The sequence below is a fragment of the Phascolarctos cinereus genome, unplaced genomic scaffold (assembly GCF_003287225.1).
Source record: "Phascolarctos cinereus isolate Bilbo 61053 unplaced genomic scaffold, phaCin_HiC Scaffold_5;HRSCAF=322, whole genome shotgun sequence".
Taxonomy (NCBI): Eukaryota; Metazoa; Chordata; class Mammalia; order Diprotodontia; family Phascolarctidae; genus Phascolarctos; species Phascolarctos cinereus.
The window spans coordinates 112,541,720-112,613,808 of record NW_027555958.1 but is presented as its reverse complement, the minus strand read 5'-3'; the positions used below and the strand labels follow the sequence as shown (position 1 = coordinate 112,613,808).

The 72,089-nt window shown below is 36.0% G+C and overlaps 1 pseudogene; it reads left to right on the top strand.

Annotated features, from left to right (window-relative positions):
* Positions 1 to 25,576: 25,576 nt before the first annotated feature.
* On the top strand, positions 25,577 to 56,010 carry LOC110198260 (ATP synthase peripheral stalk subunit d, mitochondrial pseudogene; annotated as a pseudogene).
* The last annotated feature ends 16,079 nt before the right edge of the window (positions 56,011 to 72,089 follow it).

Sequence of the window (72,089 nt, the reverse complement as noted above, 5' to 3'; positions counted from 1 at the left end):
CTGGACTGTCTGCTGCTAAATCATGGACTAATGTATTTGTTTACTGATATGCTAAGTATCATTGAACCAGTTGTGAAAGAAAAAACAAACATTGCAGAGAAAAGCCAGTGAACATATGAAATGTGTGCGTGTGTGTGTGTGTGTGTGTGTGTGTGTGTGTGTGTGTGTGTTTGAAAAAAGAACTGCTTTCATCTTTCTGATGAGTCATAATTCCAGGCATTTCAGAGAAGAGATTGTTTTTTTTTTCTTCTTACATGCAACTGTTATAGTCTTATTTAGATCTGAGGACAGTTTCATTAACATTTTCTAATAAGGATGAAACCAGTCCCTCCAAATCTCCACAATAAGGTCATTGAATGCTTTGAAAATTGTCTCAAAGGAACTTCCACACACATTGCCTCAAATATGATTGAAAATATTTCTTGATTAGCTTCAATTCAATTTCTCTGTGGGGCTGTTTAAGGTTTTGAGTACCAGGCATAGTGTGACTGGTCAGCCAGTTAGCTCTGCCCTAGTTCGAAGGAAAGAATAACAACTCAGTTGTGTTCTAATTACCCAACTGGAAAATTGGATAGTGAGGAAAGCAAAGCCAATATGATTAGGGTCAGGGGTCTGGGATGTGGTCCAAGTTCTACCAGCTAGCTGTGTGACCTGAGGAAGTCACTCACTTCGGTTCTCTGGGCCTTGGCTTCCTCTTCTCTACAATGAAAAAGTCAGTCTAATCTCTAGGCTCCCTTTCGGCTCTAAATGCTCTGACCTATAAAAAATGAGACTGACAATACCTGATCTACTTGCTTTAACTAGGTAGTTGTAAGAATAAAATGAGCTCATGTGACAGTAATTTAAAGGAATAAAATTATACACACATACAAACTTTATAAACATAAGAAATATAAATGAAAAATCTCTGAAGAGCATTTTTTCCATCACACTGCTCTTGAGAGTACAGGTATAGACCATGAGCAAATACGCTGCATGAAAACAAATATTTACTAAACATATGTGGGAAAAGCACTGAGCTAGGCACAGGAGATACAAGGACAAGCCTCAAAGAAGTGCTTGAACTCAAAGAAATTAAATTCTATTAAGGAAGCAATCTGTTATTTATTCAGATTCAATCTGTTATTATTCAGATATGTTAATAAAAATAATTTAAAAAAGGAACACAGCACTAATGCCTAGGTGCATCAGAAATGGCTTCACATAGGAGATTCCACCTAAGCTGAGTTTGAAACAAGCTAAGAAGTTTTTGAGGTAGAGATGAGGAGGGAGTACCCTCTTGACATAGGGAATAGAAAGCCTATGCAAAGGCAAGAAAGTAAGCAAGTAGGCCAATTCTGTCTGAAACATGACGTAGAGAACTGTAACATTTTTCAGTCATTGAACTAAGGGTATAAAAACTTGCCTCTCAGGGCAGCTAGGTGGCTCAGTTGACAGAGCACCGGCACTGGATTCAGGAGGACCTGAGTTCAAATCCGGCCTCAGACACATAACACTTACTAGCTGTGTGACCCTAGGCAAGTCACTTAACCCCATTGCTTAAAAATAAATAAATAAATAAAAAATAAAAATAAAATCTTGCCTCTCAAGTAGGGCTGGAAAATTGCTTAATAATCTACAAAAAATATTTGCAGAAGTATGAATAATTTAAACCCATGAGCCTATGAAAGCCACAGACAGCCAGGGATCATGGAAACATAGAACCACTGAATTGTAAAGGGGCCTTAAAAATTGCCTAGTCCAAACTGCTTCCCAAATCATAAATCCCATTTGGACAGGATGTTCCCAAAATTTAACGTCACAGGAGACTCTACTTAGAGTCAATAAAACGCCAAAGAGCCTTACAGTATTCTGTGAATTTTCACATTAAAGAATATTTAATGTAATTCTATAATTCCTGCACCCTTATTATGTACCAGGAGCTGTGCAGAGATATAAAATCAATCATTCAATAAGCATTTATTAAGTGACTGCTATGTGCCAGGCATTGTACTTTGCCCTGGCAATACAAGTACAAAAAATGAAACAATTTCTATTTGCAAGGTGCATATGATGTGTTCCTGATGAAACAAACTGATAATAATCTTGTTGCAGAGTATGTGTGCATTGTCCAGTATGCAAAGTTTACCTTTCTGCTCCTACAGGCATAAGACACATGTGTTTATCAATAGTGGGAATGTTTTACACTAACTCATCTATCCATATTCTTTCACCCAATCCACCAAGTGTGCAGAGATTTTACACAAGTGAGAGGAAGAATCTATGCTTATAGAATTATCCCAACTAACTGGAACGCCCAGTGACAAAATACAGTACTCTTAGACTGACCACTTAAAACAACTTAGTAACCAAATATAAATACTACATTTTAGAGAATCTGTCAAAACTGTCATTCACAAAGGACACACAGGCTTAGCACTTTCCATAGAAGTTGGGTCTAATCATTGAAAACCTGGCAAAATATTACCTTTGAGTACAACTACTTTATAAAACACTAAAACTAAGAAAACTCCAAGGTTCCAGGATTTCTTGATGCCCTCCCTCAACAACCAGAGTTTTTATCAATTCTGACATGTGTGGTGAAAAGAGAAACTAGTACATTTTTTCCAGGCCTTCTTGTCTTACTCTTAGTCTTTTCCTTCTGCCAGACCTCAGTAATTATTCAGAAATAGAGCTACTTAACCTAATAGATAAAAATTGTTCATTTTAAACTTTTCCAAGACAATACTCAGTCATTTTTCTTGTCCTAGAGACACAAGAGAAAAGAAACTGCTAGACTCAGGAGATACATGATTGTATGTCAACATTAGTAGCTTGCACACTCACCTTCCCCTCCCCCTTTAAAAAAATAAAGATACTTTGAAAATTACTTATCAAGCCTTAATTCTCTTGCCCTGTGATCTCTTCTCCAAGTACTTCCATGAGAAAGTCCAGAAGTCAGCCTAGCTATATAACACATTCTGCAGAATCAAGTTAGATACTGGAAATCCTAATTCGAACAGCCAGGATGTTTAAGTTTATAGGTGTGGCAACACAAGAGGCTCCCAAGGAACTTTACTTCAGCCCCAAGAGAAACCATTTAAATTTACAATCCCTTCCCCACTATAAGAGGAGTCTAAAAATACTTAAATTAAATTTAATTTGAATTAAGTTTTTAAAATGCTGTACATTAGGAGTTGCATAAAGCTTTCCATTTAATGTTTTAAATCAGAAAATCATACCTTGCCACAAACTCAGATTTTAAAATATAAATCAAGATGATAATTTAATACATATTATTTTTCCCTTTGTGGATTTTCTTTTAAAAGTAAGTACTAACATATCTGTGCTAATTCTAAATGTGAAATTAAAAAGCACTTGATCTAGAGTCAGGACTTAGGTTCAAGTACTTATTTGCTATATGACCTTGTCTTCACTTAACTACCTACCAGCTATCTACAGAAGGAGAAGGTTGCACCAGATAACCTCTAAATTTCCTTCTCTAAAACCCCTAAACATTGCCTGCTTCCACAGTCCACTTCCTCAATAGGAGAAGTAAGAGCCAAGAGTCTAATAGGATAAATTTACACAGGCCATATCCCTAGAATAAGGCGACAGGTGCTGCTATGCACAATAGGGACAGAGCAAAGGGATTAAGGCAGTCATTTGTCATCAGAAATTCCTGAAGCACTTTGAGATATATGACAAAAAGAAATAGTTCTGTAGCATAAGTGCTGCTATTGAAAATTCAAAAGATGTCATTACCTTTCCCTGTCACCTTCAGACCATTTTAGCCCCTGCTTGCACTCCTTTTCCCTTTTTGCTCTGCCCAATGCACAGTTGTATTTTTTAAAATAATTTTTTATTGATTCAGAAGAATAGCAATGGCCACTAGCTTAGTTCATTATACAATAAGCAAAAGTAGGAAGGTTTTCTAACCATGGAATAAGAGGAAGTGAATGAAACAACTCCTAGAAGCCAATTGTGTTATTTTTATTTGACTTTATACAACATATGTTGGAGAGAGGTATATGGAGTGAAGTTTCACCTACAGATAAATCCCAATCAGATAAAGTAGCAGCTATATGGCACAGTGGATACAGTGCCAGGCCTGGAGTCATGAAGATCTGATTTCAAATTCAGCCTCAGACAATTACTAGTTGCATGAACCTGGGAAAATCATTTTACCTTTGTCTGACTCAGTTTCTTCAACTGTAAAATACAGGTAATAATTGTACCTACTCCCAGAGTTGTTGTGAGGATCAAATGAGCAGCAGTATGCACTATAGTAGGTATTATGTAAATGTTAGGTGTTATTACTAGATCGACATGTTTTTTGCTTTTTAGGGGGATGTGGGCAAGAGCCGAGACCTGTGATTTCATCAGTGTAGGAAACTCAAGGAAAGGTAGCTATATACATGTTTTCCCCAGTATAATGTAACTTTCTGGAGGGCATAGACCATTCTTAGTTTTGTCTTTCATTCTCCATGTCTGGCACATGACAAATACTTGTTGAATTGAAAAATTAAGTTGAATGTTTTTTTTTTATCAGATCTTTTGTGAGCTGACATTGTAACTAGGGAGACAACCTCTTTCAATCAATAGCTTTACTGAGAGATGCTATGAGTCTCAGTTATCTCCATTTTCTGAGATTCCAAAAGACAAAAATCAATGGATAAGTTGACTTTAACTCAAATACCCACAGCATAATATAAAGTCTGTGGCATCTTTCCAAGTACCATTGGATGCATGCCCTAGAAATGCCACAAGCTGACTATTTTTGTTCAGCCTTGTGTCCCAGGAATGGTCAGTAGTGTGCAGTTAAAATACTCAGGCTATGGGTCTCCCTGAGGCTCAAAAAAATGTGGTTCTTGATTTCTTGATTCCTGCCAATACCACTGCTTCCTAAAGTATTTGGCTTTCAAAGTGTCTACCTCAGGCAGAAAAGATTCTGGCAGAGCAGCCTCTTATGAAGAAATATTGTTCACATAATACTTTGTGAGACAAAGAAACTTTCAATTTTCTGGTCGGATATGCTTATCAAACTTGGTGAAATGATCTTTCACCAAGAGGATGTTGCCTTATGTACTTCCTAGCTTCTTGCAGTGATGAAAAAAAGAATGATATGCCTACATTCCAGAGACTTACAGTTTCTTATACTATCCACATACGAAGCACAAGTTGGCATCACTTTCCTTGGAAAATATTAGAAATATGCCTCACTCTTCTTATAAATATCAGCAGCCTTTCTTGGCTAATAAAATCTGTTTCTTACTAACTTAAATGCTTTCTCGCTTGACCCAAATGTCTAAAGCCGTTGTGTAATGTTGTCATGGCGATAGAATGAAATTCCTTGAGAATCAACTTCTTCCTTGTACCATATGTGAAATCATTTATACTCTGAAGTCATACTTTTATTATATAGCTCCTAATTCTGCCATTAACTCAAGAATAAGATTCCCTCCAGTGAACAAAACAAGTCCCTCAGCATTATTCCTTCATTTCTTGGTTTGTATCCTTCTTTTGATGAGGACTCTGGTGACTATTTTTCCAGCTATTTCCCTCAACACGCATCTTACCATACATTCTAGAATGTCCACTGTTTCAGGTAACTTACATAAGTATTTCATAGCCCCATGCAGAGATTCCTAAGAACAGTTCTATCTACAAGACTAGGAAGTACACTTAGAATAAACATTCTTCAAGATGACTCTATTCAAATACTTCACATCAACACTCGAAAGTTTTACCATCTATAATTCTCATTTTAGCTTAAACTATTCTCACAATGCAACAACAACACAACAGGCATCTATATTTAAGCATGCAAACCATGCAAATTAGTAAGTAACATATGCAGCTTTAGCATTAAATTAGAGCATTAATGTAAATTATATTAAAATGAAACAATATTTCAATGTGAAAAGGACTAGAAGTAGAGAATTAGTTGAGATTTACAGCTGAGCAGCACTCAAAAATTTATTTAGCACAGGCCCAAAGATGATAAATAACATGCTCAAGGTTACACAGGTAGTAAGTGAAAATATTTGCATTTGAACACAGGTCAAGGGGATTCCCAGTAAAAATAAAATAGAGAAAAATATTCTCAAAAATGTCTTCAAAATTCAAAAGTTCAAAGAAATTATAATGCTCCAGGAGAATCTGTGTCTCTTTTCAGTAGATTTAAAGTAGAGAAACAAAAAATCCACATACACAAATAATCCTGGGCATGACATTCACATGTAAAACCAGAGGCATTGCTGACTATTTATATTATCTTGTTCAATAATAAGGACTAAGTATTGACAATCCCTTGCTTATTGAATTCTGGTGCGCTCCACCCACACAGAGGATGCTTCTGGGAAATTATTACCTCTCTATAGTGTGAGAACACTTTACTGCCTTGATCACTTTACTCTGCCCCTATTGCGCATAGCAGTGCCTATGGTCTTATTCTAGGCATGTGGTCTCTGTGAATTTATTCTATTAGACTCTTGGCTTTTATTCCTCCTATTGAGGAAACTTTTTCGCCACAAAATCAAGACTCCTTTCAGGCCCTCCCATCCCTCCTCTGGCTAATCCATGACTTCCCTGTTCCTGAAAGTCGCATCCTCCATCACTTCTAGTCAGATTTTTTTTTCCTTCTTACTTTCTAGGATCCATCTATGTACACCATCCCAACTGTATACCCAAGTTTATCCCCTCGATTGATGTGGCCAAAGAGCAAGGAAGACAAATGAGAAAACATACCTATAGTCATTTCCCAAGGTTTGCTACTTAAGAAGCAGAAGTGCCAGGATTAGAGCCTAGTTCTCCAGGCCCTCAGTTTAGTACACATGCAGCCTCTCCATTCTCAGGTTGCCTGCTTATAAATTATTTCATAGTATCCAATGAAATGAACCTGCTTTCAATTTGAAATGTTCGAGGTAGCACGAAAACTATGGAGCCAACAGCACTTCTTAAGTATTTACTATGTGCCTGTCACTGTGCCAAGTACTAGGGATACAAAGAAAAGTAAAAATAGTCTCTGCCCTCAAGGAGCTCACAATATAATGGAGCAAAGTGCAACCAAGCAAATCTCTACATGGGCACTATTATTTTAAAGTTGGTGACTGGTATTTCAGTTACAATGCCACTTTATTGTTTGTTTATTGTTGTTGCTTTAAATATGGTTCACCTTCTGCTAGATAAGTTCTGAAATTATTTACAGCTTAACAGTTTTTATTTATTTGTGGCTAGTAAAGGAGCATGAGACAATGAAAAGAATGATGTACTAGGAATTGTAGGACCTGGGTTCGAATCCTGGTCACCTTTGTGACCTTGGGTAAGTCACAGCCTCTCTGGGCCTCAATTTCTCAACACTAAAGTGACGATCTTAGCTTCTAGCTCTAAAGTCATGATCTTAGGATTCATGGAAATGGCATCCTGTTCCTCCTAAATATTATTAAAGTTGTTGTTGTTGTTGTTTATTTTTTTGTTTTCAAAGAGACCTAATGACTTCAGGGGTAATGTTTTGACTTGTAGGTGAATTTAGTTTGAGTAAGGCAGAGTTGCAAAAGTCATCAGCCTTGCTCTCTCTTCCAGAGTCATTGAAGTCCAGTGGCAGGACAAAAGTCAAGACAACTGGTGTTAGCCTGGGATGCAGTGGATGACCTTGGCTTCTTTGATGTCTGACCAAGCTCTAAGTGCTGCACACTTAAATCTAATTCACTTTCATGTCTTGGCATCACCTTCCTGATGTTGTGGTCCTCTTCAAGAACAATGGATAAACAACAACCTACGTGAGCAGAAAAGGAGCTGCCCATTGGAGAAGAAACTGGAACTGGCCATTTTTCACAATCTAATGGAGCAAATAAGTCTTTACATAGGCATTATCATTTTAAAAGTGGTGACCTGTATTTCAATTATAATGCCACTCAATTGTTGTTATTGTTGTTTTAAATATGTTTCACCTTCTACTAGATTTCTGGAATTGTTTACTACTATTACCTTTATTTGTAACAAGTAAATGAGCATGAGACAATGAAAAGTGAGGTACTAGGAATTGTAGTACATAGGTTCTAATCCTGGTTCTGGCACTGCTACCTTTGTAACCTCTCTCTCTCTCTCTCTCTCTCTCTCTCTCTCTCTCTCTCTCTCTCTCTCTCTCTCTCTCTCTCTCTCTCTCTCTCTCTCTCTCTCCCTCCTCTTCTCTTGTCTTCCTTCTCTTCTTTCCCTTCCCTCTGTCGACATAGGGTATGATGTATACCTGGAATTGCTTATATCTGGAATGTAAATTCTAATCTCTGAAACTTTTTTTTTAACTCTAGATCACTTTTGCTCTCATTGATTAGCCAGCAATAGATCTCAAACCAAGCCCTGTTTGGTCATTGTTTGGGCACTGATTGTCTCAGAATGAATGTAAATAGCAATTATTTCTAATTGGGCCAGAAATACCTAGGGTCTTCCCCTCCCAGAATGATTCTTTTGTGAAGGCAAATTTGGCCATCTTTTTTTGGGGGGGAGGGGGTAGAAGAGGTAAAGAGACCATTCTCTGTCTCATTTCTTAAGTCTTAATCACTGAATGGACTTTATCTCAGTCAAACTGAGACCTGTTGAAGACCTTTGCTTGAAAAGGCCAAGGTTCCCCAGTGCATCCTGGGCCATCTCCAGTCATCCTGATCTATATCTGGCCACTGGACCCAGATGGCCCTAGAGGAGAAAGTGAGGCTGGAGACTTTGCACAACTTTCCCTCACTTAAATACAATTCACTTGCATGCCTTGGCATCACCTTCCTGATGTCATGGTCACACATATCAAAGGACAAACAGCAGCAGTAGCAACTCCACAGCTGTGAAGATATTCTGCAAAATCAATCTTTGAACAAGAACAAAAACATTTCTTTCTTTCTCTTATTTTGTTCAGATAAGCAATTTTTACCAATTAACTTCTGAAAGTGTTATTCTTTTTTACATCAGTTTCCTTGATATGTTCTGCACAGAAACAGAAAAAAAATAACAATTCATATTTATATAATAGATCATAGGACTTAGGAAGGAAATAAATAAGCATTTATTAAGTACCTACTATTTGCCATCACCATTTTAAGTGCTTATCGATTATTGTCTCATTTGATCCACACAACAACCCTTTGTAATGGGCACTGTTATTATATCTATTGACAGTTGAGAAACCTCAAAGTAAAGAGAAGTGACTTGTCCAGGGTCACATAGCTAGTGAATATCTGAGCTGGATTTGAATTTAGGCCCTCCTAACTCTAGGCCTAGTGCTCTATCTACTGAGCCACGTAGTTGCCTAAGAGGAACTTGCTTAGAGCAGAAAGAGATTTTGTATTTCACCCAGTTCAATCTTCTTATTTTTAATTATTTTTCAATTAAAAGTAATTTTTTTCTCCCTCCTACTCACCTCATTGGAACAAAAATATATGTTACTTGATTCTCACAATACCTCACACCCCAAAATAGACAGGGTTTCACTCATTTTTCTGAAAAGGAAATTGAGTTTATAGATGGATTGATTTTCCCAAAGGCTCACAGTGATGGAGGTGGGAACTGGTTCAAAACCCCATTCCATTTTCACTCACCTTGCTACCTTCAACCCTGACTCTATAACTGTAACTAGTGATTAAGCCTTTTTAGGTGACAAGTCATTCTGTAGAACTTTGTACATAATAGTGGATAAAGAGGTCTAGGACTTTTGGGGTGCTGCTGGAACCCCAAAGTTGTGGTACCGGACCCTGCCTGAAAGAATTCAACTCAAATCTTCTTCAGCCAGAGGAAAAGTTTATTAGTGATAAAACACAGAGGCCAGGTGATGCCAGTGAGGATGGCCAGGCATGAGAAAGTCTCAGCCTTTGAAGAGTGAGATTCTCAGCCCTGAATGAGGGGCCCGGGTAGATCTTATATATTTTTAGGTGACCAGGGAAGGGTCTGGGAAAAGGGTCTGGGTGAGAATTCCCAGAGATTGGAATGTCTAATAGATTGAATAGACAATGGGAATAGATAATGAAGGAACTGAAAGGTATCTGAATGAGATTAAAAGGTAGGCTAAGGCTTTCAAAGGGAGATGAGGTGCTGGGGCCTGCAGACAAAGGGGAGCCAGATTACCTTTGGTACAAGGGGTGAAGACCTCAGCTTGGGCCACACCCCATCAGTGGGTATAATAGAATTCATTGCTTTAATATCACCGGGCTATGGAAGGACTGACTGTGAGAGGAACAGCTTTGTTTAAATGAAATATTTTCCTGAGAGCCACCAAAGATTGGCATCCACAGAACTATTGAAAAATGACAGCCAGTTCTTTTGAGTCTCTCATATTCTTCCTTTTACTAAGCTTTGCCAGGAATGCTAAAGGGCACATATGATGTTATCTCATTCATAACCTTTGACATTTCCCAAATATTTCATTAGGAAAACCATTTTATTCAGAATATGGTGTTCAGGAAATTATTCCAACTGGGAATTAAAAGAATTGATAAAGGAAAGAGATATCTCTCATTAGGTATATTATATTGTTTTGGTAGCTATCAATTCAGTCCCTTTGTTGAGGTCTAGGGGTGCTGGGAACCCTGAAATTCAAAGGCAGAAGACATGGGTCCTGCCTCCAGAGAATTCAAAGCAAACCTTTTTTCAGCCAACGACAAGGTTTATTAGAACACAATTTGGGGTGGGCAAGATTTTAAAAACATGTACTTTTGTGAAGCTTGTATTCAGGCAGACTCGTAAGGAATCTGAGAACTTTAATGGAGGTAAGATGGATCTTTTATACAGAAAGACTCTGGGAAGATCTGGATGTGATCTAGAAGTGAGCAATAGCTTGGATGCTTGTGATTTTAGGAATCTGAACTATTGGTCATATTTTAAGAGGTAACAGAGAAAGACAGAGAAGGGCTGGGTGCCCCAGGCAAATGCCAGGGGCCACATAGAAGAGGTGGAATTAAGGGTGGGAAGTGGGGTGATCTGGAGGTAACAGACAAAGAAGGGCTGGGTTAGGTTAGAGGTAATTGGAGATTGGGGCAGGGTCAAAGCCGTAATGCAAGGGCTGTTGAAAAGATTATAGCTTCAGATGAATGCCAGGGCCATGTGGGAAAGTTCATGGAAAGTTGGGGGAGGGGGTTTCCAGGGCCCATACCCCATCACCTTGATCTAGACAAAACCAGATAAAAGGTTGATAGTCTAGTTCATGATTTTTTTTGCCGCAGAGGACTCATTAATATAAAAGAGCAATTATCAATATACACTGAAAGAAAATCTATAGCATGCATATTTCTGACTGTATAAAGTAAAGTTTTCAGTCATCCACAATTTATCTCAAGATTCAATTCTGATACACAGTTAGTAACATTTAGTTTGTACCTACTTTGGACAGAGCAGAGTGCTGTGGAGAGACTGACAAAAAAGGAATAAAAGAATTCTGAAAGATTTTAAACTTTAATGAACCAAAACACAGACATAAAACAACTAAAAGTAAAGAGAGAACAAATATGTCAACAAACACAAATGAAGACAAAAAGTGTTAAGAATCACAGCTAATGTCTTTTGCCTCTGATAAAATTACCTTGTAAATATTTACATTCAATGGGTAGCAGGACCATAGACATAAAATTGTAAGAGATTTCATATATTATTTAGTCAAACCCCCTTATTTTATAGACATTTGAGATAGGATGTGAATACATCTCCTCTGGCTCCAAAGCTAGTGCTTTTTCCATTGTGCCAGAAAGTAGACTCCATAAGAGAAGAGACTGTTTCATTTATGCCTTTGTATTTCTAGTGTGTAGAGCAAAGCAGATGCTTAATAAATGCTTATTGATTGATAGGAAGAGAATTTTCAACCAGGAGCCAGTTGTGACACTGGACAGTATTAAATTTTCATTCACTTTTAACTAGGTGGACCAACTTAGTAGCAGCCAATCTCTCTCTCATTTTAATACAGTATGAAACAGGCAATTTTTATTGTATAAAAATTTAAAGTTTTACACAAACAAAACCAATGCAGCTAAAATTAGAGTTGATGTTAAAAGTGACTTGCCCAGAGTCACACAGTTAGGAAATGTCTGAGGCTGGACTTGAACTTGACTCCAGAGCCACTGCTCTTTCTATTGCACCACCCAGATGCCTTCAACTGTCTTTGTTCCCATAGACATACTATTAAATGAAGGGGGAAATAATAAATCACACAACTTTTACTAAGTCCACTATAAAATTTTATTATACAACCTGAACTGGTTACTCACTGCTACTATTTAATATTTCTATAACTCCCCTATCAGCTCACTATCCCACTCTCCACAGTGGCTCTCTCAAACCTTTTCATTCTTCCTCAAATGTCTCATGGCTCCCCTCTCAGCTGAAAACCTTAACTTCATATTTTACAGAAAAAAATTGAGGCCACTTGCTAAAAGCTCCCTCTTCTCCCCTCTTACTTATCTCCTATCACTCAGATGCCTTCTTCCAATCTCTCCTCCTTCTCCTCTGTCTCATGGTGAGTAGGTGACCTTACTCTTTGCCAAAGCAAACCTCCTACCTTCACAAGTAATCTCTCTCGTTCCATCCCATCTCCTCCATCAAACTGTCATCCCTACTTTGTCTTGAAGTCTTGTTTGTCCTGTCCAATAACCATATGCATATATCTTAATTTGTATGTATTTAAACATACGTAAGTATGTATACACACAAGGAAATGAAAGCAGAATGGTATATTTTTATGGGTTTATTTTTTGTAGTTAAGAAAATAGATAAATATTTTGGAATATTTGGGGAGTGAAAGCATCACAAAAAAAGCATATTGCCACTATTTTATAGCCTTAAAAGAATAGTTTATTTTGTTAAAATGTATGCTGTAAACTAGATGGATAAATGAAGTAATAAAAAAAAAATTTCCTTGTAAGATTTTCCTTAATTTTTAATTTAATTATTTCAACTGCCAGCAGACACCAATTAGAGGATAGGGTACAGGACTTGAACTCAGGAATACCTAAGTTCAAATCCAGCCTCAGACACTTAGGAGCTACGTGTCCTTGGGCAAATACTTAAGCTCTGTCTTTTTCAGTTTCCTAATGTGAAAAATGGGGATAATAATGGTGCATACCCACTATGGTTATTATGAAGATAAAATGTGATAATATCTGTAAAATTCTTTGCAAACCTCAAAGCAATATAAAAATGCTGGTTATCAACATCATCATCATTGGTGGTAAAAGTAGTAGTAGTAGTAGTAGTAGTAGCAGGAGAAGCAGCAGTAGCAACAACAATAATAACTGTAGTAGTAATAAAGCTTATGAGATTCCTTTTTTCTTTTGCAACTGATGAAATGAAAGATTGAATCAAGTTCAAAAGAAAGGATATATTACACCAACTTTACTAGCTTTTGTTTAAGGTTTAAACATGAATTATGTGAGCATAAGGAAGCTTTTTGTGACAGAAAAAAAAGAAGCACTATAAAACATTTTTACTAGATTCATGCAATGCAAATAAATCTGTGATTCTGAAAGTCCTTGAGGTTAACAATAGGAAAGGGACATACCTGGAAAGCTTCATCCAAAACTGTTAGAAAAGGGAAATAATCCATTTGTAAAACTCATAAATTTCTGTGTCTGTAAAAAAATGAAAGCAATATTTAAAATAATTTCATATGAAACCATTTTTTTTTAAACTTTCCTTTTCACTTGGGAATGTCAGGTATATTTAAAGTTCAGATTATATGGAATATGAGTAAAAGGAAAGGATCATATGTCCTCATTTTGACAGATGTTGGATAAATAAAAACATTGAATGCAAATATGAAATGAAAATGTCATATATTGATTCAGTAAATTATTATAATGCTTTAATTTATATTCTCTATACTCTAACCTTTTGTTCCAACTCATTCTCAAATATGCTTTTGAAAGATAAGCCAAATATTAATCATCTGAAAATAAATATTTGGTGAATGTAACTGAATTGAAAACAGTTCTACTCAACCACGAATTTTTATTATAATTTTGGAGAAGATAGTTTGGTGCACTAAAAAAGAGTCAAGGGGAAACAAACATGGGGTTACAAGGTCTAAATTCAAGTCTTGGTAGGGTCACTTAGTAGTTTTATGATCATGGAAATTCAATTAACCTCTCTAAGCCTCTGCTTCATCATTTTGCATATTGGGTTATCAAAGGGGATTTCAAGAGTCAGAGATGACGTAAAAGACAATGAGATTCAAATAGAAAGTATTTGAAGTTTAATTGATGGAAGGAAGGAAGGAAGGAGGGAAGGAAGGAAGGAAGGAAGGAAGGAAGGAAGGAAGGAAGGAAGGAAGGAAGGAAGGAAGGAAGGAAGGAAGGAAGGAAGGAAGGATGGGAGAGGAAGGAGTGAGGAAGGGAGGGAGGAAAGGGAAACAGAAAGAGAAAGAGAGAGAAAAGAAAGGAATATCATAAATGAATTGAAACTGTAATCTGCATAAGATCTCTCAGAAACAACCAAGGGACCTTCCATTTTTATAATAAAGGTTTGGAAAGAATCTGCTAATTGTTCATTAAATAAGGCTGAACAAAAAAAGAAACTCTTGTCATATTGTGAGAAAAGGTTGGAAGAGCCCCAGAAAAGGGCAAGAAAGCTTCCTACAGATAAAGCCTCCCTCAGGAATGCATAGTGACAGATATCTTGGCCAGTGATCAGATAAAGCAAACAATCATGACAGATGGCAACGAGTTAGCCACAAGACTCAGCTTCAAAGTGGGCACAGAATTGAATATCTCAGTTGCAGCAAGAATAAAAGACAAGGAGCATTTTGAATGATCTGCAGAATGTTCGCCAAGGGTTAGAGACCATCTGCACCCACCAAACCCCATGTCTATTTGGCATAGCATGATATAATGTCTTTTGAAGGCATGTATCTGTCATGTGACTGAGACTCACCAAAGCCTTGTCAAATCTGATAACCACTACCCATGTCTATTTCTTTTTTCATATTGAGCCATATGAGGAGATATTACTAAGAGATACCTATAAATTATTTTAGAAATTAGAAAAATCTAGGCAAAAAATAGGGGCACAAGTTTTATTTTTGTCACTGCTTTTTTTTGAAGGAAAGAACTTCAGGAGAGAAAGGTGAATTTTGGAAAGATACAGTTATCATAATCAGATCTAAGGACAATTTGTTTTTTCATTTTATTTTATTTTGTTTTGGTTTTGGATAATAAAAATAGAGAGCTCTTCTCTAATGAGAACTGGTAAATATTTATTTTCCTGGTGACATGAATCTGATAAAAAAAAAAAAGGAAGAGAAACTGACTGTTTCTGTGTGCATTTACCTTTTAAAACAATACTCAAAATAAGGACCTCCTAGTGATTAATTCTATCACTGCAAGTCAGCCCCTGATCTGTAATTTATAGTTTTAAAAAGCGGCCAGGAACCCTAACAGTTTACCTGAAATTCCTAGTATGTGTGTTATGGGTAGGATATGAATCCAATTCTTCCTAATTCTGAGGGCAGCTCTCCATCCATTATACTATGCTGTTACCTCTGTGTGTGTGTGTGTGTGTGTGTGTGTGTGTGTGTGTGTGTGTGTGTGTATCCATTATATAATCTTCCTATATTAATCCTGTTACTCTCTTTATCAGGCTCGACAATCAAGGAGCACTTACTTACCCACTATTTGCCAGGCAGGCAATGGGGAATACAAAGCCAAAATGAAATACTCCTTGCCCTCAAGGAGCTATTTTTTTTTTAAATCAGGAGAGATTGATACCTATACAAATAAATAAATATATACAAAAATACATAAAGTTTTAGTCAGGAAAGTCATTAAAAGCTGAAGGAAGCAGCAAAGGCCTCATGTAGAATGTGTTAAATGAGCCATGTTTTTCAGGAAATGAGATTCTAAAAAGGAAACACAAGATAGGAGTACATTCCAGGCATGGGGTATCAGATTATTAAGTGAATATCACTAAGTACAGTCTGAGTGTCTTCAGTTACTGAGAGGCTGTGGTTTTTAATAATATACTCATCTACTTGGAATGGTTTAAGGCTAATTAATTAGTTAGTTATGCCTAGTAACAGAGGAATTACACTCTCTATGACCTTTCCAGATTTCTTACACCCTCCTGACTCTGAGAATACCGTGGCTTCCTAGAGAAAGCTCAGTAGAATCACTACCTCAGATCTCTCAGACTATTTATCTTAGGGTTAAAGTTCACATGAGAAAGGAGTTCACTTATCTGTCATGGTAATCCCCAACTAAACCTCTGAACTTTTATAGATTAAAGCTGAACACCTTGCCAACCTGGGGCTCCAAGTCTATGTTCTGATGAACTGCTAAGAGTAAAGGAATTTTCTCTTCAAAATCGTAACTCACTTCTTAGAAGAGTGAGATTTGGTAATTAGCAAAAGGTTATGCAATGTTACTTTAATGAAAAGTTGCATCTCAGTCTTTGATAATAAAAGAAAATTTCTCTATTCCTGCTAAAAGTGGCAAGTACATGAAGCATGTCACCTAAATAACAATTGCTTATTTACTTATGTTTTAGGAAAGCATTACAAAATAATAAAAATGCTTCTAAGCAATCCAACCAAATGTTCCTATGAATTACTTTAATTTATTCTGCCATATTGATCTTTTCCTCTTTCTAGATGCCAGTGGATTGAAGGTTTCCCCACTGGCATTGTAAATATGCTGAAACGATTGGTACAAATGTCCTTGTCTCTTGCAGAATGTGAGAGCAACATCTTGTAGGCTATTGAAGCTGTTCCTCACTTCTTCCTATTTTGCCCAACTGCCAAAATAATAAAACTAACAAGTGGATACAGTAATCCTACAGAGCCCCCACATAGCTGACAAAGGAACCAAACACTGATGTAACATGTTGCTCTCTACAAGAATATCAACCTGACAACATGGAGAAGCTGCCATAATGTCATAGATAGACATGGTACTCAGGTGAAGACAGATTCCATCCCATTGAGAATCCTAAGTAATTTACATACACTACATCTTTAAAGTCAGAGACCGTAAGGGTAACAGGATTGTCATAGGAAGAATATTAGTGGAACCCCCCCCAAAAAATCAACAACAAACATTATCTGTAAGGAGGTACAATGATAGCACACGGTTTCTAATATCTATGCACAAATGAAACTGACAACAGATTTCAACTTAAAAAGATAAATTTAACATTGTACCCCATGACTCTAAAATGGCAATGAAAGAATATAACTTATTTCAAAGGAATAAGTTAAGTAAAAGAGGTAGTGGAATTGCATTGGATATGAAAGAAATATGTTCCTCTTGGTAAATCCGTAAACTCATAGAAGAAAATATAGAGGGGAAGACTTCTATGAAAATCAGTGAAATAATCAGCTTCCATTTAAGAAGTAGTTCAGATATAATCTTATGCATGAAGCCTTTCTGATCTGCCCCAAACTACTAGGGCCCTCTTTCCCCACTTACCTTGTATTTTTATAGAGCAATAATTGAGTACTATGTCCTAGCCAGGTGTGGAGAACCTATGGCCTTGAGGCTGCAGGTTTCCCACCTCTGTCCTTGGCACTATGATCTATACCCATTAAATTTCCTTTTAGGGTGCATCTATTATTGTAATCTCCCCCAGTGAAATATAAGCCCAATGAAAACAGAGATCATTTGATTCATTATATTTTATTCCCAGTGCCAATCACATAGCAAAATTTAAATAAATATTTGGTCAATTAATTGATTTGCCCAAGATCACCAAGGTAGTGTCTGATGTAGAATTTTAACCTTGGTTTTTCTAACTCCAAGAACACTATCTTATCCATTACATGATAACACCTTGTCTGTCCCCACAAAGCTTTGGCTGAGAGAGAGAAGACAACTTATATCTCTGGAAATGGCACCAAGTTGCTGGGAGAGGGAAAGGGAAAGCATGACTGGCAGATTTTTCCTTGCCAGGGCAGATCATTGGTTCTATTTATCCTATTCCAGGAAGATGAGCTAGACAAGTCAAAAAAAAAGGGCTCTTTGCCTGCCATGGACAACCATGGAGAGTTTGGGCAACAGTCAGCTGTGGGTCTTGGTAAGGAGGTTCTTGATGGTGGCTTGCAGTGCCACCCAGTGGTTTAAAAAATCATAGATGAAACAGTCATCATCTTTTCAGGAACCAGAAAGGTGGAGGAGCTTGGATTTTTGAATAATAGTATAGCACTCCAAAAATCTTAATCAGTCTAGAATGATGAGACAAATATGAAGCCTTATACATGTTCAGTTGGTTATTTTTTTTAAGCCAAAGAGAGGATAGGGAAGACAGAGTTATATGACAATTCATATGAAAAATATTAGGTTCTTTTAGTGAATGCTGAAAACTCATTATGAGTCAAGAGTGTGACAGAACAGCTAAGAAAGCTTGCATAATCTAAACTTGCATTAAAAAAAGCACAGTAATTTGAAGAAAGGAAATGTTCATCTCTCTAAATTAGAGTTAGTCTCATTAAATTTTGCCCTAGTTTCAGGCATTTTATTCAGTTCCATGGGCCATAACAAGCAATTAACATTAAGTAACTTTAGCATGTCAAATAATCAGCAAGCACTTCTTAGGAGCTTACTATGTTCCAGATACTGTAGTATTCCCTGAGGTTATAAGAACCAAAAGAAAATAGTGCCTGCCCACAAGATGTTTACATTCTACTCAAAGAGACAACTCGTATACAAAGAAATAAAAAAGAAGATAATTTGGGAGTAAAAGACACTAGTGTCTGGGGAGATTGTGAAAGGCTTGATAAAGAAGATGGTACCAGAACTGAGCTTTGAAATTTACTAAGGATTCTAAGAGGTAGAGAAGATGAGAAGGGAGAGAATTCCATGCATGGGGACAGGCTATGTAAAAGCAGGGAGTGGAATTGGGATGGGAGATGCAGCGTCCTACGTAAAGACCAGCAAAGGGGCCAACTTGGCTAGACCACAGAGTTTGTGAAGTGTGTGAAGGGGAGATATTTGATAAACCTAGGGCAGTAGATTAGAGACAAGTAATGAAGAACTTTAATAACAGAACAGAGGCATTTTTGTTTGATCCTGTAGGTTATAAGGAATCAGTGGAGTTTATTCAGCAGAGCAATGACATAGTTATATATCTGTGCTTTAGGAAAACTACTTCAGCAGCTGTGTGGATAGGAAGGCAATTAGGATAACAGGACTAGAGAATGTCCATATGAAAATCATTTGAAGAAATTGGCGATAATTATCTAGAGAAAAAATGGATGGGAAGATACGATAATTATTTTCAAGTATTTGAAGTATTTGAAGGACTACCATGCAATAAAGATACTAGACTTGCTCTACTTGGCGTTAATCAACAGAACTAGGAGCAACAGATATAAATCACATAAAAATAGATTTAAACTTGACTAAAGGACAAAACTCTTCAAGGACTATCTAGAAACCCAATGAGCTTCCTTAGGACACAGTGTTTTGTCCATCGCTGGGGGTCTTAAGGCAGAGATGATTATTTTCTGAAGATGCAATTCATACGAGTTGTCCCTTCAAACTCAGACTCTGATTTATAAAAATTATGGGGTTGGACTATATTATATCAAAGTTTCTTTCCAACTCTGGCATTTTGTTCCCTTTGAATCTCTGAAGTACTGAACAATGAAAGTTTTTATTGTTAGTTTATTTTAATATGTAATATAAATTATCTATTAATAAATAATATTTATTACATTATTATAATAAATATATAATAAATATAGTATAAATTAGAAATGTTAGAATAGGAAAACAAAATCAAATATGGAGTTGCCTAAGCTTTTATGATATTATAATATTTGAATTTCTATTATATCTATGTATATGTCATGTTTCCCTTTAGAGACTATATGGATTAATAGAAAAAGCATTATCCTCAGAATTGAGAAAAACCTGAGTTTGAATCTTCTAACACTTAATGGAAATGTATCCTTAGGCAGGTCATTTGACCGACTTATGCCTCAGTTTTCTCATCTTGAAATTGGAGGTAATGGTATCTGTCTCAAAGAATTGTTGTGAGGCTAAAAAGAAACATCTTAAAATGTCTTAATATGAGGGGCAGCTAGGTGGCACAGTGGATACAGCACTGGCCCTGAAGTCAGGAGGATCTGAGTTCAAATGTGACCTCAGACCAAACACTTGACACTAGCTGTGTGACCCTGGGCAAGTCACTTAACCCCAATTGCCTAAAAAAAATATCTCTTAGTGTGGTTTGTGAAGATATTTCATAAAACCACAAAACCACAAACCATAAAAAGCTACTTAAATGTCAGTTGCTATTACTAACATATGTGTCTTGTTTTTCCTCATATTTCTCTTTGAATGTGTATCATAAACATAATAAGTCTTCTGGAAATATTTCTTGACTAGATGGATTATTGAATGGAGGAAATGGGAATGAATTTTGCCAGTTCTTACTCAACAATGGAAAATCATTTGTCATCAATTGGTCCAAAATAAAAGTTAGTATTGAGTACAAGTAGACATTAACATTTTTACCTTTATTTTTGTTTTCTTTTTTAAGGATGAAATTGTATTGTCCCTCCATTCTCCCTTATTTTTCTTTTAATAAGGTTCTTAGTTTCATTTTTTTATTTTATACATTGTTATCTGTCCAATATATTATCTTTTTCATACAATGGAGTATACACCACAAAGAAAATGCAAGGAATGATTTTTGTTTTCATATACTTGATAGATGGTAATAATGATTTACCCAAATAGATCAGATTTGTGAGAAACTTTGGTGTTCCATCTTAAATATGAAATACTCTACATAAGTACCTCTAGACAGCCCAAAGCATATCTATTCTGATTACTCTTTCATTAGCATGACACCTTACTAAATGACAGCTGTCTCTAAGTAGAGAGCTATCATTTTCTTTTCTCTTTTAATGTCAAAAACATGTTAATAACTTTAAATAGGAGGAAGATTTTAATATTTGTAATATTTAAATTATTTTAACCAGAGTTGTCATTTAACAAATCACTGTTCCCTTTGTCAGAGATGGCCCTTAATCTATAACATACTTTCAAAATTTAATTTGTAAATTTTTAGAACTTTAAAAAGATCTTCCCAAGAGTACAATATAATGCACAGTAGACTCTAAGACCAAACCAAAACTCAAAATACTTGTATGCCAATGGATCCCCATTCTTATCAATGTAAGTTCTTCAGTAGCCTATATAGTAATTCATCTGTCTTCAAAACATAGATCCTCATTTACAGTAAGTAGTGCCCTCGTTACATCTACAACAACTCTTTTAGGAAAACATTTCCATCTATGGAAGATGAATGAAATGCCTTCTCTGGCTTGCCACAAGATATGCACTTCAAAAGAATAATTAAATAAATAATAATAACCTGGATGTTCAAAAGTGAATTGAAATGTAAAATGTCTGTTATCCTCTAATCGCGTTATGTCTCAATGTTTTAACTATCAGCTTCCTGAGAGAGCATAACAATACTTATATTACTGGCTACTTAATTAATTCTTTTTTCTGGGATGGCATGATTGTGGATCTTGTGAATGCTATTGCATGTGTGTTAAAAATGTCTTCTGTGTAGAGGAGATGAATTGCTACTCTATGCCTAAAAAAAATACATTATTTTTAAAATAGCCATTTGCCACTGGGCTGCATGACTTTGAATTTTTCTGTCACGCTCCTGAAGCCTCATCATCTCAATTGATTACTTTAGATTTGGTGTTATAACTTCATCAATACTTTCTACCCCTTTTATTGGAGCGCTAGAGGGCAGAGCGATGAACTCATCCCAGAACATCCAGTTGAGAAGGGAACGTAAGCCACCCCTCTCTTCATTTCCCACCCAGCTAAGTGGGACTTTTCCACATGCCCTCCCTAACCAACTATCTTCTCCACCTGCCCCATCCCTTTCAGCTTCCTTTTATGTGTTGTCTCCTCCATTAGATGGTAAGATCCTTGAGAGAAGGAATAGTTTTTTGCATATTTGTATCCACAGTACTTATCAGTGACTGATACCTAGCAAGCTCTTAATAAATGTTTATTGACTGACTGACTCAGTCACTGACAATTACTGAGATGTCATTACATTAACAAATACCCAGGTGAAAGGTACTTCTCACATATCATCAAGGAGATATCACCAATCATCTTAATATTCTACTAATGAATCTAGCTATACATTTCATAGGAATGTGGTTTTAATGCAAATAAAGGGCCTCATCCTTTAAACTTTACTAAATTGACCAAATTATTCTTGGCCATACAATATTCTTGATTCCTACCATAAGCTACTTGTTCAGACCCCATCAGAAAGATCCAATAAGTCATCTAAATAGAAATATTCTTACCTCCTTAGGAAGGTATCTTTAAGGCCAGAACATAGGCCCCATCTGGCCTGGTGACACTACTCCTTATAATATTTATGCTAATGCTAGAATCTGTCCCCTCACACTATGCATCTGTCCTTTGCATCTGGGTGATGTGCAACATAAACATTAAATTTTTGGTCCCATTGATAATAAATACCTAACAAGGCATAATTGGGGAGATGAATTGTTGCCAAAGGGTTTTGCTATAGTGCTAAAAGACAACCAGCATGGAGGCCAAATTAAAGATGGATTTCCTATAGATACTCCTTTTTGTGAGTGGCGTTGCACTGATTATATCGAGCCCATGAGCACTGTAAAGCCTCCCAAATTATATCAACAATAACAAAATAGTTCAAATAATTATTCACACTATGGCTTGCAGCTGAATGGACAGTTCATACAACTGTCCCTCAGCACATATACCTGTAATAAGATAATGAACTAGCTCCAGAATTAAATAGGAAGAAGAGAACATCTAAAACTAATGTGATATTTCTAAAGAAATATCAGGATGAAATAGCTTTTTTTTTCTTTCAAATGCCTTCAAATGTAGATGGCACAATCCTTTGACATTTTGTTGTTGTTTGTTTTAAATATTTTTATGGACTGGAAATTACATTTTAATCAAATAATAAAATACATCTAAAAGGAAAGAAACTTCCTTTTTTTTTCATTTAACACTTCTGCTATTTAGAGATTTAACATTTATAGCTTACAAAGCTATGTGACAGGAGCCTTAGACGTGTAACAACCTGCCAGATGCTTATTCTGCTGATTAATTTTGGTTTGGCACTACTTATCATTTTAGATCAAGAATTTTCTGATGAAATAATCTTTCATATGTGTCTGCTATGAGAAATTAGCATTCAGGTTTTCATTTGTCAAAATGTCAAAGTAAGTCTTTAATCCTTCCTTAAATGTCCTTTGTAATATGTGACAATGAACTAGATCTTCCAACATTGAGAAAGCAATTTATTTCCTCAAAGCAAATAGTCAGAACTTCTTACTCTGTATTGAGATGCCTTTAAAATTCTTTAGAAGCAAGAAAAGCTAGAAACTGATGAGATTATTTACTTACACAGAGAGACAATGAATGTGAAAAATGTATATATGTTTGCATGAGAGAGACAGAGAGAAAGACAGAGAAAAAGAGACAGAGAGGCACAGAAAGAGAAGAGTGGATTCATCTACTGACTAAAAAGCAATCTTATTTACACCTTCATAATATTAATACATCTACTACAAGATCTTAATCTTTATTGATTTTCTTCTTCAGGATATGCTACTGATTCATTGCTACAGGTCTTTCACTGCCACATCAATGACATATTTTCATCCCAGAAACTCACTCAAATCCCAGACTACTTCTCATATTTCAAGTATTCTATGCTCCTGCAGCTGCTCCCTCTGATTACCTGGATCTTTCCAGAACCTTATTTCAAGAAGAAGACCCAGGGCAATCATGTCTTCATTCCTCTCTGGCTGCACTACTGACTTCCCCAATTATAGGGCCATGTCCCAGCACCAGGTACCTTCATTCCCTTCCTGCTCCATCTACCCACCCCTCTTCCACTTGAAGGTCCTTTTTATTTGTTCTTTTCCCATGAGAATCTAAGCTACTTGATGACAGAGGCTGTTTTTCTTTCTTTTTATAGCTATATTCCTTGTATTTAACACAATATCTGATACTTAGTAAGTGCTTAATAAACGATTATTGACTTGACTTGATTTAAGTACTATTTCTGTTATTTGAAACCTTTGGCCATAATGGATTCAATAAAGATATTCACCTTATATGCATAAACACATAAAACACACAAATTTCCATATTCAAGTCAAAGCTGAAACATACACTATCCTTTCTAAAATGATAATGATGATTCTGAATTGGTTTCCCAGCAGTGACTTTGGAAATGTGCTGATCAATATACTCTCTGATCTAGTTCCCCTTGAAGTCAGGACATGACTATTGGACATTTCCTTTCTGTCCACCCAGAATAATTCCAACAGGATTCCCAAATTATGCACATTGGCATACATGTGATATAGATAGATAGCTAGATATACATATATATATGTATATATATATGTATGTATATATATACACATTTTTTAAAAACAGGTTAAAAACTTGTAAAAAAAAAAGGTAGGAGCTTCTGATAGGTAAAGCCTGACATGTCAGAAATAAGGACAGGTCTTAGTAAAAGAAACCTCTGTGATTGGAGGGGGAGAATTTATTCAGCTGTTGGATATCATTTACCTATGTTTTAACTGCTGCTAGAAAATTTAAGGAAAATTAGATATGTCATATTAAAAATGAAGTCCATTACTAAACATTTTTAGAGACACAGCATGTTATACTATGGAGTGTGCTGGAAAGGTAAGCCAGCAAAATCTCCGTTACAGCTCTTCCATTTGCTAGCTATGTAACCTTGGGTAAGCAACTTAGCCTCTCTGACCAAGCTTCAGTGTCTTCATCTGTCAAATGAGAACAACGATCTTTGTTCCAACTATTCCACAGGGCTATGCAAGTGTGTGTGTGTGTGTGTGTGTGTGTGTGTGTGTGTGTGTGTGTGTGTGCGCGTATGTGTGTCCAAGTGCTTTGAAGTACATTAAATGGTATACAAAAGAATCTTTATTATTCAGATTAGCAAGGGTTTGCTAAGTGTCTACTATGAGCAAGATAATTTGAAGGTACAAAGACAAACCAGAAACTCCTTTCCCTCAAAAAGTTCATATTTCCTTGAAAGGACATAATATGTATTATAGATAAGTGAATACAAGGATATGCCAAGTAAATACCAAGTGCATGTGATAGGAGGAGGGGAGGGAACCGAGAGGATCAGAAAAGGCTTTCTGTAGGAAGGAGGATCTGATTTAAGTCCTGAGGGAAGCCAGGGATTTTAAAAGATAGAGGTGAGGAGGATGGGCATTCTAGGCATGGGGTACCATCTGTGCAAAGGCACTGAGACAGATTAATGTTGTGACAATAGCAAGTAAGCCAGTTTAGGGGAATATGAAGTGTGTAAAGAGAAGGACTATAAATAAGTCTGTAGACATAGACTGGAGCCAGATTGTGAAGGGCTGTACAGTAATTGCCAAAGAACTTATGTTTTACCCAAGAAGCCATAGGGAGCCACTGAATAATCTGTTATCAATTATCACCTCCCTCACTGTGATTTCTCATCATGGCAGTGATTCTAGGCTCTTGTAATCCAATAGAACACAAGTTTTGGCAAGTTCTATTAAACTAAGAAGACTATGAGCATGGTCCTAATAAAACTTGTATTTGTAGTCTCAGATCTAACCTATCTGATTTCAGAGGCTCATCAGCAGAAGATTGACTACGAGGTGATTATTTCTTTGACCATGATGATCCGTAACACAGATAAAAGCATAAAATGTCCCAAATCCTTTGTTCTACCTGTCACTGTGGTAGGAAAGGAGATGGAAAGTGCTAAGAATTTCTCCATTTTTAGATTATCTGCAAGCACTAATTGAACTCTTTGTGCTCTAAATATGACATCTTTATCCAATAATCTATGAGCTGATAACATTACCACAGGAATTAAACTATATCTATGCTGACAGTCTATATGAACTGAGCCATAAGTCACAGAAAAATTGTAAGTAAATAGAACTATACTATTGCATATTGTCCCAGGAAAGATAAGTAAGGAAGTTAATGGCTTTTGGTTATACTGTTATACTGTTTCTTTGAAAACAAATAACATCATTTCATTGGTCACTTGGTCATGCCACATGAGCAAAAAATAAGATCACTATCAAGACAACTGCAGTTTGTGTATTAATATCTGTTGCAAAAGATGAAATAAAGCAAATCTCCAAAGAACTTGACAAGATATTCTCTTCCAAAAGTCCACAAATACTTTGATACTTGGTGCTTTCAATGCAGAGGAAGGAGCAGGGGAAGAGAGCAAATCGTAGAAAGTCTGAGAAGAAAAAATGGAAGAAGCCAAGGCTTTGAGACTGCTCAGTGACTCACAAATGAAAAACATGAATATTTTCTTAAAAAAAAAGTTAAAAGGCATCACACAGAGAGAGAGCCCTGAATCTCTCTCTCTCTCTCTCTCTCTCTCTCTCTCTCTCTCTTTTCTCTCTCTCTCTCTCTCTCTCTCTCACACACACACACACACACACACACACACACACACACACACACACAGCTGTATATCAATGTAATTTGTTTCCTTTATAATCATATAGGTCTTTTTTTAAATTTTATGCATTTAAACATCATTCTGAGATGAGGTCCATATGTTTCAAAATACTACCAAAGCAGTCCATGACACAAAAAAATAAAAACCCTAGTTTTAAAGCATATTATAAAAGGATAGGTTAAACATTTGATAAATTTCCCCATGCTATAATTATGGAAAAGATGGAAAGATGTGGCCAAGATGATATTACAGTTCAGTGGATTTGAATGTGGTTGAATAACGAGACCTGGAAAGTAGTTATTAATAATTTTATGTCAATTAGGAAAGATTATTCCTATGGAGTGCACCAGGAATGTCAGTTTGGCCTGGGACTGTTTAACAATCTTAGCAATGATTTGGACAAAAGCATAGATGGCATGCTTATCAAATTTGAAAGTAACACAAAACTAGAAGGGATAATAAGCATATTTGCTCATTGTTGGGATAGAACTTAAGAAGAAATCTAATAAAGCGGTGTGAGACAGAAGCGCTTATCTTTTTACATGTCCTCTTTCTGTGCCCCTAACCCCCGTCCCTTCTCAGTAAAATGTAAGTTCCTATTGGGCAGGGACTTTTTTCATTTTCTTTGTCTTTGTATCTCAACAACTTGTCCAGAGGCTTGCACATACCAAACAATAAAATGTTAGCTATATTGGTCTGAGGTCATTTTTAAATTGGTTGCCTGTTTGTGGTCAAATCATTGATTACCTAGCTGAAAAGTCAAAATTAGCACCAAATTGGAAATAAGTATAAAAATGAAAAGATACTGTACTCAGTTGCAACTTCAACCTGATCTATTTAAACATGATCGTTGATTCAAAAATGTATAAAGGATGGAAGGAAAAAGTTCACTCTCATTTTTGCCATTTCTTAGCAAAATTTAACTGGTGTAAAGAACAAGGTGGATAAAGAGGCCAGAAACCACCTAAACTAGCAAACATGTGATATTTTTACTATGGTTTTGTTATGGTTTACCATGATTGGTTACAATGTTGGTTAAGAAAAGAAATTTATTTGAAAAATATTATAGAGGTTAATGGAATATAAAATTGTGCAATAGGAAAAAAAGGCTGGATTTTGAGCCAGAAGGGTTCAAATCCTGGCTTTCCCACTTATTACCTCTGTGACCTGATGCAAATCAAAACCTCTCTGGGACTAAATTTCCTCATTTGCAGAATGAGATTATCTCAGAAATCCTCTAAAGTCCCTTTCATTCTAACTGGTTTCCTTCAAGTACCAGTTAGCACTTTCCTTCTTTTGATTATCTCAAATTTATCCCATATATACCTTGTCTGTACATAGTTTTGATTTTTTTAATGTATTCTCTGCCATTACATTGTGGGCTCCTTGAGGACAGGGACTTTTTTTTTTTTGCTTTACTTAGTATCCATAGAGCTTAGTATAATGCTTAGCACATGGCAGATACTTAATAAATGTTTACTGACTAACTGATTCTATATAAAGATGACAGATGTTAGGTAATATTGACTCACAAAAAAAAAATCCATTAATTTGTAGGGGGAAAATGAGCTAGCAGAAAGCTTGGCATAAAAGCCAACTAAGCAAGGCTATGCCAAGAGCATTTATAGATGAAACTGGAATGAGGACAACAAACAGACATGAAAGGGAACAGATTTATCATTATTTCTATAACAACCTGATCTCATCTTTCAAAATGGAATTATCACTTTTGAACTCTACCACCTCAATTCCCAATGTGCTGTATGAAAAATACTGAAATATCTGAATCATTTTTAGGAGGTCTCAAACAGAATGAAATTCTAAAAGAATAGAAAATGTTTTGGATTATTATCACACAAAGTATCTAATCAGGATAATTTCAAAAATTACCAACAGTTATCCCTATTTTTCCTTGATGAAAACCTAAAAATTAAAGAGGCAGATTTTCAAAAATAATTTTTATAGTAGACTATATTTTACCAGGTGCAGAAGTGATTTGGAAATAAAAGAGAATAGAATATCCCACAGCAATTATTTCTTGATTTAAAAAAAATACATCCTCAGAGAAAAACATGGCATTTAAGTCATCCCCAACAAGATATCTTTCATACATATGTTAAAATTATGGCAGATTTCTTGATAAATTCAACTGCAGAGATGGTTTTTATTTTTCTCTCTTTCTCTAATGGTTTATATTAAGTGATATGTAAAACAGGGATGCATATTCAGACCAAAGTTTGTGTTGTTTTGTTTTCCTTAAATAAAAACAACTAGCTTAATAGAATCATAGATTTAGAAGAGGCCTAAGAGGCCATTCAGTCCCCTCATTTTACACATGAGAATCCTAATTATTAGAGAGATTAAATAACTTGTCCAAAATCCTTGGTAGAATCTGAACTCAGATTTTCTTCTTGACTCCAGGCTCAGTGCTGTATTCACTGTGCCACCAGTGTCATAGAGTCCATCATCAACTGGATTCCCATGGAAGAGGAGCTCCTTGTAAATGGTGTAGTTCTCTAGATTCTTCTATTACTAAAAGGCGTCATGTTGATTGTAATAAATTGCACAATATTACAAACCTGGTTTTGGCATTAAACCAAACTTGCCTTTAAACTTCAGTTTTAGTAGAGGAATTCAAATTTCCCCTTTCAGAAATAGATAAATATAACCAAAAAATAAATAAGAAAGAAGTTAAGGAGATGAATGGAATTTTAGAAAAGTTAAACATGATAGAACTCTGGAAAACACTGTATGGAAATAGAAAGGGGTATATATTTTTCTCAGGTGTACATGACACCTTCAAAAACTTGACCATGTTTTAGAGCATAAAAACCTCACAACTAAATGCAGAAAAACAGAAATATCAAATGCATCCTTTTCAGACCATAATGCAATTAAAATATATATTCAATAAAGGGCTGTGGAAACATGGATTAAAAATTAATTGGAAACTAAATAATCTAGTCCTAAAGGATGAGTGATTCAAAGAACAAATCAAGAGAATGACAACAATAAGATAACACTCCAAAATGTATGGGAAGCAGCCAAAGAAGTACTGAGGGGGAAATTTATGTTTTTAAATGCATATATCAATGAAATAGGGAAAGAGCAGATCAATGAATTGACCATGAAAACAAAACAAAAAAATAGAAAATGAACAAATTTAAAATTCCCATTTAAACACCAAAACGGGAATCTTCAAAATCAAAGGAGAAAATAATAAAATTGAAATTAAGAAAACCATTGAATTAAAGAAATTAATTAGAATAGACCTGAGTTCAGATTCTACCAAGGACATCCAACCAGTCATGTGATTTTGGACAAGTTTTTTAATCGCTCTAGTAATTAGGATCTCATGTATAAAATGAGGGGTTTCGACTCAATGGCCTCTAAGCCCTCTTCTAAATCTATTAATTAATTAAAGAAAATGAGGAGTTTGTTTTATGGAAAAAAAACATTCGTTAGTTTAATTTAAAAAAAAAGAAGAAAAAAATTTTCAGTAGCAAAAATTAAAAGGGTAAATTCACAACCAATGAAGGTGAAATTGAAGAAAATATTAGGAGTTATTTTGCCCAATTACATGATAATATATCTGACAACATAAATGAAACAGATGAATAATTTAAAATATAAAATGTCTAGATAAACAGAAGAAAAATAGAATACTTAAACAAACCAATCTTAGAAAAATAAATTAAACAAGCCATAAATGAGCTCCCTAAGAAAAAAATCTCAGGATGAAATGAGTTCACAAGTGTATTCTACCAAACATTTAAAGAACAATTAATTCTAATATTATATAAACTATTTGGGAAAATAGGCAAAGAAAGACTCCCACCAAATTCCTTTTACAGCACAAATACTTTACTGATACCTAAACAAGGAAGAGAAAAAATAGATAAAGAAAATTATATATCAATTTCCTTATTGAATTTTGATGCAAAAAAATTAAATAAAATACTGGTAAGGATATTACAGCTATATAATCACAAAGATCATACTCTATGACCAAGTGATATTTATACAAGAAATACAGAGATGGTTCAATATTAGGAAAATTATCAGCATCATTGACCATAACAATAACAAAAACAACAAAAATTATGTGAATATCTTGATGGATATGGAGGGGATAAAGTTTTCAACAAAATACAACAGCCAGAGAGCTAGGAATAAATGGAGCTTTCCTTAAAATGATAAGCAGTATCTATCTAAAACCATCAGCAAGCATTATCAATAAAGGGATAAGCTAGAAGCCTGAGCAATAAGATCAGGGGTGAAGCAAGGAGGACCATCATCAGCACTATTATTCAATTTTGTCCCAGAAATGCTAGCTATAGCAATAAGACAATTAAAAGAATTTGAAGGAATTAGAATAAACAATGAGGAAACAAAACTATCACTCTTTGTAGATGATATGATGGTATACTTAGAGAATTTCAGAGAATCAACTGAAAAACTAGTTAAAATACTTAACAACTTGGGGTGGTAGCACAGTAGACAGAGCACAGGCCCTGGAGTCAGGAGGACCTGAGTTCAAATCTGGTCTCAGACACTTGACATTTCCTAGCTGTGTGACCCTGGGCAAGTCACCTAACCCTGACTGCCTCACAAAAAAAAAACAAAAATTAAAAAATAAAATAATTAACAACTTCAATAAAGTTGTACAGTATAAAATTATACACATAAATCATCTGCATTTGTATATATTACGAAGTGAAGCAACAAGTACTAGAAAGAGAAATTCCATTTAAAATAACTGCAGACCATACAAAATAATTGAGCGTATACCCGACAAGAAAAACTCAGAAAGTATATGAACATAATTACAAAACACTTTCCACAAAAATGAAGTTGGATCTAAACTGGAAAAATGCTCATTCTTGATAGGTAGGCCAAGCCAATATAATAAAGATGAGAATTCTACTTATGTTGATATACTTATTCAGTGCCACACCAATCAAATTACCAAAGAATTATTTTAGAGAGCTAGAAAAACATATTTAAAAATCATTTGGCAGGGGGTGTGAGGCATGAAGGCAACATGGCAGAGTAAAAGCAGGGATTCACTTGAGCTCTCCCCCAAATACCTGTAAAAAGGACTTTAAACAAATTCTAGAGCAACAGAACCCACAAAAAGACAGAGTGAAACAAATTTCCAGCCCAAGACACCTGATTGGTCGACAGGAAAGGTCCGTTGTGCTGGGCTTAAAGAGGAGCACAGTTCAGCAAGGGCCACAACAGCACAGGCCAAACTCAGCAAACCCAGAGCAGGCCTCAGGGGACTGAATCATTGGAAGCTATGGTGGTTTCCAGACTTTTCAACACACAAAACCCAAAGACAACTTAGAAGATCAGTGAGAAAGGTCTGTTGGACCTGGGTGACAGAGCAGTGCAGTGCAGCCCCAGGGTGGCGATGGTAGCAGTGGTGGTAGCAGCAGCAGTGGTGGCCTCAGTGGCTGTTTCCAGAGCTCTCAGACTACAGATGGTAAGGGGATCAGAAGGAGCTACAGGGATCTCTTTGTTGTCACTGAGGCAGGATTCTGTAGCTTCATCCATACTTAGATCTGGGTCACGGTCCTGGGTGGCAGTCTTCGGCTGAGAAGGAGCACTGGCATAGCAGAGCTTGTGACAACAGTGGAGAAGGAACTCTCCTCTAAGTGTCCAGAGCAGAAAAGAGTGCTTGTGGTCACTCACTGACCAGAGCACAGGCTAGGAAAGGAGTAAACACCTCTCCTTTAATCATACTATCTTGGAAAACTGAAAACTTAGAGGTACCTAGAAGTGTCTCTGAAAACAGCTGCACAAAAGCCCTGAAGCTTGGGACAGTGCATCCTCCACCCAGGAAGCAGAGCCTTACTTTAACAAAGAGTTAAAAAGTCAAGTAATTGCCTGGGAAAATGAGCAAAGAGAGGAAAATAAACTCAGACTATAGAATCTTACTTTGGTGACAAGGAAGATCAAAATATACAACCAGAAAAAGATAACAAAGTGAAAGCTCCTACATTCAAAGACCCCAAGAAAAATATGAATTGGTCTCAGGCTATGGAAGAGCTCAAAATGGATCTTGAAAAGCAAGTAACAGAAGTAGAGAAAAAACTGGGAAAAGAAATGAGAGTGATACAAGAAAATCATGAAAAACTACTCAATAGCTTGCTAAAGAAGACACAAAAAATATTGAAGAAAATAATACCTTAAAAAATAACCTAACCCAAATGGCAAAAGAGGTCAAAAAAGCCAAAGACAAGAAGAATATCTTTAAAAGTAGAATCAGCCACATGGAAAAGGAGATCCAAAAGCTCACTGAAGAAAATAATTCTTTAAAAATTAGAATGGAGCAAATGGAAGCTAATGGCTCTATGAGAAATCAAGAAATTATAAAACAAAACCAAAAGAATAAAAAAAATAGAATACTATGTGAAATATCTCATTGAAAAACAACTGACCTGGAAAAGAGATCCAGGAGAGGTAACTTAAAAATTATTGGACTACCTGAAAGCCATGATCAAAAAAAGAGTCTAGATGTTGTCTTTCAAGAAATTGTCAAGGAAAACTGTCCTGATATTCTCAAACCAGAGGGTAAAATAGAAATTGAAAGAATCCACAGATCATATCCTGAAATAAATCCTAAAATGAAAACTTCCAGGAATATTATAGCCAAATTCCAGAGTTCCCATGCCAAGGAGAAAATATTGCAAACAGCCACAAAGAAACAGTTCAAGTATTGTAGAAACATAATCAGGATAACACAATTTAGCAGCTTCTACTTTAAGGGATTTGAGGGCTTGGAATATGATATTCCAGAAGTCAAATGATTAAAACCAAGAATCATCTACCCAGCAAAACTAAGTATAATCTATGAGGGAGAAAAAATTGTCATTCAATGAGATAGAGGAATTTGATGCATTCTTGAAAACCAGAGCTAAATAGAAAAATTGACTTTCAAATACAAGACTCAAGAAGCATGAAAAGGTAAACAGGAAAGGGACCTATTAAAGTTGAACTGTTTACATTCCAACATGGAAAGGTGATATTTGTAACTCATGAGACCTTTCTTGCTATTAGAGGAATTAGAGGAAATATATATAGAAGGAGGGCACAGGGTGAGGTGAATATGAAGGGAAGCTATCTAAAAAATAAAATTAAGGTGTGAGAGGAATGTACTGGGAAAAGGAGAAAGGGAGAGGTAGAATGGTGTAAATTATCTCACATAAAAGAGACAATAAAAAGCTTTTACAGTGGAGGGGAAGAGGGGGAAGGGGAGAAGGAATGAGTGAACTTTTATCAGATTTGGTTTAAGGAGGGAATAACATACACAACTATTTGGGTATGGAAATCTATCTTACCCTACAGGAAAGTAGTGGAGAAGGGGATAAGAGAGGGGGGAAGTGAGAGAAGGGAGAGAAGATTGGGAAGGGGATAATCAGAAGCAAACACTTTTGAGGAGGGACAAGGTCAAAGGAGAGAATAGAATAAATGGGGACTGGGATAGGATGGAGAGAAGTATAGTTAGCCTTTCACAACATGACTATTATGGAAGTGTTTTGCATGACTGCATATGTATAACCTGTATTGAACTGCTTGCATTCTCAATGAGGGTGGGTGTGGATGGATGAAGAGAGAGAATTTGGAACTCCAAGTTTTAAAAACGAATGTTAAAAATTGTTTTTACATGCAACTGGGAAATAAGATACACAGGCAACAAGGTACAGAAATTTATCTTACCCCACAGGAAAATAGAAGGGAAAGAGAATGAGAGAAGGGGGGGGGATGATAGAAAGGAGGGCAGATTAAGGGAAGAGGTATTCAGAATGCGCATCATAATAGGATGGGGGAGGGGACAGATGGGGAGAAAATGCAGAACTCAAAATCTTGTGACAGTGAATGTTGAAAACTATAAATAAATAAATGAATTTGAAAAAAAATCATTTGGAAGGACAACAGTTCAAATAATATTAAGTGAATAAAGGGGGAAAATGTGAAGGTAGCTTAGCAGTAGCACACCTCAAACTATATCATATAGCAGTAATCATCAAAAAATTTGGTAGTGGCTATGAAATAAAGCAATACATCAGTGGAATAGGTTAGGCACATAATGAAAGTAGTAAATGACAATGGTAATCTAGTGTCTGACAAACCCAAAGATCCAATATTTGGAGATAAGTAATGTCTATTTGATAAAAATTACTGGGGAAATTGGAAAGCACTTTGGCAGAAACTAGGAATAGCCCAACATCTGACACCATATACCAAGATAAGGTCAAAATGGTTACATGATTTGAACATAAAAGGTCATATCAGAAGCAAATTAGGGATTCATGGAATATTTTACCTGTCAGATTTATTAATGAGGGAAGAATTTATGACTAAACAAGAGACAGAGAGCATTACAAAATATAAAATGGATAATTTTGATTACATCATATTAATTTTTTTTCACAAAACAAAATGAATACAGTCAAGATTAGAAGGAAAGCAGAAAAATGGAGGGGAGTGGAATTTTTACAGCAAGTTTCTCTGATGAATGGCTCATTTCTTAAATAGAGAACTGAGTCAATTTTATTAAAATATGAGTGATTCTCCAGTTGATAAATGGTCAAAGAATATGAATAGGCAGATTTCAGAAGAAGAAAACGAAGCTATCTATAATCACATGAAAAATGCACTAAATCAGTATTGATCAGAGAAGAGCAAATTAAAACAACCCTGAGGTACCACCTCACACCTATCAAATTGGCTAATATGATAGAAAAGGAAAATGACAAATAGTGGGGGGGTTGTGGAAAAATTGAGACACGAATGCACTGTTGGTGGAGTTGTGAACTTATCTAACTATTCATAGAGCAACTTGGAACTATACCCAAAGAGCTATAAAACTGTGCACACCCTCTGACCCAGCAATATCACTACCAGATCTGTACCCCAAAAATATCAAAGAAAAAGGGAAAGGACATATATGTACAAAAATCCTTGTAGCAGCTCTTTTTATGATGTCAAATAAATGGAAAAAAGGGAATGCCCATCAATTGGGGAATTTCTGAACAAGTTATAGTATTTTACTGTGATGGAATACTATTCTAATACAAGAAATGATGAGCAGGACACTTTCATAAAAAACCTGGGAAGACTTACATGAACTGAAACAAAGTGAAATAAGCAGAACCAAGAGAATAGTGTGTACACACAGCAACAGCAATATTGTATGATAATGATCAAGTGTGAATGATTTAGCGTTTCTTGGTAATACGATGATCTAAGACAGTTCTGAAGGACTCATGATGAAAAATGCTATCCACTACCAGAGGAAAAAAACTGTTTGAATGCAGATTGAAACATACTTTTTTTACTTCATTATTTTTGGGGTTTTTTTGGGGGGGAGAGGGATCTGTTTTCTTTTGCAACATGGTTAATATGGAAATATCTTCCATGGCTACACTCACATAATTTATTTCAAATTGCTTTCCTTCTCAAGGGGAAGGGGAAGAAGAGAGGGAGAGGATTTAATTTTTTTAATTTTTTTAATTTTTTTTTTTATTTTTAGGCAATTGGGGTTAAGTGATTTGCCCAGGGTCACACAGCTAGTAAGTGTCAAGTGTTTGGTATGAGGCTGCATTTGAACTCAGGTCCTCCTGACTTCAAGGCTGGTGCCCTATCCACTGAACCACTTAGGTGCCCCTAGAGGGAGAGAATTTAGAACCCAAGTTTTTTTTTTAATGAATGCTAAAAAAAAATATCTAATTGAGAAAAAAATAAATGAAAAAGAGTCACTTCAAAAAAATTTTAAATAAACTTCAGTTCCGACAAGTGTCCTATCTTTATAATCTTAAATCATATAATTTTTTTTTCTGTAAAATTGGAGGTTGGGGAAGTTGAATTATATGACTTCTAAGGTATCTTCTACCTCAAAACTTCTACTGATACAAGCTACCTTAGAGAGGTCAATCTAGCAATTCATATCAGCAATGTCATTCATTGAAAAAGCAAAGAATGGAAACATCTGTCACAAAGATTATGACATAAAGCTGTATGGGCAGGCTATTGAATTAGTCCATATGTACATATTTTGAGCAGTCATGACAGAAGCTCAGAATTAGTAAGAGTGCATCAGGGTGGAACACATTTGCAAAATTCTACCATCTTTCAAAGATCACAAGCTTCCCCTTGTGGTTTACCCTCTTTTTTTTTTGTACTCCCAGAGTTCAGCACAAAATCAGCTATCTAGTAGGTGCTTAATAAACACTTGTTGATTAGAATTGACTTGACATAAAACCAGTGTCACCAGCAACATCAACATTGTCCTAGTGATGCTATACACCCACAATACCATAATTTTAAAAGAATAAAAATTCTAAGGGACCACAAAAGCAATAGGAAGGGAGGCATGACAGGTATAAATAAGCTGAAGCAGATTTGCAAATATAACTTCCATGTGTAAGAATATACCGTTAATGATATCTCTGACCAGAAAAGAATCCCCTGATCATGAAGCAAGAGCAAAGGATAACTCAAATGACACCCATATACTCAAACCTTTCAAAGGTCCAGGGAAAAGATTCACTGCACTATATACATCTTCTGAAAGATTTATGAAAGGGCATGGACAGGAACTTCCAAAGTCTTTCTCTAATGCCTCATTCTACCTTAGAAGTGTGCCTGGCTCTCAAAGATTATGTCAATAGACTGTAAACTATGGCAGCACCAACCAAGGTTGGAAAAGTTTTTGTTATAGTCCCCAAGGATAGACTTTGTGTCTCTTGCCCAAGTGCAGCCTTGCTAAGTTGGAAACCCTCACTACCATATTGACCACTGGCTGCTAGATTTTTTTTTTTTTTGGCAATAGCAATTTTCAAGAGTACGAAGTTATGAAGAGCTTAAGATCTGTATTGATGGAAAGGAGACCCAAATCAGGATGAGAGGGTTGTTACTCATACTTGTAGAGATAGAACCCATATTAATGAGATGATGGATCCATTAAAATACTGAATTTTTATTATTTGTTAAATGCTGGAAACAGTGGCATACTGTTGTCTTAATATATATTTTCACTAGTAGGTTATAGAAGATAATTATATTTGGGATCATTGTCTTGGCAACAAACCCTAGAAATGAGATCATCAGTCAGAGCCATTTTGAAGAAAATATGTTTTAAAGTCCTTGAAATCACAATGCAATTACTCTGGGTTTCTGGAGAAGTGACATCTAATTAGAATCTTTAATCAGCAGTAAAACAGTATTTATTTATACATTATAGTAACTTTCAGTAACATAAATTTATCCAACACAACTTGTTTACTTTATCACTACCTATCAAACAGATGAAAACACTTAGAAGGCTTAAACTAAGAATGACACAATGGAGAGCCTAATCCATAACAGTTATATGAGCTATCTAGAAATGTTATGGAGTCACCTACAGTTGTAGAAGTAACTTCAACAGTTGTGGTGCCAATTTAAAAAGATGTGTAAGATGAGATGCAATAGAAATATATAACTAGTACTCAAGAACTTGTCACCCAGAATACACAGTGGTTAGAGTTCTAGACTTGGAGTCAGAAAGAACTGGTTGCAAATCTGGCTTTAGATACTTACAAGTTGCATAATCCCAAGCAAGTTACTTGATCTCTGTCTACCTCATTTTTTCTCAACCATGCAATGAAGAATAATAGTAATACTGTGCCTGCACCCAGGGTTGTTGTGAGGATCAAACGCAATAAGCATAGTCCCCAGCACATGGTGTGTGCTTAATAAAAAGCTTTCTCTCTTACCTTCCCTTTCCCTCTCCTAAAGTATCAATTGGAAATTTTCAATTAGAAGAACTTAAATTGTATGGAAGTCTGAAAACTAGCTTGGAAAACTGCCTTACTGGTAAAAGTATGTGAAAGTGATAATTACTTAAGTTGGCTATAGGATGATACATAATAGTATGCTTGGCCAAGTAACAATTAGAGCAACAAGATGTGGAGGTTCAGGTTCCCATCCAATGTTTGCAGAAGGGAAGAAAAGGAATAAATTCATGGAAGTCACCTTGAAGTGTTACGTCAGGCATTAAAATTAATATGAATTTGGGCTACCCTGAAAGTCATGGCTTCCAGGAATAATGGTCCTATTGTGGTGATCTGCTGAGACTACATTGCTTACACTCAATTCTGAGTGCAAGGTTCTAGGAAGGATTTTGACAAGCTGAAGAGTATACAGAGGAGAGCAATCAGGATGGTAAAGGATCCCTAATTCATTTCATATGAAGATTGGTCAAAGGAACTGGCAGTATTAGGCCCAGAGAAGAAAGGTTCTGGAAAGAAGGAAGGGAATATTGGCTGTCTTCACGTATGCCTTGTAAAGGAGAGACTCAACTTATGTGTATATCCAAAATGCAAAAGTAACAGCAATAAGTAGAAGCTGAAAAGAAGTAAATTTAAGCTTAATATCAGAAAACAGTTCTTGATAATCAGATTTATTCAAAAAGGAGAGGAATCCCTCAGAAGTAGTGAATTCTTCCTTTCTGGGGATCTTTGAGTAATGTCTAAATGACTACTCTTGGTAGATATTGTGTAGAAGGAATTATTTGTTTTCAGGCACGGCTTGAAATAACTGGCCACTAAGGTTTCTTTTCTTTTTTTTTAAACTCTGAGATTCTCTGCATTAGTTATGTAATGATTTCACACATGCTTTATCTTTTGATAAACACTGGCAAATAAGAAAGTTCTTTTGCAGACTTTGTTAAGTATTCCATCAAAAGTAAAACAAAGCAAGGATACCGTTAATCACCTCCAATTCATCAGAGGCTGGCTATCCCTAAATAATGATAAATATATGTGAGAGAGAGAGAGAGAGAGAGAGAGAGAGAGAGAGAGAGAGAGAGAGAGAGAGAGAGAAAGAGAGAGAGAGAGAGAGAGAATGAGAATGAAGGGTGAGAAAACTTTGTAATTAAAAAAACCTTTGAACATTACCATTCCAGGTCCAACTGGTACATGTTTCAGCTTTCCCCTATCCTTCCCACATCCTTAGAGTAGCATAATCAGTTTGTTCATGGGGTGTTGGCTAAGCTTTTATACCCCAATTTTTCTCAAGAATCAAAGGGTAAGAATTAGTTTGTAAACTTAGTATCTTCATAGAGAGTATCTTTAGTTAAAGGAGATAACATGACTAGCATTTTCCCATGAACTTGATATGAACAAATGACATGACATAATTTATATTATATATGAATGACTCCATAAGAAGAATTCTAGGTTATAAAACATTAAAAATTACTTTCTCCTATATGAAAACAAAAGTTTTTATTCCTCAAAGCTGACAACTATATTTTCAAAGCACACTTTTAGCACCTAGTGAAGTCTATCTAAACAGAAGCATTAGAAATTACTATCTATACATGACGGTGAGAAGTTATGGGATTTTTTTTTATTTGTGAGAAGAGAAAGCTAAGGAGCAATAGAGATACTCTTCTTCATCTCTATACAGAGCAAATTAAGCACCTGGAATATATATAGAAGGAGCAAGGACCTTCATCACTGCTGGTAATATGGGTGGTCATAGATTTAATATGTAGGGAAAGAACAGAGGAAGGACATAGAAAGGCAGAAGAGTGGGACGCTATTGAAAAAATTGCCTGCTGAACAATTTTGTGTAGGACTGGTCCTGAACATTTAATTTGTGATCACCCAAATTAAAGGCAGCTGGTGGTGAAGTAGCTGCTAGACTTGGAGTCAGGAAAACTTGTCCAAATCCAGTTACTAGCTGTGTGACCTTGGGCAAGTCATTTAACCTCTTTGCCTCAGCTTCCTCAATTGTAAATGGGGGATAATAATAGCACCTACCAGAGTTATTATGAGGATGAAATAATATTTATTTTTTAAAAAAAGTGCTTAGCATAGTGCCTGGCACATAAGCAGGCACTATGTAAATGTTTATTTCCTTCCCTAAAACTTTTAGCTTTCTCTCACTTTGACTCAGTCAGTTGTTTTTTTTTTTTCCCTCTATGTGTTTATTATTTCTTCCCTCAGTGCCCTATCCTGCACTGCCCCATTGAGTTGCAGTTCATGTATTTCTGACCACTGCTTTGATTGCAGAAAGAAAGCAATATACTTTTTCTTCTTCCCTATAGGTTTTGTAATAATGTTGCTCCCGACGAGAAGTGATTAGGTCTCAGGCCACTACAGGAACAATACATCAAGTGCAGTAAGAGAGGTACTATTTTTAACTTTTCAACTTTTTTCCTTCCTTATCACCAGCCCTTTATGTGTTTTATTTTTTTTAATGTCTTTATTGCTAATAAAATGCTGGTCAATACTTTTCCTGTTTCTCACTTGGGGCCTTTGCTACAAAAACAGATTCTTAACTCTTGGTAGGCAGAAAGCAAAAAGTTTACTGCTGTGCTATAAATGGTGTTTATGCCAATAAAAAAAAAAGGTTTTGGAAAAGTATCTGATAAGTCAGTTTCCACCCAAACATCTACTGACTCTTTTAATTTATAATTGAACAGCCATTTTTGTCATCCTTTAAATGGCTTACCCATCAATGTACTTTGGCAGTAAATTAACAAAACGGCACCTAGATTGATTCTGACTGCATTATGATTATTTGAATCATAACAAATGATGACAACAAAATTCTATTATAGGAGGATGCAAACCTGAATAAAATTTCTACCAGTGAAATCTTAAAGGCCAACCAGTAAGAGTTTTCTTAATTCTCTTGGCTCTTTTGGAACTACTTAACACTGTTTATGACTAGTTCCTTTTTACAGGTCTCTCCTCTTTGGTTTCCATAGCACTACACTGTATGACAAACAATACCCTATAAGCCCAATCTCCACTACCATGTTGATAACAATCTATTTGTACAATAGGTGTCATCTTCATCATTAATATGGGAAAGTGGGAAAGGAACAAGCATTTACTAAGTGACTGATATATACCAGTCACTGTGCTAAAAGTTTTACAAATGCTATGTCATTTGATCCTTATTAACAAGCCTGAGAGTTGGGTGATATCATTATCTCCATTTTATAGAATAAGAAACTGAGGCAAACAGAGGTTAAATGATTTGGCCAAGGTCACAAAGCTCTTAACTTTCTAAGGCCGTATTGGAACTCAGTTCTTCCTCTCTCTAGGCCTAGCACTCTACTTATTGTGTCACCTAGCAAAATCAAAGCTTTATGAATATTCTTATACGTCTTATCTTACATTGACTATACATAAGATGAGTCCCACATACAGTCAATGTACATATAGGTATCTGTGAATTCTAGTGGATGATGATCCAAATAAGGACTGATAGAAAATTAAACGATAAAAAGTAAGGAAGTCATTTTCCTCCTGTTTCTTCCATTTACTGACTGATTCCTGAAATTGTTTCAGAGGCAAACATCACCTTGGGAGAGCTTAAAACATAAATTCCTTAGTTTAAACTCTTTTTTGGATTGTTCAGTACTTCAGTTGATCCATGATCTTTTACATAAGCAATTTCTCCAAAAGCAATGATTGCAATACATTTATATTTGTTCATTCCGTATATGTAATACCTTCCATAAAGGAGCCATATACTGCAGTGAAGGGCTTGTTTTTGATCTTTACACATTATAAACAGAATTCAGGCTGCTCATCAGTTGTTTCTTACTTTTATTATATCAACTGACTGCCTCCATTCCTAGTAAAGTATTTCCTAAATAAAATATTTTGTGCCTCTTCTCATACACAATTTCTTTTTGCCAATATGCTATGGCCTATATGCCTAAATATATCCACCATAGGTCTTTCCACTGGCTTTTGGATCACCTAGAACTTCTATTCTCCAGAAATTGTGGTATCCCATGATATAGAGCCACATTGAATCATCATTAGAATACTGATGGTAAATATTTGGATTTTATGGCTTGGTCAATTTCTGGAATATTTATGTAATCTATTTCTATTTTGCTACCTTTCAATATTTTAGATTTTTGAAGCTTGATCCACCTTGATTTTTTTTTAGATTTGTTTCCATTTAGCTCAATATATTAAGTTCTGATTTTTAATTTCACCTCCACTTATGATATTACTCTTCCTATATGTTAATTTAAGCTCTCTCTCTCTCCCCTCCTCTCTCTCCCTCCTATTCTGTCAACTTTAATTTTCAAAACTATTTGCTTATGGATCATTTGTTTCTCTTAATTGTGTACTCAATTCATAAATTCATTTTTTTTTGTTACTGTGTATTCAGGGATACTTTTTTTGCTTTTGTACTATTTTAATTAAATCCTATAAATTGTGATATATTGTCTCATTATTATTTTCTCATCAATGTAATGTTTATTATTTCTACAGTTTTCTATTGAACACACTCATTACTTGAGAGTATCTTAATGTACTCATTATATAGGTTGTTATGTAAAAAGAGAGATCCTACTTTTTCTGTATGACTACAGAGAAAGGAATTAGGACCAATGTTTGGAAACCACATGGAAACACAATCAAGAGGAACTTCTTAACAATTGGAGTTGTCTGAAAACACACCAAGCTTCCTTCTGAAGTACTGACTTCCTTGTGACAAGATATGTTTGAGCAGAAGTTTCAGATAGGGGATTTAACTAGACAACCTCTAAGTCACTTGACATAAAAGATTCTATAATCTTTCATTTATGTGATTTACTGTTAAAGCATTTACTCTTTTTAGTGGGCCAGTCAACATTTGAAGATAATTCACTGTATCTTATTAGATGCTACAAATCACAAATTTTTACATAAGAAATATCAGAACCACATTATAATAGAAACTATTATGTGATAAATGTTGGCATAATGTAGCTTACTCTTAGACAAGCCAAGGGATTCCAATTATACAAATTTAACCTCTGTAGTAGCCCTGCAGATTGAATGATGGGAGAAAGTTGTAGTAAGGGTTCCAGTAATAAACACTATCCCTTTTTTTTCTTTTGCATGTAGTGCAATCACATGGGGAAAACAGGATCAAAATGCAGGTAAATGAATTCATCTCAGTGAACCTGAAGGGACATAAAAAGTCTTATTAAAATTGAATTCTTTTAAAATGCAAATGGTTTTTCCATAGACATAAAAATAGTGGGGGGGGTTAAATTAAGCAAGTGTTTCAATATAAAATAGTAGTTGTAAATTGTAAATAGTAGCTGTATTTTGGAAATTAGGACAGTGCTCAACTTTGGCATAGGATGCAAGGTCTCTAAGTCCAAACAATTGGGAATAAACAATGTCCTGTACTGGATCCAAATTATCTCAAGCCCTTTATCTCTACTTTTCTTGGTTTACATTATTCCAGTATCTTCAAATTATATACCCCACCCAGATTGCATTTGGCCCAAATAATGTACCAGAGTAGAGAATGATCATTGCTCCCCTTCTCTCAACTCATTTCTAGATCAATTATCTTCCAGTTAACTAACTAATTTCTTTAAGTTCTTTAGATTCAATAATGCGTATTTGTTGAGTTTCTACTATATGCAAAACACTGGGCTGGCTCCTGGAGATACAAAAACAAAAATAAAACAATCTCTTCTCTTCAGAAGCCTACCTCCAATTGGGAAGGGAGGGAGTCAAAATGTACATAGATAAGGATAATAGGTTTGCAAAGTCCCAGTCTAGACATTTGTATCATTATACAAAAGAGCTTCACATGAATAGGCTTCTGAAGGGGAACAGAGGTTCTTGGCTTTTCAATCTATTCTTCCTTATAGCAATTTACATAGATTCTTAAGTAATCTGCTTCTGCAAAAAAAGAATGGAGGACCCTATCCTCCCCGTTAGAGCCTGAAGAAGTTATTCTGTGATTCTTTCCTGGGCTACTTTCTTCATTTTAATTGGCTATTGAAGAAAAAAGTGAATGTGCATATAAAAAAAGCATCGAGGCCAAATCTTTCTTTCTTTCCTGCTGGTCATGAGATGTAAGGATGATTCCTGGAGTTCTGCCTTACTCCCTGGCCAGTTAGCACATGGCCTTGTAGGCAAGCCTCTTTCTGAGATGAGGGAACTTCTTGTTTGTGTCTCCTTTCCTTTCATAAAGGGTCTCATCAATGTAAGGAGGCCAGTGTTAGTTTTCAAGTGGAAGACACTAAAACGCATGCATACTAAGGAAGGTCCTGCCTACCTATCTCTTACCAAATGAACTTTTTCCTTGATATGTGTGTGTATCTGTATGTGTCTGTGTGTATACATATATACATATATACACATAAACACATCTATACATATATGTGTATACATGTATATATAATACACACATATATACACATATATTTATACATATATGCATGTAGACACATACACACATATATGTATGTGTATATTTCAGTGTGATTTTATTTTTGTGTGACACCACCTCTTTAAGTGGTTGTCATTCAGTAAAACCCGGCTCCTTATACTGTTCCAATTTTCTCTAGGATTCATGGGCCTAAAATAAAGGTATCAGTAATTTTGAAAATTCCTCCTTTTTTTTTCATAAAATTTTTAGGCAGAGGTTAGGCCATCCCAGGGAGTAGGAGACTTTTGAGACTTGAAGAAGTTGAAATTTCTAACATTTCATGATATCCTGCATTACCAGAAGCAGACTCACAAAGCACTTAGGCTGCCAGGAGGGAGAACATAACAGCTCATGCTTCGAGGACTGGCTCCCCATTGGCCAGTCTATCTTTATGATGTGAATAAATAAAAATACAAAAGTACAAAAATACAAAAGAAAAGTACAAAATAAAAACCAAGTAACACAGGACAAGGCTAGAGATAAGACAATAATAACTGGTAGAATCAGAAAAGGCCTCATGGAGGAGGCAAGACCTGACTTTTGCTTTGAAGGAAGAAAGGAAGGTAAGGAAGAGTATCCCAGGAATAGAGCCTTCCTGTGCTCTATGTGCCTGGAGGCAGAAGGTGGGATTTTATGTACTAGGAACAGCAAGTGGAATAATTCATTTGAATGTTGAAAGGGTGAGAGGAATGAAGCATAATCTACCTGGAAAAATCACATAGAGTAGCTTGATCTTATCCTAGAGGCAACCAGAAACGTCTGAAGGTTACCAAACAGGTGAATGACATGGTTAGGCTTGTGGCTCAGGGATATCAATTTGTTAAGTGTGTGGAAGATGTATTGCAGAGGGAAGAAACACTTAGAAGGTAGTTACAATGTTTCAGGCGTGAGGTAATGAAAACCTAAACTAGCCTTGTGGTCATATGAGCAGATAAAAGGTGACAGTAGGTAGAAATAATTGGATTTGGCAACTAATTGGAAATCGGAGCTGGGAGAAAAGGAAAAATGAAGAGTTGAGGATAACTCTAAAGTGGGGAAGCTGAATGACTTGAATGGTGCCCTCAAAAAAAATAGAGAATTAAAAGGAAGGAAGTTATTGTCTTTTTCTTATAATTTAAGCCTAGTAGAGTCCTAGGTTATGTAGGCTTTTGATTGTTTTACAAATAGAAGCTTGGAAGAAACAGCACAAATTGAGAAAACCAAAAACTATCTTTTAGGACTGTTTTGCTTCTTTTAGTTGTCCGAAAATTGAAATAATCAATGATGTTGTTAGAGAGTTCTGATGAATAGGGGTTTTTTCCCATCCTTTTTTTTCATTCTTTGTTATGAGGGATGGCTCTCTATAATGGAAAGAAGATAGGGATACATTGGGGCATACAGATGATGTAAAAACAAAAGAGATGAATAAAAATGCATTTTAAAGACTAATATCTGACATTTATATGATGCTATAATCTTTGCAAATCAACTTATGTACAGTATCTTATTTGATCTCAAGAATCTTATGAAGCAAGTTTTACAAATATAAGTACACCCATATTCTAGATGAGAAAATTGGTGCTCACAGAGGTGAAGTCTCTCTAGTCCATAACGCTAGTGAATATGAGGTAGGGTCCTGCCTAAGTCGAAGTCCAGCACTCTTGCCAATACATCACATTGCCTCTCAAACAGAGGCTGAGGAGAAGAACCAATATGAAGACTACAACTCTGGGCCTTAATGCTTAGCAATTATTATGCTAAAGAGTTTGTATGACCAAATTCTCATCCCTGCCTTACAGACTCATTGATTTAGAGTAGAAAGGGACTCCAGTAGTTACACTCTGAAGAAATTAGGATCAGAAAAGTTAATTTACTTTATCACACTCACAACACTAATGAGTGTAAGAAATAGGACTTGAGTCTAGGTTTTTCTGACTTCAAATTTAATATCACTCTACCACACTGTTTCTAATGATTTCAGCTCTTGCCTCTTTATACCTACAATAATGTTTCATTAATGCCAACTTAAACAATGAGGGAGGAATCAAAAGCTTTAACTTTGGTAACTTTCTTTACTGAACACAATACTTACATCAGGTAGAATTAGATTTGGTGTAACATATTCTATGTACATCACTTGTTGTACTGGAGTTTTTTCACTGATCATGTTTTCTAATATTTTAGGCAACTTAATTAGAAGTCAACATATGGTGTTGAGCATACTTGCAGATTATTTTAAGCTAACGTTTCCAATGTCTGTTTTGGGAAATGGAAGACTTTCCTGGTTTGTTCTTTTTATGAAGTGTATGTGCATAACTAAAAGATTACAAATTAAAAATAGGATAATGACCAAAGTAATTATATTCTTTTTAAAAATGCATGCCCAAGGATTAATATTTTTATAACTTCAGTGCTATCTATAATTTTTCTGCTGCTGTTCATAATAGCAGTTATGTCTCCTTGTGTGGGATGGAGAGGCTGACTAGCAGGACCTTACCTGACTCCAAAAAGGTAGGCCTTCTGGAAGCCATCTCCAGTCATCCTGATCTATATTTTGCCACTGGACCCAGATGGTTCAGGAGGAGAAAGCGAGGCTGGTGATTTTACACAGCCCTACCTCACTTAAATCCAATTCACTTGCAAGTCATGGCATTACCTTCCTGATGTTATGGTCTTCTTCAAGAATGAAGAACAAATAACAACAGCTCAGTGCATGGAGTACAGTGTTCAAAGCCGCTGAACTCAGTATACCCAACCCTTTGCTGCAGCACTCCACTAACCAGAGATAGACCTTCCAGCTCATGTAGTCCAACACCCTGACTTGAGAGATGAAAAACAAAATGTATGTGTTTGTGTAAATCACCTCTTCTATCTGGATCTCAGGTTCCTCCTCTGTAAAATGAAGTGGTTCAATTCCATGTAATAATTCAATATACATTTATTAATTGCCAATCATATTCAAGGAACTATGCTAGAAGTTAGCAAGACAAAGAAAAAAAGAATGGTTATTGTTCTCAAGGACCATATATTCTACTGGTGGGATAAGACAAGTACATAAACTTATTTATAGAAAACTGGGGAGGGAGCGAGTACTAATATGAGGAGAGGGTTGTAGAGGGGTCAAGGAAACTTTGCAGAGAAGGTTGAATCTGAACCGGGCTTTGAATGAAAACAAAGATCTTAAAAAGGGATTCTTACCCTGGTGTCTATGAATTATATGGATCTTTCATGCGAGGTGGATTGAACAGGGCTAATGACTGGAAGCAGAGAGACCAATCAGGAGCCATTAGGACACTCAAGGCATAGTGGTGACTCGATGGGATGTGTCACCAGGGTTGGTGGGGATAGAGATGACAATGGATGTGAGAGATGCTGTGGGAGAAGACTAAGCAAGACTTGGTACCTGATTGGTTGAAAACAAAGGTGGTAAGTATGAAGGAAGAAATCAGTCACAGACCTGAGGTTGTAAATCTCGGTGACTAGGAAGAAGATGATGGCTCCCTCAACAGATACGTGGAAGTTTGGAGAGACTTAGGGCTCTAGGGTAAGACAGTGAGGTCCACTTTAGATATAATGAGTTTGAAATACCCAAAGAAGGAACACGCAGGTAGTAATGGGCATCAGGCAATTGGTGATGCAAGAGTACAGTTTAGAAGAGACATTAGAGAGGCAGCTGGTGGCGCAGTGGATAGAGCAAGTCAGAAGGACCTGAGTTCAAATACGGCCTCAGATCAAACACTTGACACTTACTAGCTGTGTGACCCTGGGCAAGTCATTTAACCCCAATTGCCTTAAAAAAAAAAAGGAGAGACAGAGCTAGCTATATAGAGTTGGGACTTATCTGCATAGAGATGATAATTGAACCCATGGGAATAGAATACATCATGCCACTAGGGAGAAAGTGGGGAGAAAGACAGACAGGTGGACAGAAACATGGTCAGAGAGAATGAAATAGAGAAAGAAACAGAGAGATAGAAAGTCAGAGAAAGAGAATACAACAAAAGACAGATAAGGATGCTCATCAGACAGTATAGAGAACTGTCCTGGAAAAAAAGGGAGAAAGTATGCAGAAAGACAAGGGTGTTGTTTGTCCTTCATTCTCAAAGAAGACCATGACATTATGGAAGTGATGCCATGACATGCAAGTAAATTGCATTTAAGTGAGGGTGGGCTGTGCAAAGTCACTAGCCTCACTTTCTCCTCTGGTACCATCTGGGTCCAGCAGTCATAATAGGATGACTGGAGATGACCCCAGATGTGGTGGAAGACCTTGGCCTTTTAAAGCTAAGGTCTTTAGCAGGTCTCAGTTTGCCTGAGGCAACACTCATTCAGTGATTAAGGTTAGGTTAAAAAAAATGAGGCAAAGAACAGCCTCTTTAACCTAGTCCAGAAAAAAAATCAAACGGGGAGGGGAAGACCCTCAGGGTCACTCTGAATCAACCAGGGCTCAAACAATGAGCATGTGAGGAAAAAGAGAGAGAGAGAGAGAGAGAGAGAGAGAGAGAGAGAGAGAGAGAGAGAGAGAGAGAGAGAGAGAGAGGGAGGAGGGAGGGAGGGAGGGAGGGAGGAAGGAGGAAGGAAGGAAAGGAAGGAAGGAAGGAAGGAAGGGAGGAAGGAAGGAAGGAAGGAAGGAAGGAAGGAAGGAAGGATGAAACAAAGAAACAAAGAGAAAAGAGAGATGAGAGAGTGAAAGAGAGAAAGGAAGGAAAGAGAAGAGAAAAGAGAGGAGAGAGAAGGAGAGAAAGAAGAGAGAAAGAAAGAAAGAAAGAAAGAAAGAAAGAAAGAAAGAAAGGAGGAAAGGAGGAAAGGAGGAAAGAAAGAAAGAAAGAAAGAAAGAAAGAAAGAAAGAAAGAAAGGAAGAAAGAAAGAAAGAAAGAAAGAAGGAAAGAAAGGAGGAAAGGAGGAAAGGAGGAAAGAAAGAAAGAAGGAAAGAAGGAAAGAAAGAAAGAAAGAAAGAAAGAAAGAAAGAAAGAAAGAAAGAAAGAAAGAAAGAAAGAAAGAAAGAAAGCAAGAAAGCTGTATTGTTCAACTGGCCCATTCCAGTTGGGTCCTCAATGGGGCAGCTCCTGCTACTCATAGGGTATTGTTTGTTGGACTCAGACTAGATATAAATAGGAATTGTTTCTGTTTTGGCCAGAAACCTGAGGGTCTTCTCCCAGTTTGTTTTTTTTTTTCTTCTGGACTAGGTTAAAGAGGCCATTCTTTGCCTCATTTTTTTTTTTTACCTAGCCTTAATCACTGAATGGGCATTGCCTCAATCAAACTGAGACCTGCTAAAAACCTTAGCTTTAAAAGACCAAGGTCTTCCACCACATCTGGGGTCATCTTCAGTCGTCCTGATTTTTCTGGCCACCAGACCCAGATGGCTCCAGAGGAGAAAGTGAGGCTGATGACTTTGCACAGCCCTCCCTCACTTAAATACAATTCACTTGCATGGTATGGCATCACCTCCATGATGTCACAGTCCTCTTCAAGAATGAAGGACAGACAACAATAATAAACTGCCTCTTTCCAGCCTTCCTTCTTATCCCCCTCCCTTAACACAAGTCTTGAAGAAACATTTCTCCTATTCCTAAGAGACATATCAATTCAGTTTAATTCAACCACCATTTATGAAGTGCCTACTATTTGTGAAGAACACTGCTAGACACTGAAAATACAAAGGCAAAAGTTAAACTCTTCTCCTCTCAAGGAACTTGAACTTTGTTGGTAGTTAATTCAAATGTTGTTCGTCACTCATTTTAGTAGAGGACCAATGATATCATGGGGTGATGCCTCATGAATTGGATTTAAGTGAGGCAGCGTTGAACAAAGAGGTCAGTCTTAAAATCTCTTCAGGAGTCATGGAAGTTAAGTGGTGACACAAAAGTCAAGAAAACTGGCAATAACCTAAGATGCAGTGGATTACCTTAGCATCTTCAGTATCTAAGCAAGCTCTGAGTACTCCACTGGGCCAACTTCAGCCACCTTCATGGCCATTGGAACTAATTGTTCTCATCTTCCCATTCCATGGGGGAGGGCAGGGGAAGTCTTCACATGCTTGGGATAAAAATCCCCCTAGCTCACCAATGGGTTTGAGGCCTGTTGATTACCCTTACCCTAGTTTAGCCTCTCTGCCAAGATGATTTTACTGGAGTGTGGCCACTGTTCATGCTACTAAAGAAGAAACTGAAGTCTATAAATACACATAGGCAACATTAATTCCTAGGTTTCAGTATATGGTTTGTTCTTCTTATTTCTTGTTAAGTCCTATCCACTAAAGCCTTTAGTGGGATGGAAGTTAGACTACAAGATGTCTAAGATCCTTCCCAACTTTAAGGTTAATACTTCTTCCCCTTTTTCCCCAACCTCCCTTTCTCATACCATTGAAAAGAATTGAACACCCACTTCAACATAAAACTCGGGAAACAAGTATAAATGTATTTAAAGATTTTCATTCTCATCTATTAAGCATCTACATGTGTAAAGGCACTGCATAAGTTACTTTATACCTAGATAATTACAAACAATTACCACTCTGTCTACAGAGAGCAGCTAGATACCTTGATATAGAATGAGGTGAAAATTTTGCATTTATCACCACTCTTGAAGGTAGTAATTTAAATACTTACCTAGAAAGATCATATAGTCCTGTCAGGTAGCAAGATGTTGTACCATGGCATATGTGAGTATAAATAGAGTGTTGCTATGGTAACACTATAAGTTAGCAAACTCTTAGAAAGGAAAAGAGTTACTGTGCCTCCAAGGAGCTCATTGTTGATGGGTTTTGCTTGAAGCCTTTACTGATCATCAGTTCAGAGCATTGAAACCAATGTACTTAAAGGTTATCAGCTGCTGCCTTGGCTTTCTCTCAAGTAATTGCTCTCCTAGCTTATAAATCTCTGCACAGCTTTGCTTCTTCTGACCTACTAAATTTTCATTTCACTCATGTAATTAATCATTGGCATGCTGAATATTTGGAAAATATGAGCTATCTAGCCAAGATCAAAATAGACTATTAGTTTTATTTCATAGAGAGAAGAGTCCCTGAAGAAATAACTATGTCACACAGAAAAAATATAAATATTTGCATAATGGTATCCAAGGAGCACAGAGATGAATTTCAAACAGGAAAATTTATAGTATACAGTGAAAAGTCTTATGTCTTGAAGAAATAGGGATCTCTGGTGAGTCTAATTCTATCCAACTCAGAGGTCATTTGGTGATAACAATAGCAATATTACTACTACTAATAATAATAATAGTAATAATAGCTCTTGAAACTTTACAAAGCACTTTGTAAATGTAATATGATTTGATCTTTAAAAACTTCCAAAGGTAGGTGCTATTATTGTCAGCATTTTACAAAGAAGGAAACTGAAGGTGACAGAGTCTAAGTGCCTTGTCCAGGGTTGAATTACTAGTAAGTGTCTAAAGCAAGATTTAATCTGAGTTGGTACTTATCAAATAACATTACAAATAAAACATAGTGTATCAACTAAAATTCCCTAATTCCTTGATCCTCCACTCCTTGAGGAAAATTCCTTGAGGAATGATGACTGAATATTCCCCACTCCTCACAAATATCTTATGTCCCTGGAGCTCAAGCTCATTTCTTGGTAAGCTGTTGGTGGTGAAACATCTTTACAGACTTTGTGTTATACACTGGTTCCCATGTGTTTTCCTCTGCCAAGTAATCAAGTAATCTTTCTAAGCTAAGGGTTGAGATTTGTTTGAGATTTGCTTTGGGAATATGTAATGATTATCATATTTCTCTGTCCTAATGTTTAGGATGTGTTTTATGTTAAATTAATGTATCTGTTACATTTGCTAGTGTTTAGCTACTATATGATTCTTCATGTGTCAAGCTAGTGTTTATGATGTGTTAAAATAACATATATTCACATGCATACACATATACTCTTAGTGGGAAAAGAATTGAGGAATGGTATGCATCTGTTCTTGTGGAACATATCTGTGTCAATAGAGAGGATGGAAGATCGTAGGATCTAGAGCTGGACAACAACTTACTCATTTTTCAGATGAGGAAACTGAGGTCCGGGAAGGTTACATAATTTATCCCAAATATATCATTAATAAGTGGCAAAGCTACATTTCAATGACTACAGTCCAATCTCTGAATGTTTATAGGGATCTCAGCAGCAACTTATGTAGTTGTGGTTTGACTGAGGCTATCTCCTAGGCAGAGCTACAAATTGAGAATTTTTAAGCCTGGAACAAATTCATAATGGGATCAAATAGCAGGAGTACAGAGGACAGTCAGACCATGAAAAAAAGTCCCACTAGGCGTGGTGGAAGTCTGGCCCCTAAAGGGTCTTGCTGTTACCTCTATCTGGGTTGAAAAGAGAAGATGAAGTGATGCTTCAAAGAGAATTGAGCCATGAGAGAGCCAATGCTGGTGGAGAACCCTGAAGTAAGGTAAACTGTTGTCAAGAAGAGGTTTACTCAACCCCCCACCCCATGCTCAAGATATTATCCTGGGTCAAAGCACAAGTCTCTCTTATGATAGTTATGGTTCTTCTCCTAGGCAACTCCTTTCTAAAGAGATTATGAGACCATCAGCACAAGTAGAAAGAGATAAAAGTTGAAGTCAAATACTATGGTCTGCTTGTAAGGGTGTAGAAGGGTTGTGATGGGAGAATTTGGAAGAGCTGCATCAGGTTGGGAAAGACAGAAAATCTACAGAGAACCATTCCCAGACCTTAGAGTTGATTGCATAAAGTTGTGTGACCTGCTTCCTGCAACTTCATATGAACAATGTAAGTAAGTGAGCTCCTTAATATGTACAACTAGAGATATCAGTTATCGCATTCACTCAATCTTCTATGTGATTTGATAGAGCAACTGTGAAATTAATAATAAAAAAGTAGAATAAAAACTCCTCAATAGAAGGGACTATTTGGCTTGATTTTTGTAACCTTAACACTAGCAGGCATTAATATATTTTTTTAACTTGAAAGATTTTTTTAATCTAGTCAAAGCTATGTCTGACCAAGTATAATATCCCAAATAAGTCATTGCTTAACCTCTGCTTGAAGATCTCAAGTAAGTGGGAATTCACTAACTCCCAAGAAAATCTATGCCAATGTTGAGATGAAGCAAGGTAAAGACCATAGAGAGCCACTCACAGAGTCAGGAAGACCTAGATCAAAGTTTGTTCTGAGAGATATAATGGCTCTGTGACCCTGGGCACATCATTTAACTTTCAGTAACCCAGACAAATCTCTAAGATTACAAGTTACAGACCAGGTACCCATCTGCATTGGAAGAAAAAGTTTCCCCCACTAGAAGTACCCCAAATTAATAAAATTTTAGGTCTGGTAAAAACAAAAAGAAACTCTTTTAAATAAGCCTCCTACCTAAGGTAAAAAGCAAATTAGTAGATTCTTGGTAAGTGTTGGATAATGATGATATGAGTATGTTTGAATGTTAATTTATATTTATGTCCAGAAGGTACAGTAGATAGAGTTCTGGGCTTGGATTCAAAGACATGAGTTCAAATCCTACCTCGAATATTTAGTAGTTGTGCCACTCTGTGCATATCATTTAACCTCCTTCAGCCTCAGTTTACTCAACTATAAAATGAGAGTAACAATGGAACATATATCACAAGATTGTTATGAGGAAAAAGTGAAGTGATGCATGTAAAATGCTTTGAAAACATTAAAGTAATCCACAAATGTTATTTATCATCATCCTCATCCTCATCATCATCATCCTCATCATTATCATTGAAAGCTCAGTTACATATGGATATGCTTATCCAGAAAAGTGTCAAGCATTTAATAACTGATATTAAATAAGTATAATAAATCATTTCAAAACTTATTTGCATTGGGTTTTAATATTTCTCTTCAAATGTTCTTATTTGAGAATTTTAGCTGTTTTTTATTTTGTATTCTCAAGCCAGTAATGTGCCAATGGTCAAGTTACGAGTAAATTGTCATCCAACAAGGTAGTATTGATTGCCTAGCCATACCCAAAGCAAGTACAGATTGCAAAATGAGAAGTTCTCTGGATATTTCTTTGCTTTACAAGATTTGATCTCAGGCTGGCGAGGTGTATATTTGATGTCTTTACAAGCTCAGACTAAATATTTTTATCAAGTAACATGTTTGCTTGGCTACCTGAGGAAAATTGGTTCTTTATAAAATGTGTATTACTTTATACTTGAGCAAAGAAATTCTGAATATGTCTAGATTAAAGCCAGTATTCTATTCAATGTTTTCCTCTATTCCATTCTTTTCATGGGATCGATTCAATAAATATGTTTTAAGCACTTACTATGTACGAGGAACTTTTTAGGTACAAGGGACAGAGAGACAAAATAAAGTTTTCTGTCCTCAAGGAGTTTATATTCTATTGCAAATTATTTTATTACTTATTGAAGTTTACCAGTTTGGAGATATTTCCTAAAATGTTAAATCTTTGATTCAACTCAGTAAGCCCCAATGAGCATCTGTTGTGATAAGATTGTAGTGATCAGAGACATTAAATAATCTGTCCAATGTCACATAGGGAGAAAATAGCAGAGTCAGGATTTGAAGTACTCTGACTTCAAATCCAGAATACTTTCTACTATACTACCCTTTAATTTAAGGGGGTGAAAATGTTATTTCCAAGAAGATCAAGTTTTCAATCATTAATATGCTATTAAATGAAATTTTGATAAGGAACATTTGCCTCAACACTTTATTGGTGTCAAAGTATCTGTAGACCTATTAACATTTTTTTTCTTTACCCTTAAAAATGAGATTTAAAAATAATATGTAAGAAATATACAAATTGCACTGCCAGGGTCTGTAAAGTTCCAAGATAGCTGGATGAAAGCTTGCTATGAAAGTTATTGATTAGGCAGCATTTGGGGAGATCATACCTAAAAACCAGAAAGCCATTGCTAATGCCTTGAAGTCCTATAATGAATATCTTGCAACCAGATTGGCTACCCTGCCTGAGAAGCCACAAGTGATCAACTGGGCTTACTACAAGGAAAATGGGGCCAAGCCTGGCCTTGTGGATGAGTTTGAAAAGAAGTTCAATGAGCTTCCTGTGCCAGAAGATAAATTCACTGCCCTAGTGGATGCTGAAGAACAGGAAGATGCAAAAATTGGTACTGATTTCATGAAACCTTCAAATGCTAGGATGGCAGAACTTCAGAAAGAGATGGAAAAGATTGAGAATATAATTCCTTTTGAACAGATGACCATCGAGGATTTGAACCAAACCTTCCCTCAAACCATACTGGACAAGAAGTATCCTTATTGGCCCCATCAGCCAATTGAGAACCTCTAAAATTTGGCCTCAGAGGAAGCTATGGCTCTCCTTTCACATGCTCCTGAAATCTGAAATAAAGCAATTGTAAAGTCTTAAAAAAAAAAAGAAATATGCAAATTATTGCTCATTTGCAAGGAGTAATTTTAACACATGAGCCTTTCACTGAAAATATAAAATTTCTTCATTTCCAAACATGAATCTAGCTTTTTTCCAGCTAATGAGTAGATGGTATCTTTTCAATCACCATGTGTAGTGGCTAGGTCACACATCTTGGAGTCAAGATGACCTGCATGCAATACTTGCATCTAACATTCTGTTTGAATGATCACCAGCAGGTTACCTCTCAGTGCCATGGCAGCTCTTTAAAATTCTAAGTTGAAAAGAATTTGAAGATCTGCTTCGCTGAAAGGTATAAAATATTCATTTGGAATAGAAGAAAAGTATAATTTTTCAAGTAGTATATTTAACTTTTTTCAAGGTCAAAGTACTATTTGATTATTTGAGTTGATCTTAAGAGTTCAGAACCTAGGACAGTGCCTGGCACAGAGTAAGTGGAGTTGAGTTGAATTAAACTAATGGATTTACTACAACTGCTTTACCCAGTGGATTGTATGTCAACATGAGTTGGTTCAGATCAAGTTGGTTGGTTAAAGGATTACATACTCCTAATAACCAAAATTTATGAATGCTAGGGCTGGACCCTCCAGGCCTGTATACATTTGATTGTACAGATGCTTTTACAACAAGCTATAGAAGTCCCCATTATGACTACTTTAATCAAAAGCATAAAGGGATAACTTTCTTAATCCCCCCCTCTCTCCTCTTGCCAGACAAATCACCCCTATTATTGCCTTGCCCCCTCTTCCTAAGATCCTGATGGACACAGCCCAGAACCCTGAACCCAAAGGTCTTAGAACAGCAGTAACACCCAAACCAACAGACCTCCTACTAGCCCTGATATCACTGAGGGGAGAAATCATTGTGCATAAAAGGCCTACCACCCATCCTTAATACCAGCAACAATTGTTGACCAACTGCTCACCAACAGTCCGATAAGCACAGGAGCCTTGAGAACAGCAGCACCTTGCAGACCACTGTACCGCTTTCAGCCCAATCCTGACAGCCATCATCCAAAGAAACAACTTCTATGGTAAAGGCGTCAGCTAACCCCACCTACTACCAACCAATTGTCATTCACAGGGCAGGCAAGCTAGCCTACCTGAAGCAGAGATAGGAGTTGATATATGCCAGTCAAGATAAACCGCTACTATCATCATGACCACCATCTTTCCTCAGATCCTTATGATTGCAGCCCATTACCTTGAACCCAAAAGCCTTGGGAACAGCATACTTTCAGCCCAGTGACCTCAATCATCATCCTGGGCAAATGTAGCCTGGCAATTGTTTCTACAGGTATAGTTACAGCCTACAAATACAGCTACAGTGACTAAAGATCCAAGCAAGAAAAGAAATTCTTGCCACTGAAGTCCTTGGCACTGTCAAGTCATATAACATCAGAAACATATTATTTTATCAGTGGAAATGGAATTCAAGAAGAAGCATTACTATTTGCTTTGCTGCTGCACCCTAGAGACCAATTCAGACCATGTGATTTGTAATTAAAATCTTTTGTGTGCTATCTCCCCCATTAGAATATGAGATTTTCAAGATTAGGGATTATACTACTTTCTTGTTTGCGTCTTATTTGTATCACCAGTGCTTGTCACAATACTTTGTACATAGTAAGTATTTATTAAATGCTACATTCATTCTTTCATTCAAAAACAGGAATAATTCTGTCTTCTCTTTAATTGTTTGTCATCTTCTATTCCATGCCATATGTGATTTTGTGGATAGACTTTACTTAACCTTTCTCTTGGCTGGCAAATAACTTTTTTAAGCCCATTATTATCTTTAGCATGTATTATGTAATGGGTCAACCAATATATGAGGAGATTGAGTTGAACTGCATATGGAATTTTGAAGAATTTCAATGAGTCCAAACTGCTCACTGCTTCAAAGGTTGATCTCTTTAGTATCAGTATTCTCCTACTGTTGATAAATATTTATGAATCAAAAGGCACCAATATCCCAAAGGATAAAAATACAAGTGAACCCAAAGAGCTATAGAAAACATATAATTGCTCTAAGTAGTCCTTAACATATTGCCAGCAATGACCTGAACACAATAAATTACATAAAAGATAGCATATAATGTATCTGCAACCAGGAAAGAGGATGGCCCTATCATGTAGTAAAAGTGGTGCAACTAGGTTTTTTTCTTTTTTAAGTGGAAACTCTCCATTGTGTTAAGAAGATTCTCCTACGCAGAATATGGGTAAACATTCTATGCACACACACACACACACACACACACACACACACACACACATATACATATACAAACACATACTTATATGTATTATGTATGTATATGTATATATGCATATATGTGTATATATGCATATATGTGTATATATGCATATGTGTGTGTATATATATGTATATAGATATGTGTGTGTGTGTGTTCAAATCCATGTCTAGGCAGTTTCATATGGTGGAAAGAGCACTGAATTTAGAATCAGAGGACCCTGACTCAAAATTTGACTTTTCAATTTACTACGTGTGTGGCTTTAAGCAATTCACAATCTTTCTGGGCCTTGATGTCCTCATTTGTTAAATGGGAGAAGAAAAAGGATTTGACTAGAAGATATCTAAACTATATAATTTTTATGAAATGTTCTATTTGGCTTTCAAAGCCCTTCACATCATGGTCCCTTCCTACTTCTTCAAATTTCTTACATTTTTTTTCACCTCAAACTTAATTTGTCACTAGGTTTCACTATTCTGGACTTCATACACTATATACTTCCCCTCCTCCCTTTTCAGCTTCCTTTTAAGTGTTGTCTTTTCTTCCCCATGAGATTTTAATCTCTTTTGTATTTATATTTGTATTCTTAGAGCTTAGTACAATGCTTACTATATAGTAATCACTTTAAAAACACTTGTTGACTGGCTGATAGACTGTGAGATCCTGCCACACTGGACTTTTTGGCATTCCTTCCATATGTAAACCACCTCCCAACTTAGTGCCTTTTCACTGGCTCTCCACCATGTCTGGAATGTTCTCTCTACTTCTGTACCTCACCTAGCTTTCCTTCTTTCCTTCAAGTCAGTTAAATCCCACCTTCTGCAAGAAGCCTTTTCTCATCCTCCTCCTAGTGTCTTCCTTCTGAGGTTACTTCCAGTTCACCTTATATGTACCTTGAATACACACAGTTGTTTGCATGTTGTTTACCTCCATTAAAATGCATGGTTCTTGAGGGCAACTCTTCTTTTTATATTTCTTTATATCCCCAAGTTTAGCATAGCACTTGGCATACTGTCAGTACTAGAAAAATGCTTCTTGCTTTGACTTTATGATCCCTATTAATTGCACAAGATTGGAAGGTTTAGAGGTGTGATCATAAATACATACTGATTAAATTATGAATCCTTTAATGTAAGCATTTATCATAAACCTTAGCCCACTCTGAGTTTTACCTTCCTGGCACCCTCCTTAAGGACCTTTCTAATTTTTTTTTTATTATCTGTTTCTGGTTCTTGATTCAATCTTATTTATGCACTTTTAAAATCTGAGTTGATTGATAAGCTCTATGCGGCTACATCCATCTCTTTAAACACCTCCTTCCTTACATTTTCAACACAATCAATTATGACTGTGTCACCAGAATATTAGTCCTTGAAATATGCTTTCTTATTCATCAGACATGGCCCATCTTTCTCTCTGTCAGTGTTCTTTTCCTTATCTACCATAGATGCCACCAAGAGCAAGGATCACTATGACTGTCTTCAAAAAGGAAGCAAATGTTACTCTGGTGGACTGCACCTGCTGACAAGTACAGAACTGATCACACGGTGACCTGTTATTTAGAGTTAGGAAGTGTCTTATCTTGTTGGCAATCTCTCAAGAGCTATGAAACCTCTGGCCAGTTTCCCACAAATAGTGATCCATTCAACAACAAATTATACTGCCTGCAGGAACCTAGAAAATCTATCTAGATATTCTGAAAGCCCTGGGTACAGTTTTCCATCATTGCTGACAAACAGTAGTAAGGACCTTAGATAAGAAAATAGGATGTGAGAAGTAAACAGCTAGCCTAGAAAAGGTGTTAAGGGAATGAGATTTGTATTTCTTGTCATGGCATGAGATAAAAGAAAGACTGGATCTTGGCCAGAACTAAAGAATACCTAATGAAGGTCAGAAATAATGTTGTTGTTGTTGTTTTTCAAACCGCAAACTGCCTAATCTGATACAATGGCTTTAAACTAAAAGGAGGTATTCAGATACAACAGCTAAACTAAATATCGTAGAAGGCAGCAGCTGTGAAATAGGAAAGAAGAAAATCAATAGAGGCATTTGGTGACTCAGAGGAGACAAGGACAGAGAGAGAAGAGGTAAAGGAGGAGATGTATCCATGGTTTCAGTTAGCTATAGGCCAAAGTACAGGGTATAGGTAATAAAATGATCTAGGATTTTTTTTTTATCAGCTAGTAAACTACTTTGATATCATCACAGAGATTTTGTAACACAAATCAACACTATGTTAAGGCTGAAAGAAAGGGAGAATGAATGTTGTGGTAAAAAAAAAAGATTAGAACTAGTCAGGACAATATTTCAACTTCAACATTTTCTAGCTTTGACTATGAGCAAATTACTTAAAGTTAGTTTTTACTCATATAAAATGTTTGATAATAAAGCCCAGGAAGCTACTCTTCAGCACTGTTTTGGGGATCAAGTTAGATAATGTATTCAAAGTATATTGTAAAGCTTAAAATTCTGTCTCTTTCTCTTTTACTTCTTTCTCTTTCTATATGTATGCAGGTATGTATGTATGTGTGTGTGTGTGTGTGTGTGTATATACATATATATACATACACACATACATATACACACAATATGTGGTGGGTGGGTGAATATTTATATATGTGTGTATGTATAGATGGTATATAGATATAGATATTATATAGGTATATGTGTGTGTGTCAAATATTACTTTAAAGTTACATTTCTCCCTTTGCAAAAAAAGGGGGAAATGTTTCCTAAAAAAAAAAGTTTTACTCAATTGATCTTAAAAACTTCAATATTGATGATCTAAGTCTTTATGAAACTGGTAATGCTCCCTATGTTCTCAGATATTATTCCTTTTATCTTTGAAATAGATGAGATGATAGAACCTTTACCCCCTGTTGAGTTTACCTTTAAAATGTCTTTTTTATTCACAGAAATCAAAATGTATTTGAGAGACAAGAAATAGCTAAGAATTTTTAATTCTTTGAACAATGGTTACTATTTCATAGTTAAGCTATGTCTCAATCCATGTATATTGCTAGCACTTAAAGCCAGAAGTAAGCTGGCATTCTAGAACATTTGTTGAGCATTCTGAATATTTTAAGCATGCACACATTTTGGCCAAGATTACAAACGATAAAACATTGTTTTCTTCATGGCTTTATTCCAATGGAAAACAATCTAAAGAAAGCTGTTTCCTCTGTCCTCTCTCAAATGAAAGAATTCATCCTAAATACTGATATAATTAAAATATTGCCATGAAGTCTGAGAGCCACCTGATATCCTGTCAATTAAATTTGGTCATCAAAAATGTATTCATAGGAAAACCTAAGCTTGGACTTAAACACTATAGAAAGGAGTCATTTCTCAAAATTGGGGAAATGTTACTAAAGAACAATCAGTAGCAAGTTAATGAAATGCAATGACTCAGAAATCATTTTCAACCACAGCTGAGAGCTGTGTTTTATTGTGTTATCTCAAGGCAGAGCAGACATACTCCTTTATTCTGACAGTCTAATTACAGCATCATATGCAATTGATTCTGAAGAAATATTCATTTTTAAGAGTGCCACTGATCATATTATTATACTCTGCAGAAATGATCCAATTCCCAAATACTTGTATCTATTGCAAATATTCTTGGTGTCTTAATCCTTTGAATCTAAAGTATGTGTTCTGAGTTAGTGCTGACTCAGAGAAATTTAGTGGGTTCAGGTTCAGAATTAGGATAATATGAGATACAGATAGACCACATATCTTTAACAAAAGAGCATTTACTTAACAAGGCATGGAAAGCTATTTAGGAATGTCAGCTAAGATTGTGGAGAAAGTGAAGTAAGCAGTAAAGTCCAGCTTTTCTCCAATGAATACTCCAACAAAGATTGAGGAATAGCACTAACCAAACGATGACAGAAAATCCAAGGAGAAATCTCAGTGAATCATTTTCCAGCTTAGGTCAACAGAGGGAGAAAGCCAGGTGTCCAAGGACACTGAGGAGGGGGTTCAGCCATGAAAACCTTCATAGAGCCCTTAGCAGTAAAACCAGTCTGGGGCTTATACTTGCATACAGGTAGGAAACTAGAAGGGAATTGAGTCAGTAGTTGTACTGCTTCGACCCCAGATTGGTGTCTTGGATCCAGTGTGGATTGAAGATGAAATCAACAGCTGATTAAACAGGACAGATATTGTCAGCCACATGTAGGAGTACAAATATATTTCTGTGACCCTGGAATAGGATCACACATTCATCCCACAATTTATAAAAATACATCATTCCCCAATTGATAAATGGTCAAAGGGTATAAACAGGCAGTTCTCAGAGGATGAAACTAAAGCTATCTATAGTCATATGAAAAAATGTTATAAATCACTATTGATTAGAGAATCAAATCAAAATGACTCTAAGGTACCACATCACACCTATCAGATTGGCTAACATGACAAAACAGGATAATGACAAATGTTGGAGAAGACGTGGGGAAATTGGAACACTAATACTTTGTTGGTGCAGATGAGAAATGATCCAACCATTTTGGAGAGCAATTTGAAATTATGCCCGAGGCTATAAAATTGTGCTTTTCCTTTGACCCAGCAATACCACTTCCAGGTCGGTATCCCAAAGAGATCATAAAAACAGGAAAAGGACCCACATGTACAAAAATATTTATAGCAGCTCTTTTTGTGGTGGCCAAGAATTGGAAATTGAGGGAATACCCATCAATTGGGGAATGGTTGAACAAGTTGTAGTATATGAATGTAACGGAATACTATTGTGCTATAAGAAATGATGAGCAGGCAGACTTCAGAAAAACTGGAAAGACTTGTATGGACTGATGCTGAGTGAAATGAGCAGAACTAGGAGGACACTGTACACAGTAACAGCTACGTTGTGTGCTGACTAATATTGATAGACTTAGCCCTTCTCAGCAATGCAAGGATCTAAGAAATCTCCAAAAGTCTCATGATGCAAAATGCTATCCACACCCAAAGAAAGAAATATGGAGTTTGAATGCAGATATAAGCATTCTATTTGCTCTTTTTTTCTGTTTTGTTTTGTTTCTTCTTTCTTATGGTTCCTCCTATTGGTTCTAATTCTTCTTTACAACATGACTACTGTGAAAATATGTTTAATAAGAATGAATATGTAGAGCCTATATCAGATTGCATAGCATTTTGGCAGTGAGGTGGGGAGAGGGGGAAGAAAATTTAAAACTCAAAAGCTTATGGAAGTGATTGTTGAAAACTAAAAATAAATAAATAAATTTTTTTAAAGAAAGAAATGAAGAGCAGGCAGACTTCAAAAAAGTTTGGAGGGGCAGTTAGGTGGCACAGTGGATATAGCACCAGCCCTGGATTTAGGAGGACCTGAGTTCAAATCTGGCCTCAGACACATAACACTTACTAGCTGTGTGACCCCAGGCAAGTCACTTAACCCCATTGCCAAGCAAAAAAAAAAAATTTGGAAAGACTTACATGAACTGATGCAGAGTAAAATGAACAGAACCAGGAGGACATTGTACACAGTAACAGCCACTTTGTGTGATGACTGACTGATAGACTTGGCTCTTCACAGAAATGCAAGAATCAACTCCAAAAGACTCACAAAGGAAATTGATATTCACACCCAGAGAAATAAATATGGAGTCTGAAAGCAGATGGAAGCATACTATTTGCTCTCCTTTTCCTTTGTTGTTTTGTTTTATTGTTTCATTCTCATGGTTCTTCCCATTAGTTTTAATTGTTCTTTACATCATGACTAATGGGAAAATACACTTAACATGAATGCATATGGAGAGCTTATATCAGATTAGATTGTATGCTGTCTTGGAGGGAGGGGAAAGAAGTGGGATGGGGAGGAAATTTAAAACTCAAAATTTTATGGAAATGAATGTTGAAAACTAAAAATCAATTAATTAATTAATTAATTAGAAATTTTCATCCCACATACCTGGGCAAGACCAGAAATTGAGTAACCAGGTCAGAAAGGTGTGACACAAGGTGAACATACTATCTGTTTCTCAGAATCTAGTTTCCCAACTAGCCCACAGGGGCTGGGACAGAAACTTCTTATTGCAGTTCAACTAAGGGTAATCCTACATCTATGTTGCCCTCACTCACAACAAAGTTGAAAGCTTGAAAATCTCAGATCAGGAGGGCACCAATCAGACCATGTACTAGAGCATTCTTAAGGCCAGAGTGAAGTTTGTACTTTCCTAAATTACACCCCCTGAATACCTCCCTTGAAACTCATAGCACTTAGCAAGTCCTAGTTAATAGCAGATTAAGACAATCAAAGGCTTCAAGATTCCTCCAGAAATGCAGTCTGGCCATAATTCAAAATACTAGCTCATGAAGTAAAGCTGGAGGAAGTAAAAAAAAAATAAAATGCCAACAGTAAAGAGATATTTTGGAGCTAAGGGGGCCCAAGACACAAACCCAGAAAAATGAATAATATCACAAAATCTACAAAGCCTCAGAGAAAAATATGATTTGATCATAAAGTCAACTATAATTTTTAGAAGTAATTAAGCAAGATTTACAAAATTGATATTTTAAGTAAAATGAGAGCTCCAGAGGAAAGTTTGGAAAAGAAATGAGAACTATGTAGAAAAAGACTTGGAAGGAGAATTAACAAGTTGGTACAAAATGTGAATAATCATACTCAAGTAACTGAAAATATTAGAGCTAAGTAAAAATCTCTGAAATGTAAATAGAGAAGTTAAGAGAAAAAGGTAAATATGAGTAAGCATTCTCAAAAGAACTTTACAAAGATGAAGTGTTTTCATTCTAATAGGTTGAGATGTCTTCTAATACCTAATGCTATCACCCTACTCATCTGCACAGTGATGATAATTAATTATGCATGACTTCTCAGAACCCTAATGCTTTTGAAGCTCATAAAGGTGGTTACACACATGGATACACACAAATATGTACACACATACATATGTACACACACACCCAAGGAAGGCCTGGAAGTGGTTTATTTTAATGTATCATGGTTTAATGATCTTAAAAAGATAAAGGAAAGAACAAAAAAAGCAAGACATTAGGGAAGAAAAGAGGAGAAACTAAATACCTCATATATGCATGCTACTAGAAGACTGGAAACTATGAGAGTGAGGTGGGGAGGATCAAGATAACTTGAACTTCATTTTCATCTGAACTGATCAAAGGAAAGTAGAACACATATATATAGTATGTTGTAGAAATACATTTAACTTAACAGATAAACAAGGGACTGGGGAGAGGGGTTGAATAAGAGAGAGAGTACATTTAGAAAGGGATTCATAATAAACCAAATAGATTTTAATCTTTAAAGGTAGATCCTGAATAAGAGTTCAACTGGAAAGAAAGAAAAAGAAAGAATCTGAATGAGAAGAAGAAAAGAGGGACAGAGGAATAGAAGCTCTATTCCTAAGCATACCCCACAACTCTTTTCTTTATGGAGACGGGCTATGGAAGCAAAGAGATGAAAAAAAAAATTAGAGAGATTGGGATGGAGGAAAATGCATAATTAATTATCATCACTGTGCAGATGAGTAGGATGATGACATTAGGTATTAGAACACAAAAAAATCACATAGCCGTCAAAGATGATACCAGACCAAAAATTATTAGGCTTCAGTTAAAACTTTTTAAAAGAAGAAATAAAAATCATAATCTGAGACAAGAAAGCGAAAAAAATGCCTTGATTGAAAGAGATAAATAAGGAACCTACATTATGCTGAAAGATAACACAGCTTCTAAATTTTTAAAGGAAATTTAATGACTTACATAGACAGCAAAATTATAACAGGTAGACACCACAAGGTACCTCTTTCAGACAAAGATAAATCTAACAAAGAATTTTTTTAAGTTAAATGCTCCTTGATTGACTGACATTAAATGGCCAGATTATATGTGGGATATTATGTTCAGTTGCGGATAGCAAGTTACCAAAGGAACTATAAATTTAAAAAAAAAACACACTATAAGCAGAACAGGAAGACTGAATAAAATCTTCTGAGAAGCAAGTCTAAAAAATCTGAACTCCTCTCTCTAGAATACTATTTCTCAACTTGAGTCTCAACTAATCATCAGATATTAAGAAATCTTTAAAACAGAGATGCAGAGTTCACAGAATTATAGAATTTAGAGCTGGAAGAGATTTTACAGTTTACCTAGTCCAACCTTCTTTATTTTTCAGACAATGGATATAAAGGTGAAGTGACTATAACAAGACCATACAGGTTAAAAGTAGGAAGGTTGGGATGTGAACAAAGGCATCCTGGCTCCAAATTCAAAGCCTTTTTTTCCCCCTAATACAGTGCATTGCATGTAAATGCCTGTGTGGTGCTAATGAATTGAAGAATTGAGCTAGCCATCTTTCCATCACAACGCTTTTCCACCCAGCCACCCTCTAACATGACTTTTCCTTTCTATATGACTGCCAGACAGAGACAGACTGACACAGAAATACAAAGAGACAGAGAGAGAAAGGGACAGAAAGACATATACAGAAAGAAAACCAAGATACTTGGTGCTTTATGCTCTTTCCTACACCTTAAAAATGGTGTTAATTTTTGTTGTCATCCTCATAGAGGGGAGAATGAAAGATAATATAAGGCTTACAGTAGTTCTCAGAGATTTAAAAATACACAAAGGAATAAAATATACATTATCTACTTATAAGTAACATATTAGCCAACAGCAAATTCCCTTCAAGTCCGAATTCAAAAAATGATTAAATGAGCTTTTCCACTGAGTCTTGTTTTACTTCAGTGTTTCAAAAACACAGAGAAATTTCTTTTAGATTAAAAACGGATGTCACTTCCTTACCACTCCTCTTGACCCTCGTAATTACCCTATACACCAGCCAAAGCCATCATCAGCATAATTCCATTTCAAGATGACTTTCTCAGATTTCATGGTGACTTCCATATGATTTCATTTCTCCTAAAACTGCTTCAGAGACTACAGGCACCAATTTGTTCAACAGATTAGGTTAATGCTTCCTAAACTTTGATCTGTTCTAAGTCTAAATATTGAAGATCTAATTTAACAGGATGCAAGAGAGGGGAAAAATAGCTTGCTAGTTTTTCCGTCAACATGAATGTGTTTATTAAGAAATTAGGCAATACTGGAAGTATTTACTATGCCTCCTTGAAACCACTCAGGAGTATTAATAATTATAAATTGGATGACTTAGGTCATGTCAGAATGAAAAATAGGTAAAGAGTATGTTTTACATAAAGGGATCAATGACTCCCTTAAGTTGTGAAATATTCTCTAAAAGGGACATTTTTCATATCTGGCATTAAATTTTATAGACCTTCATGAGACATTATAAAATATGCATTTAGGGAATTTCTTGAAGTGGACAAAAAAGCGCCAATTAAACCACTTGGATTGAGTATGCTTATTTTTATAGGGTATTCTATTCTCAATATCCCATTTCATGGCATTTCATTAGTGGAAAGCATATAAATATATCAAGGCATGAGAGATCTATTTCATCTTGTAATTCAACTCAACAACACTAAATAACCAACTATGGAGAAGTCTATAGAGCACAAGACTTAAAAGTTAGAAAGACCCAGTTTCAGATCTTTTCTCTAACACTTACTAGTTGTATGATCAATGGCAAGTCATTTAATATTTCTATAAATGAGGATAACACCCTTAGTATGCACTTCATAGACTCATAAGGTTCACATGAGAATAATGTATATAAATTGCTTTGAAGATTTTAAAGCACTACATAGATGTCAGTTGTTATTAAGATATTAGTACAGAAAATTTAGATGACACTACTTTGTTGTCATAGAAATTATAATTCTTTATTCCAATAAAGCCATAATATCCACCTGAAAAAATGTGTATGGCCAGATCCATTGTGGTATCTTTTCATGAGCATGTGAAAATTCAGACTTCTTTAGGTGTACAACTGGTTCGTATCTCCAAACCTCCAAAAGCATGGGCCCAAGAAGATTTTGATTACTTCTGTAAAAGACCAAAACCAGGTCATATCATCTGCCAGCCAAAATATCCACATTTAAATATATGTGATACAGATGCAAACAGAAATTCCCCTAATATAAGCTAAACTATACTCAGTCATGTAGAGGAAGTTCTAAATTAATCTTTTATTTAATAGACTACTCTGGCCCCTATTAAATTTGTGGAAAGTAGAAAACTATTCTGTGTCCACCCTTCATCCCAAATTGACACCTAAGTGTTTGACTTTCACATGTAAATTACCACATATATCTTCCCTATATTTTCCCTTTGTTGCCTTGTAATGACTATTTATCATTATTCCTATCACAACATTAATATTCATTGGTCATAAGAACTCTCTTCTTTTCTCTCTGAAGACAAAGGTCTATCTTCCATTTGTATTGGGTTCATAATCAACAGTCATATTGCAATAGATTCCAAGAATTCTTTGTCTAGGTTCTCTTTGAAATTTCCAGGTTATTTTAGAGGGGGAAAGATTGTATTCATTCTCCTTAGCTGGCTAGGTAGAAAATTGAGATCTGAGGAGATTAATTGACTTGCTTGCCAAAGGTCTCACAGATAGTAAGCATCACAGACAAGTTGTAAACTGAAGTTGTTTGACTCTACAACCAGTCCTCTTTTAATAGCCCCATTCCTCAATTTAACTCAATTCAATAGACATTTATTAAGTGTCAATTACTGTATATCCACAACATCATCACATCATGCATTGGGGTTAGAAGTAATACCTATCCTAAGAAGCTTACATTTTACTCATAGCAAACAATATGTACACAGAAGAATAAATACAAAGTATGTACAAAATAAATACAAAGTAATTTTGGAGGTGGTATGTTCTTCCCCACTAGCAATTGAAAGAACTGAGAGAGGCCTATTTTAGGAGGATGGTATTTGAACTGATTACATGAGATGGAGGTAAGGAGGCATGGCATTCCAAGCACAGAGGTGTAGCATGTAAAAAGACACATTGGTGGGAGATGGAATGTCATTAAAGTGGACATCAAATAGACTGGTACAGCAATGTGAGAATGTCAGGATCAAGGCAGGAAAGATAATATCAGTCAAGAGCCTATGGAACCAGATATCCCTATGAGTTGGAGTTTATATGTGTGACTTACTTCCAAATATGAATCAGGTGGCCCAATGGCTATGACACCACTCTTTTGAGCCTCATTATTAGGAGCCAAACCTACACACCATTATATTCTGCATGACATTCACCTGTACAACTTTTGGGGTTTTCCTGCACTGGAAACGACTGTTAGCTCAATGACAGACAAACATAGCTTTGGACTTAATTGAACTCTTCTTCCTTTCAGTTTAAGCTTGGCTTTTAATCAAACTAATATTACAGGTGGCATGACTTACTTTGAACTTCGAAGAATTCATTATTTCTCCAGTAGATGCTCTGTAGAGAACTTATTGGAAACTATGGGCAATAATCACCGAAGTGTTTAGTAGCCAAGTCAAGAGATTATTGTCCATAGTTTCCAATAAGCTCTCTACAGAGCATCTACTGGAGAAATCCTAGTTCTAAGCTTGTAGTGCTCTTGGCATAATGTCCTTGGAATAACTTTGAAGTATTCTTAGCCACTCTATATTGAGGTAGCATCAAGAAGAGTAGGAAATTTATTTGTCAGGAGTTCAGAATTTAATTGAAAAGATAGCATGTATACTAGAAATATTAAGTAACAGAATAATGCAGTACATGTCATATCAACCAAGTAACTACTCACCAAATGAGTGGTGCTGATAACAAACCTTATGGAAGCAAAGAGAAAAGAGAGAAAAATGGGCTAAGGGGATGGGACTTGATTTGGTCTTTGAAGGATAGTATATGAAAGGGAACATTTAATCCAAGGAAACAATATGAGAAAAGATCTAGAAATGAGAATTTACATGATATGTTTGGGGAGCAATGAATAAAACAGGTGACAAGAACAGAACATTTATGCTGAAGAGTAATGCAGGATAAGTTTGGAAAGAATTGCCGAATTCATATGGCAGAGGGCCTTGAAAGCAGGCTAAGAGGTTTGAGCTTTCTTCTATGAGGAACAGATGTATATATTTCACAGCATTTTAGAATATCAGAGTTTAAAGGAACATCATAAATCATTTAATCTAGTGTCTACCTAAACAATCAATTATTACATCAAGAAGTATTTATTAAGTGCCTACTATATGTTAGGCACTCTGCTAGGAGTTGGGGAAACAAATGCAAAGAATAAAATAATCCCTTACAAGAATATTACATTCTAGTGGGGGGAGACAACAATAAATATAAAATGTGTAGCATAAATATAAAATGAATAAATACAAACATATACACAGCAGTGAAATATAATGTAGCTTTGGAGGAAGGGTAGCAGTTAGAGATGATCAAGAAAAGCTTATTGTAGAAGATAATACATGAGCTACATTTTAAAGGAAAAAGTTAGGACTGAGAGCATTCCAGGCATGGCTAATAAGCAGTCTAAAGATACAGAAATGAGAGATAGAGTGTCATGTGTAGAATAAGAAAGAAGGCTAGTATGGCTAGATTACAGAGTGTTGAAAAGAGTATAATATCTACTAACACTAGAAAGATATGCTGTAACCAGGTTATTTAGGTCTTAAAAAGCAAAGAGGAGTTAATATTTTATTCCAAAGGCAATAGAAAGCCACTGCATCTGGTTAAATAAGGGAATCACATGGTCAGATCTACTCTTAAGGAAAATTACTTTGACAATAGACAGCTAAGTGATGTGGTGCATAGAGCACTGGGCCTTGAGTCAGGGAGACATTTTCCTGAGTTCAGATCTGGCCTCAGACACATACTAGCTTTGTGACCCTGAGCAAGTCAGCAAACACTGTTTGCCTCAATTCCTCATCTGTAAAATGAGCTGGAAAATAAAATGGCAAACCACTCTAGTATTATTTGCCAAGAAAACCTCAAATAAGGTCATAAAGAATCAGATGTGACTAGAGATTCTAGAGCTCACAGAAGGGCTGCTTATACAAAAATACCCACATCGTTTGCCACCAACTATTCTGTTTGGTTTCAGCTTTATTATAATCTTCATCAAGCCTCACCCAGGATAAACTCCTCTCCACAAAACTCATCATTAGGAAAACTCATCACTGTGGAGGTTGCTTCAGTTTTGTTCCTCATACCTCAATCAGTATCTTCAGCTGCTTCTGCCACTCTGAGTAGAGGGCTAAAGGGTAGAATAGAATATTCCTCTCTTTTGAGAAGGCTCAAAATCCCAGTCAACTCTTCATTTGCCACCAAATGCTCTACTTGGTTTCAACTCCCTTCATCATGCTCCCAACCCATTGGCACTCCCACCCCACTTTTTAGTTTCCTCATGTATATCACCTTTCCTATTAGATTGTAAGCTCCTTGAGAACAGGAACTATCTTTTTTTTCTCTCATTTGTATCCTCAGTGCTTAGCATAGTGCCTGGTACATAGTAAATACTTAATAAATGTCATATAATATAATTTTAATAAATAAAATAATAATGTTTATAATATCATATTTATTAAAAAAAATCATAGTTTACAACTAAACAACAACAATTTAGTGCTGAGGGTGAACTGGAGTAAAGGGAGATTCAAAGGGTACAGAAAGACAATTTAGGAGACTTTCAGTGGAGTGGAAGTCATAACCTCCCAGGGTAGCTCTAAGTTTATTTTTTGATATTAAGCCTAATCTGCCTCTTTGTACTTTGTGCCCTTTGCTCCTAGCTGCCTTCAGGAA